Below are 71223 nucleotides of genomic sequence, written 5' to 3'. Positions count from 1 at the left end.
AAGGGCCTTTCTTTATCTTTCTTTTTCCCTGAGCTCCCTCTGTATTGGTGCCTCTTCATTGCCAGCTGTTCTGGGGTGAAGGCTGGTAAACATCCCCCTGTGCAGGCCCTGGGCAAAGAGCAGTGACCTCAGTTATGCAGAGCCGTACCCCTCCATTTGGCAAAGACCTGTTGGGAGATGGAACGTTCAGCAGAGCCGAAGCGAAGGCCATGCACGCTGCTCACACAGGAGATTCAAAATGCGGTAGGATTTCCTCCTTTTTGTACAAAGAACTCTTTCAACATCCTCTGTTTTCTGCCTTTGTTTCTTAGCTGAATCATTCCTGCAGCTCGGGTGGTCGGACACTAAATTGGTGTGGCTCTTCGATAAGGGCTAAGGTGTGAGATGAGTAACAGTTAAGAAGAATATATGCAAACAGAAGATATTTTCTCACCTCCTCTGACTTAGGAGCATGTTACCAGCTGCCTGTAACAACAGCAGGTACAGCACAGTCGGATCAAAATTATGATACGTGAAGGTGATACTGGACTGCAGCGTTGTGCTTGGCTGAGCAGAGCTGCCGCGGCAGCCTTCAGGAGGTGTTTGCTGGAGAGGCTGATTGCTGCAAGACATATCATGAAGACACCTTCCTTTGAACAAACACTTGAGAAGTCACAAAGGCTTTTGAAGACTAGTTGACACTTGTATTTCAAGTTGTCTTTTCTGGGTCTCCTTGTCTCCCTTTCTACCTCCGCCCCCCTGCCTTCCTTTTTTGCTCAGCTTTGTGGTTCCTGGACTGCTCAGCTCTTGCTTTTCTGATGGTCGTGTTCACTCGCCTTGCTCTGACTGCCCTCTCTCTAGCCACAAGAAGCTGGATGTACGCTTCTCTCCTCCTTATTGAAGACTTTGCTTTAATGTTTTGCTTATTTTTTTAATCTAGTTTCATGAATATTTCGAAGGAATGATGAAACTTGGGTGAATCAGGGCTGAAAATAAAAGAACAGTGTCTTACCCATTTAATGCACTATTAAGAAATGATGTTCAGGAAAACAAGCAATATCGCTACATTCAGGTATTCTGGTATTATCAGATGATTAACTTTCATTTGCACGAAACATTTCATGCTCTAGGTTAACATTTTTCAGTGCAAAATGTGTTGGACTATGGATTGTGCTGATGATCTACAGCTGCTTGCAATGGAGGCCTTTTTGAGAACGCTTGGAGAACTAAAGAGAATTGGCTAAGTGGAATTAAAATTGGCCTTATTCTGGTGGACAGTTATCTGTTTAGAGTGCCCAGAAGCTTTTCATTGAACAGCGATATATTGTATATGTAGTACTAAATAAATATCAGGTACTGCAGCAAGATTACAGAGCTATTTTAGGCTGGGGAGGACATTAAAATGAACAGATTTGGAATTTGATGTACACACCTTCAGGACCTGTCTTCCCAAGCTTCAGGCGTGCGTGCACAGGCGTCTTCCTGGTCTCAGTAAGTTCATGGCCGCTGTGCAGGTCCTTGTTTGATGGTTCCTGTGTTCCCACACGGGTAACCGGGAGCTCTTGCTGTTCTCTCTCAGCAGGTGTTGCGTAGCAGTAGCAGTACGTACAGCAATGCTGTGACTCTGCTGTGCCCACTCTACAGACAAGCATGTGCACTGCCAACCACCTCTTTCCTCTGCAGAACAGTTCCTCACTTGTGGGAGCAGGTCCCATACGCTGGCTTGGAAGAGCTTGGCAAGGCAAAGAGGCTGGTCCCCAGTAGTTCAGAGTGGTCTGAAAGGGCCCAGGAGCACACCTAAGGAAGGAGATAACCGCTGTGTTTTCAACTCTCTTTTCACAGCCAAGTTTCCAAACTTGTGCAAGCTGTGTAAACGTCCAAGTGAAAGCAACTTCTGCTCATATGGAAACACTATGCCTTATGCCAAGCTTTGTCGTAATGAGAAATTCAGTTGCATGACTTTATTTGAGGGCATAAGCTGAATTAACCTAGGAAAGTCAGGTTTTTCCTTTTGAAATGCATAATCTGTTGGATATCACCAGATCAGCCCTTTCAGCGCTCACCCTGTTCCACCCAAAGGGAAAGCTGTGTAGAAAGAAGGAGGAAAATTTCTTTTGAAACTCAGGATAAACCCATTCTCTTCTCAGCCCTATCTCCCCCTCTCTCTCCATCTAGCATGGAGCAGGTGGCAGAAACCTGTCCTAATCCTGGTGGATGCATGGGCATGTCAGGTGTTCAGATGAGATGCCTCTATGTTATTTTCTCCCCCCTGTCCGGCCCTGCCCCCCCCAGCCTCTTAGAATTAAAGTCTCTTAGGAGGCAAGACTTGGGATCCATCAGGAGGTGATAGTGAAAAGCACTTCCCATACTTGTATCACCCTCTGATTTTCAGACAGAGTCCATGTGGATAAGCCCCTGACAAGTTGGAAAGGGATTGCATTTTCTGTTTGTGTGATTCTGAACTATAGCCAGAATCATAACATCTAATGTGATTAGCTGGGATAGTTCTCAGCTCTCTAGCACCTTTAGGAGCCTTTTCCAATTTTGAAGCTGGTTACTGTTTTGTGTAGCTTTGTGTATCAGATACTCTTTAAGCTGTGAGGCCCTTAGGCAAAGGGTTATGTTGCTGGAGTGTTTGGAATACTTTGGTATCGTACAGCTCCTGAAAAAGCTTTTTACTAGGGGATGAAGTTTGCATCAGTGGCTCTGAGTGAGCTGGTAAATGAAAGCGAAGCTGGTTGCTGTGAGCTGTAGGGATACACAGGCAGGTTTGCTCGCAGTTCCCACTTGCTTGACAGCACTTCTTAAACTTGGTCCCTTCAAAAGGACATTTGAAGTGTTGGCAGGTGCTAAGCAAACGGGGAAGCAGCATCCTGACGAGCACTGGGAGTGGCCATTCTCTTTTCATTTACTTGGGTCTCCGTGGTGCTTCTGTTTCCCATGGAGATGGTGGCCTCCTGGGTCCTGGGGGTTCCTGAGCCCATGTCCTCAGGCTCGGGCGGGTACCTCCAGCCTGTAGCTCTTCCAGACTGTAACATCTTCACCAGGAATAATCTCTTTGCTAGAGGTTAGGTGAATACTTCAAGATCTTGAAGTATTTAATCTCTAGTTAGCGTTGGTTTGAGCAGCAGTTGCCATTTATCAAGGAGTCCTGGTAGGAAGAAGGTGGGTAAATTTTACTCCTGTCAAGCCAGAGGTAATAGTTTATAGAGCTCAGGGGATGCAAGTTGTTTATTGATAACATGGGGCAGATTGTATACGTACTGTGAATCGGTGTAGTCAGCTGAAGAAAGGGCCTTGCTGAGGTTGTGACCTGTGACTTAAAGTAGGTAACAAGATTGAAGAGTGTGGTGGTTAGCTGTGGCATCTAGTACTACTGCACTGTTCAGGAAGATGCCTGCTTCCTCATTTTCCTCCAACTCAAGCTGATATTTCTATCTTTAATCCCATTTTAGATTAAGCCTCCGTGAATCCAGTATTGTATTTCCTTCATGCAGTAACTGAAGAGTGCAGGGTACATGTTGAGCTCCAGGCAATCCTTGTTTGCTTTTGACTCTGGGCAGCAGCTTTCTTGGGTTGGAATCATAGACTGGTTTGGGTGGAAGGGACCTCAAGATCATCTAGTTCCAACCCCCTGCCATGGCAGGGACACCTCCCACCAGACCAGGCTGCTCAAGGCTCCATCCAACCTGGCCTTGAACACTGCCAGGGATGGAGCAGCCACAGATTCCTTAGGCAACCTGTGCCAGTGTCTCACCACTCTTAGGGTGAAGAACTTCCTCCTTGTATCTGGTGTAAACCTGCCCTCTCCCAACGTCTATGGTGGTTGACATAACTCTGTGTTAGAGTGAGCTGGATAACCAGTGTCTGGCCAGCATCTGATTCTGTGTCTGAGCCTTTTAACAGTGTGTTCAGTTGTGAACACTGAGGTTGGGTAATGTCACTGCAAGCCTGTATCTCAAACGGGGGCTGTAGTGGGATAGCCCACTGCAGTCACTTGCCAGCTACTGCTGTGTCCCCCTTTGTGTTGTCAGAGATGCATGAAGAGCTGGCCATTACGTGTTGGGTGCATGACCAGGTGTGTGGTGGGACACACCATGCACATTGTTTTCACTCATGGAGGCCTCTCTGTGGTCACGGCGGTCTTTGGAATGTGGACACCTGGTGAGTGTTGTGGTGTGAACATCAGTCTGGCACTGATGGGATGGACCTTGCAGCAGACCATGGTTGAGGATATGGTTCAGCAGACAGTTTTGATAACTGAGTATCTGCAGCTTCCGCAGGGAATACTCTTGTCCCAGTGGTGAGGTAAAGTGGGTATATTCCGCAAACCTCCTCCACTGAATCTTCTGCATTCAAATCTCCGATCGTTTGCCTTTCATAAGCCAAAAATGTGCTTGACCTGGCTTTTGCTGTAGGCTGAAGTGCTGTACAGCTCAGCTACTCAAATTGCAGTAACTTAGTCCTGTTTCTAAGCTCATAAATCTGTTTAACCTAAATCGAAGTAGTGAATGATTTGCCTTGTGAGGCTTCAGCTTCGTGGTTTCTTTCATCTGAAATCAGTCTGGGTTTTGTGACACGCTGGCAGCCACATATGTCATGGATGTAAATTCTAACATTAGAATTATTCAGGTTGGAAAAGACCTTTGAGATCATCGAGTCCAACCATCAACCCTACTGTACCAAGGACACCCCTAAACCGTATCTCCAAGCACCACATCTAAACGACCTTTAAACACATTGAGGGATGGTGACTCGACCTCCTCCCTGGGCAGCCTATTCCAATGTCTGGCAACCCTTTCAGTGAACAAATTTTTCCTAATGTCAAGCCTAAACCTACCCTGGTGCAGCTTGAGCCTGTTTCCTCTTGTTCTGTCATTAATTACCCATGAGAAGAGACCAGCACCTGCCTCTCTACAATGTCCTCTCAGGCAGTTGTAGAGAGCAGTAAGGTCTCCCCTCAGACTCCTTCACTTAAGACTAAACAGCCCCAGTTCCCTCAGCAGCTCTTCATAAGACTTGTTCTCTAGGCCCTTCACCAGCTTTGTTGCCCTTCTCTGCGCTCTTTCCAGCACCCCAATGACCTTCTTGTATTGAGGTGCCCAGAACTGGACACAGTGCTCGAGGTGTGGCCTCACCAGTGCTAAGTAGACAGGGACAATCACCTCCCTACTCCTGCTGGCCGCACTATTTCTAATACAAACCAGGATGCCATCGGCTTTTTTGGCCACCTGGGCACACCGCTGACTCATTTTCAGCTACCTGTCAATCAATATCAACATTCAGTACAGCTTTATTTCCCTGGCATCCTCTGAGCTTCGTGGTGTTGAGGAAGCAGCCTAAGGTAACTGAGAATCAACAGCTCTGAGACTGAAATAAGAATTGGAGGCTGCTGAGTTGGTTTTGATTTATAATGTGAGCTCCTGTGTAAAGAAGGGCTTGTTCTTGTATATGTAATGTAACTTCCATGGCCTAAACAAGCAGGAAATTTTAGAAGCCTGCAGAGTTGAATTTCTGTAACAGCCTGTGAAAAGTTACATGACAGAGGTGATCTGGGGAAAGCAAAATGTCAAATATCAAACACTCACTGAGGGATGTAACTGGCTTCTAATTTGGTGTAGGGCTTACGTACAGCGCGTCGTGTCACTGAGCTCTAGCAGGCTGCAGCACAAATGGTCTTACATGTCTTTGTGACACATGGAATTCCGGATTTGATGTGCTTTGCATGTTTCACGCCATGTCTGCCTGGCATGCAGTGCAGGTCTGATGCCTGTTTGGGCATGCTGCATTGCATGTGCGTGTTTAGCCATTTTTCTGGATGTCTAGTTAGCTTCGTTCCTTATTCTTGGAGAATAAGAGGATGTTTGAGGTGGGAGACAGAAGACCTGAACTAATTGTTCCCATTATGAGAGTGATATGATAAATCACCAACCTGAGCTGAGTATCAAAGTTTTAGGCCTGTGTAAGATCACCAGTTGGGTTAGTGTAAAACACAAACCTCTTGACACGGCACTGTGGATTTTTGGCTTTATCTGGTGTGAGGAATGCTTAGAATAGGCTTTATTACGGACTTTAACGTGCCAGAATTTTCTCATTGTAAGAAGTGATTAAGTTGTACTGAAAAAGCTCTAAATCATGAACTGACATTTGTGCCTTGTTTTGTTTCTGTAGACAAGATGGATAAGATTTTTTTCTCTTTTAATTTTTTAGTCCTGAAATCAGCTGTCTTATGGCTCAGATTCAGTCCATCTGAATGCTTAAACTTAGGCATCTACTTACCATTGCAGGAGCCAGAGTCGCATAATAAATAACAGTAATGATAGAAATAACAAACGTTTTAAAATTTAAAAAGGGGGGAAAGTTATTTTTAAATGCCAAATTGAAATAAAAGAGAAAATAGCCACTAGGTGACACTTGAAACCTGTGTAATGAGATAGTACATCTGTTTTCAAAATCATTACAAATTTTGATAGACCCGAAAGGATTTTAAGTGGATCTGCATAGTTCTGAGAGATGGTGGTGTTTCCAAAAACAGAGTCAAAGTTCCTTCAGCTGTATCTCCTTCTTCTGTGATCAAATTAAACCCTGCACTAAGGAATCTAATCTGCATTAAAAGCTCATTCCTGATGCTTAAAATGCTGCCTTCAGAAAAAAGAGAAATACAGGTATTACTGATCTATGTGGACAATGTTTCAGGGTCTGTATGTGAGTGCTTCCTCAGTTCTGGACCCCTGTTTTCATTGCTGTCATGCAACTATTTAGTCTTGTCAAAATTTCTCCCTTACTTTAACCTGCTAAAAGTCAGCGGGTTTTGGGTTGTGCTGCTACTGTGCTCTGTACTGCTCTGCAGACAAGCGCTTGTCTCCTGTCTGAGAGGTGGATGCATTTCACAGCCTGCTCTGTGTTCTGGAGGAGAAGTGTGCTATTGAGAAACGGCTCTGGGGGGAAGCCCTGCAAAGCACTGACTCTGCCTCCCTGCATTTGAGATTTCGGACGTTTGTTCTGCTCACCCTCCCAGGGTTCTTGTCACTCTCTCCTGTTGTGGCAGCAGACATAGGAGCAAAAAGAACCGCTGCTTTGGAGCAAAAGGATGACAAAGCTTTCTGGCTGGGGGGGTCCTGCCTCCTTCACCTAGGAGCAGGGCCAGGTTTAGGAGCGCAGGTGTCCCAGTGTATCCATCCCCGGGGTGACTGACCTCTTGTGGGGGGCTTGGTGCTGCTCTCCGGTGCCCATCTCCTTGGCGTTGCCACTGGTGTCTGGAAAGGCAGCTCTCACTCCAAGAAGCAGCTGTCTTCTGTGCTTTATGACCCGGAATTTTGACTGGAGTCTCGTTAACGTTTCAGTGCAGTAAGTGTAGCTGTGGCCTGTGACTTGCTGGGTTTCTTGTTGTTCCTGCCTCTGCAGCTGCTGAAGGCTGCAGTGAGCCCTGCAATAGCAGGTGGCCTGTTTTGCCTAAGACATGAGTCTTCAGCCAGCTGCTTTTTTTCAAGTGACTGTGGAAGAAAGCCACACAATCTGAAAAAAAAAGTCAATGCAAAAGGGTTATGACTGGCTACTTCAGACTCTTCGGATGGCGTCCTTCTGTGGTGAGCAGTGTTCCCCTCAGCTGCACCAGTGAGCCGCTCTGCAGACAGTTGCAGGCCATCATTTGGGCAGGTTGGCTGGTGTTTTATTTCCATGGTGCATGCTGCTTGTGGCTGGGGTTTTGTTTTAAGTTTACTTTTAAAAGGGTGAGCCTTCAGTGTAAGCTTCCCTTTGCCTCCCTGCCCGCCCCACCTTTGCCTGCTCCCCCTGGGCTGGCACCTGGAACCCCCAGGGCTGGGTTCCAAAGCCACATTAGAAGTAAGCACCTCCAACCCCTTCCCCTGCTGCCCAGGCTTGGCCTCTGCTCTGTGTCCTCCCTCTCCTCTAACCCCAAGCTCACAGGGAGCCTGCTCCGAGTAAGCCTCGAGCACCTCGTTGGCTTTCCTCTGGGCCTGCGAAGGTCTCCTGTGAGGGCATGGCTCAGCAGAGCTGCTGAACGCCAGCGTGGCTTCTCCTCTTCCCTGTCATTTCCCTCTTCCCAAAACACTGGGTGGGGGCTCGATATGGCTGAAGAGGTGACCCGGGGGTGCAGGAGCCCCAAAGCAGCCAACGTGCCCAGCCCCTCACCCGGGGGTTGGGGACAGCAGGAGCGGTGCCTGGCTGGCCGATGGGACCCGTCCCCCCGCACCCCAGCAGCTGCACCAGCTGGCGCACAGCCGTGCCCCTCGCTGTGCCCGGGAGCACTGCCAGCCTGGGGGGCAGCCAGCCGGTGGGGTGCCCTGGGCTGGGCTGCCCTGCAGCCCTTGCCTGCCTGCTCCTCCCTGCCTGCCTGCCTGGGGCCAGCACCCCAGCTGCTCCCTTTCGGCCCCGCTGTATCCAGTGCGGGCACCAGTGCCGTGATGCGGTTACTGGCCATTTCATCGCAGCCCCGGCACGGGTCACCTTTGGCACTGGGTAGCGGCCGCATTTCTGCTGCCTCCTCCTCCTTTTCCCCGACCCATCGCCCACGGCATGCCAATCCCTCCTGCTCCCACACTGCTGTGCCATTTGGGCAGGCTTGTTTCCCGTGCCACCTCCTTCCCTTCTGCACTTAATGCTCACCTACTGCAGAGCTGCTGGGCTGGGGGATGTGTACCGTGTTGGAGTGGTGTTGGTGTTTTGTTTTGGTGTGGAAGCGGTGTGTTTCTGCCAAGCAGCAGCTGCATTGCCCGGGCAGAGCGAGCGTTTCCTGCAGGGTGGGTGGCTTGCCATTTCATCCGCGAGAGGTTCCTTAAAGCTTGGTTCAAAATAGAGCCAAACCTGCTGTGCCCAGCCTCAGCAACTCCATTGGGAAAGTGCTGGGCACTTTGTTATTTTTACAAAATGAATAATTAGCGTTTGACTTTTTTCAGGGATTAGGTTTATTAGGATAAAGCATAGTAGAAAATAAAGGCTTAACCATTTCCTAAACCATATCTCACTTTATAAAGGTTATTTTTGTAGGTCCAGGAGCCGACTCCCACAAGCCTGGTAGCTGGTACCTTCCAGCACTGACAAGTTTAAGATAAATGTACTGATTTGTTTTACCTAATAAGTGGCTGTTGGCATTAAGCCTGGGGAACGACCATTCAAATGGAGGGAAAAAGACGGCAAACAGCAACATAATGAAAGACTTCAGAGAACTGGGGCGGTGGTTGTATTTATAAAGCTTGTCCAAACTCCTGTCCTACTTGTGTTCAGGACATTTTGAGTCCTTTTTAAAAGTACAAAATACTTTTTTAGTTACATATTTGCATTGTCATGCACCACTTAGTTTTCATAATGAGATTAATTTTTTCTATGTTTAGAATCTTAAAACACCTTCCTCCCCCCCCTCCCTTCTTTCCTGGGCTTAACTTTGATCCCGATTTCTCTCCCTCCTCCCCCCCCCCCCAGCAGTGCAGGGGCGGAACAGGGAATGGGGGTTGTGGTCAGCTCATCACTCTGTTGTTTTCTGCTGCTCCTTCCTCCTCAGGGGGAGGACTCCTCACACATTTCCCCTGCTCCGATGTGGGGTCCCCCTCACGGGAGAAAGTCCTCCATGGCTGCTCCAGCGTGAATCTTCCCAGGGGTTGCAGTTCTCCACGAACTGCTCCAGTGTGGGTCTCCTCCATGGGGTGCCGTCCTTCAGGAACCGACTGCTCCAGCATGAGCCCCCTTCACGGGGTCACCAGCAGCAAACCTGCTCCAGCGTGGGCTTCTCTCTCTCCATGGGCCACAGGTCCTGCCAGGAGCCTGCTCCGGTGCAGGCTTCCCACGGGGTCACAGCCTCCTTCAGGCACCCACCTACTCCGGCGTGGGGGCCCTCCATGGGGTGTAGGCAGTCATCTGCTCCACCGCCCATGGGCTGCAGGGGGACAGCCTGCCTCACCGTGGTCTTCACCACAGGCCGCAGGGGAATCGCTGCTCCGGCGCCTGCAACATCTCCTGCCCCTCCTTTTTCACTGACCTTGGTGCCTGTAGGATGTTTCTCTCCCATATTCTCACTCCCCTCACTCGCTGCAATTACTGCTGCACAACAGCTTTTTCACTCTCTTAGATACGTTATCACAGAGGTGAAAAACGCTGTCGCTGATGGGCTCGGCCTTGGCCAGCGGCGGGTCCATCTTAAAGCCAGCTGGCATCGGCTATATCTGACATAGGGGAAACTTCTAGCAGCTTCGTACAGAAGCCACCCCTGTAACCCCCCCGCTACCAAAACCTTGCCACGCAGACCCGTTACAAGTAGGGACAATGACCCATGATGACCTGGGTGCTTTGTCCAGCAGTGACGTTGCCCTGTGTGCCACAGCCACGGGGGTCCCGGGGCGCTGGGTGACCCCTGACAGACACTTCCCTTCCGCTGCTCCTGTGCCGCTGCCCATGACGGAGTGCTCTTCTATAGAAGAAGAGAACTAGAAAGAAAAACAAAAAAGAAATCTTTGTTTTAAATCAGCTATCATGAAAAGACTGCAGTAGATTACGTATCTTCTCCTGACTTTTCAAGCTTTATTTTTTATATTATGGTTAAGTCTTATGGAAAGGTTCATGTTCATTTAGTACAGTTGCCTGAAATGGTGACACAAGCACACCTGGGCAGAGTATTCCTTGCACAGAATAAGCAAGCTTTTTCTATGCATTGAATGGATGAGGTGTTCTTGTTCGGTTCTTGTGCCATCCTGTGCACTCGCTGTCTGTGTGGTTTCCATTTTATAAGCAGATTTTGAGATAGACAGCACTTGAAACACCCTTTAGATTATTAGGTACAAAAGATTCACTTAAAAAAAAAAAAATTAAAAAATGCTGTTGACATCCTCTTGATCTTGGGGCTTAATTTTATATGTTAGAGAACAAAGCAAGCAACTCAGATCTGAGTTTTAAGTCAGTTTAAAAAAATTTCTGGAGATGGAAGAGCATGTCATTAAAAATTAAGTGAGACCTGTTGCTGTGTTGCCAAGGATTTCATGTCGTGACAGTCTGTCCCAAACCTCTGCTAGCAAACAGGGCTCCACTGAGTCTCAGCACGTCCTCCATTAAACCATCACATCGCTGAAAATTAGAAAGCTCATTCATGTTTTTCAGCTGTGCAACAATAAAGAATATATTCACTGACTAGTCAGTAATTAGTGTCAACCAGTTCTTGTTCTTCATTATAGAAATTTTTTGGTTCAGTTATTCCAGAGTGAAAAGAAATTTATTTTTTAAAAAACTTGTTGCATGATGTAGGTGTATTTTACTGCCAGCAATCTCCTTTTGCATTTATTTGAAAATTCAAATACCTCTTCAGCCCACTAGACATGTGAGAACATGAACTCATGTCCCAGTCGCCTGCTGCTTCGTTGGAACAGCTCAAGTCTCTGCCTCGGTCACCCCCAGTACACCAAGCCATTAGTGCTGTAGTTTGGTCCCCTTTTCTCTCTTTGGTATTTGTTTTTACAAGGTAGTAGAGAATTAGATTGTGTAAAACAGAGCAGAAGGTGTGGGAAATCCACTTGAAACTTTCCCTTTGTTCCTTTTTACCGGTTATCTGCATGGTGTCAGCTGAGGGCCCAGCTGGACTCCAGGAAATGGGGTTTTAAGGTAACAGGAAACCAGAAATTCGTTTCCACTGTCCTCATGGAGGTGAGATGAGCGTTGCTGAAGTTCAGACATTCTTCCACAGAGAACTTTCCCACAGGGAAGTCAAAACCACCGTAGTCAAAATTCACATCTCCCGGGTTCTGCTTCTGCAGGTCTTGGATTTCTTTCTAGCCTGTATCACTGTGTGCCTTACAGCGCCTGGTTGCTTTTGAAGAGCTTTGTAAGGATTTCTGTGTCTGTGGATGTAGTTTGGGCAATGCCTGGTGAGTGCAGCTGGTTCAGCACAACCACTAGCAGCATTCTTGGTGACAGGTCAACTGTGGGGTGAGATAGTCCCAAAACGAGGACCGCAGAAGTCAGTCTCCTGTCTGTATCAGGTTTTGTAAATAACAGAGGATGATAGGAGGAAAACAAAACTTAATGTTCATGAAGGAAATCAAACACTTGTTTTTAATGAACACTTAAAAAAATGAAGACTTGCATACAGTTGTCTCATTGAAATAGAAACGTATGCTGTAAAAAAACTAAACAATTATTCTTCTCCCCTGCTCCACCCCACCATCCAGCTCTTTTGTTAAGGAATATTATTTTTTTTGTCTCTGAAGCCCTATTAGGTATAAGTATTTCTGAGTCATCCAATAAAACTGTTATTCTTTGGTTATTGTTTCTAGGACTAGAAAGGAAATAATACAGCCAGCACACACACACACACAAAAAAAAAAAAGAAATGGAATTGTTAATTTTTTTACTGGTGTAATCTCTCTCTTCTATTCGATCTGTATCTGCACCAAAGGGAGGTGTAGAACATCACCCTGAAGGTATCTCTTGCTGTCAGTGGATCATGAATGTCAGCCTTGACAAGCATCCTCTGGTGATGTTATAAAGCATCTATGGCTTCCTGTAAGCAAAGCTGTCCGTACTTTGGTCTTGTTGGAATATTCCTACTTTTTCCATAGCATCTCTCCCTTGTCATCCTTACGCTGAGAAATGTCTTGTAAAATCTCATTAGCTGGTTTTAATTGTCTGCCCTCCTGCTAACTTTTAAAAGCCATTGCGTCTGCCTTAAAAGATACATGGTATTTTTACTCGTACTGTAGAAGAAAAGACTTTTTTTGTGATCTGGTTCATAAATTCCAGTTATTGCAGACTTTGCACTGTGGGTGTCGTGTATCCTTGTCTACATTGAGCCTGTACCCGAGGCTAAGCTGTAACAGTCACTCTGTCACCTGGTGAACCCTCACCAGCCAGGGAGGGGAATTGGGGAAAAGGAGAGCAGACCTGGGGTAGAAGTGCAGCAGATTTAGTGAAAACACCACCAATACCAACAGAGACGTGCTTAGCCAAGGGAATATGCAGCTGTCCCCATTGGCCAGAGGGCAGTCCTGAGGAGAAGCCAGAGGAACCCCACAGGAGCTCCCTCTCCTCAGCAAACCTTCCCCCTTTAGAAGGACCATGCCATCATGGTGTGGGCTACCCCTGGAGCTAACTCAGGTCAGCTGCCCTGGCTGCCCTGGAACTGCCTAGCGTGGCTGGGCTGTGATTCTGTCCCAGCCAAACCGGGACAAGCTTCTATACTTTTAAGCCCCAAATCCTGCAAAGACTCTGACTTTCAAGGGAACTATTTAACGGCCAAGCTTAAACCCATGCTTCGGTTCTGGTACAGTCCAGGTCCAGCTCTCTTTCCAAAAGCCTGCTGCTAGGGATGCTTGCCAGCACTCAGGGATCCCTGAGAGGGAGAGCAGGAGTCGGTATTTTGGCTTGCTTCTGTCTGCCAGCTTCCCATCTCCCGTACAAAACAAGCAACTAACATGGTACTGATGATGTGTTGAGGGGAAAAAAAATTGGGTAAATAAATAGAATCTGAAAAGTCCTCTAAATGGATTCCACTGATGTTTTGCCATTCAAAAAGTAAATAATGCCAGTAAAACTTGTGCTGTCATATAATCATATGTGCATTCACGTGACCATGGAGTGCCTTGTCTAAGTAGTTACGCTGTGTCTTGCCAAAATCTTCCATACAAAAAAAATGAATGAAAGTGTCCATGTTAGCTGTGTTTTGCATTTGATTTGATTTATTTTCTTTTGATGGGACAGCTTCTCTCATAATTATATTAATAGCATGTGAATATATCAACAATTATGACAGAAGTGCCCATGAAGTGTGGTAGCAATATGGTAGATGAAGCAATCCAAAGGAAAACAAGTTCATCACACTATGTCAGCATCCCTTTTTTAAGAGGAAAAGTCCTATGCGATGTACTAGAGAATTAGAACATTTTTCATTATGCCAATCCTACATTTGACTGAGAGAGGCATCAGCAACAAGTGAATCCCAAAAAAGTCTCTGAAATGCAGGTCAAAACTTAGGAGAACTTGAATAACCATAATGGGGGGGAAAAGATTTGGAAACACAGATTTATTAAAATACAGGGGCTGAAATATTTTACCTGTTCATGTTATGAACGACCCCCTATTTTATAGGAGAGAAGAGAGGGCACAGAGGATAGATTATGTAGCTTGACATACTTAAGGGGTGGGGGGCTTCCAGGCCATGCTGCAAAGATAAAGTTTGAAGTCAGTCTGTGGCCTCAGTCCTTCCATCAGTGGGGCTAAATCCTGGGGATTTTTGTGGTTGACGATTGCAGAGATTCACTCCAAAGTTGAAGCAAAGAGCGACCGTGTGTCTTCCTGTAGTAAGTGGTGCCTGTGTAACAGCCAGGATCTGACTTACTCTGTGTCTCGGATCTCCTAAATGTGTGTTCAGCCTAGAGGATGATGACCCATCTTGCTCAAAAGCCTCTTTAGAGTAGAACTGCTGCTTCAGGGTGATGACTCGGGTTAAATGGTTCACAATTTAAGAAAACAACCTTCTGAACACCACTTGAATTCTTGGAGCTGAGCATACATTTTTATTTCAGCACTACTGTGCAGTAAGCTTTGGTTCATTTATTTTAGGAGAGAGAGCGGCTTTGCAATGGCATCCGCCAGCTTCCTCAACGCTTGTGGGTGCATCCCATCAGGGCCCATGGATTTGTGGGTGTCTAGTTTACCTAAAAGATCCCTAACCCAATCCTCCTCGACCAAGGGGTAGTCTTCCTTTCTTCTGACTTCTTCCCCTAGTGCCAGGGTCAGGGACTCCTGAGGGTCAGCTTTAGTAGTAAAGACTGAGGCAAAGGCACCATTCAACAACTCCACCTTCTCCATATTCTCCATCACCAGGGCACCCACCTCATTCAGCAATGGGCCCACAGTTTCCCTCGTCTTTCTTTTACTGCCAATGTGTTTGAAGAAGCCCTTCTTGTTGTTTTTGACATCCTTGGCTAGCTTTAATTCCAAGCGGGCCTTAGCTTTCCTGGTTGCATCCCTGCGTTCTCTGGCAGTGTTTCTATATCCCTCCCAAGTGACTAGCCCCTTTTTCCACCTGCTGTATATTTCTTTCTTCCCTTTGAGTTTTACCAGAAGCTCCTTGCCCATCCAAGCAAGCCTCCTGCCTCCTTTGCTCCACTTCTTCCTCATAGGAATGCACCCATCTTGAGCTTGGAGGAAGTGCTGCTTGAATAGCAACCGGCTCTCTTGGGCCCCTCTGCTTTCTAGAGCCCCAGCCCACAGGATTCTTCCAAGTAGGTTTTTGAGGAGGCTGAAGTTGGCTCTCCAAGTCCAGGGTTGCCATCCTACTTAGTGCCCTGCTTCTTCCATGCAGGACCCTGAACTCCACCATCTCGTGGTCACTACAGCAAGGGTGCCCCCAACCTTCACATCTCCAACCCATCCTTCTTTGTTTGTCAGTATGAGGTCAAGCAGCGCCCCTCTCCTCATTGGTTCCTCCACCACCTGTGTCAGAAAGTGTCCTCAGTGCTCTGTAGGAACCTCTTGGACTGTGGCTGCTTGGCTGGGTTGCTTTTCCAGCAAATGTCAGGGTAGTTGAAGTCCCCCATGAGACCCAGAGCCTGTGATTGTGAGGCCACTTTCAGCTGGCTGTAGAAGGCCTCATTGACTTCCTCCTCCTGGTCAGGTGGCCTGTAGTAAACACCCACAATAGTGTCACCCACATTAGCCTGCCCCTTAAGTCTCACCCGTAAGCTCTCAACTTGTTCCTCCCCTAGGCAAAGCTCGATACATTCCAGATCCTTTTTCACAGAGGGCAACTCCCCCACCTCGCCTGGCTGGCCTGTCTTTCCTGAAGAGCCCGTAGCCATCCATGACAGTGTTCCCGTCTTTGAGCTGTCCCACCATGTCTCCGTTGGTGCTATGAGATCACGGCCCTGCAGCTGCACACAGATCTCTAACTCCTCCTGTTTGCTCCCCGTGCTGTGTGCATTGGTGTACAGGCATTTTGGGGAGGTAACTGAGCATGCAGGTTTCCCTGGAGGGACGGAGGAGGATCTACCATAACTAGACATGCCCTGGAGGGAGCTGGCCTTCTGGTTTTCTTCTGGAGAGGCAGCTGTGGGACACTTGTTGTTGCTCTGCTTCGCCTGGTCTATTCCCCAGTCAAATGAAACGGCAGGGGCATTGCCACCCTGGACCCCATGCCTGGGCACATTCAGTTTGAAGCCCTCCTTACCAAGCTGACCGGCCTTTTACCAAAGATACCCTTGCCTCTGCCAGACAGGTGAACTCCATCCCTCCCCAACAGGTTAATGTCAAAGGATGCCCCACTGTCATACACCCCAAAGCCCTCACAACGGCACCAGCCGCACAACCAAGAGTTGATGTGCATTATCTGTTGATTTGCGGCTGCCTCTTTCCCCCCCTAACTGGTAAAATGCAGGAAAAGGTAACTCGGGCACCTGAATTTTGCACTGTTGACCCCAGGACTTTGTAGTCTTCTTTGATTCTACACAGGTTGTGACTTGTTAGGTCATTCATGCCCACATGAAAGAGGAACAGTGGGGAGCAGTCCATGCTCTTGACAAGCTGTGCTACCTTCTCAGCTCCGTCTCAGATCTCACCCCTTCCCTTTTGTTGCTGCTAGGTGTCACTCCTTGGCGCAGATGGTTTAGAGCGGGATGCTGATGGAACCAAAGAGAAGTCCTCAGAGCAACGAGCTCGCCGACCAGTGAATGTGTTTTTCTTGTTCTGCAAACACCATCGTGCTCTCGTGCGTAAAGAACACCCTTGGCTCAATAGCCGTGATGCAACCAAGGTCCTGGCGGGTCGGTGGGCTGTTGTAGAGACAGAAGAAGAGCAGAAATACACTAACATGGCCAAGGAGGTGTGTTCTGCCGGGATGTAAAGGGAGTTCATTACCTATTTGCCTGTTTTCTGTTTCTCTGTGTATTCAATATTTTCTGCGAGGTCTTCCTCTTCCCTGAGTTCCTCAGCTTCCCCAGTGGGATTCTGGTGCCCAGAGCAGCTGCTGTTCTTGCTTTGAATCACGTGGTCCTTCGGACCAGAATGAAAAGAAATTGGTCTGTGTACACAAACTAACCTGGCTCTAGTAGTCATTGGCACAAATCTACGTATTTTGTGGTAGATATCACCTGGTAATTCCTGCGGTACGAGCATTAACACGGGGACAGTGCATGGGCAGGGGCCACTGAACACAGTAACATACAGTTCAGTGTCAGCTGACCAGTGATCCTTCGCTCAGGCTGTGCATTTGCTATCGGTAATTCAGGTTGCTGTTATAATACAGGTGGACAAAAGAAAAAGCGTAGTCAACAAATGTAGTTGCTTTTTACTTTTGATGCTAAAGAATTTAAAAATTCTTAGTGTTTCATGAAGTACTCTCCCTATGTATTGTTCCCCAGTTTCTGACAGAGCAACGTTTCGTGAGGCAGAGTCCGGTGTCTGAATCAGAGAGCAACCCATTGTCAGAGTCCTTTAACTGGGAGCAAGGAAAAGAGATTTATCCCCATATTTCACAAAGTATCTTTAGGTCAACTTCAAATTTAAATGAGGCTTTTTAAGAAATAGCTTGCTTGGTAAGCTGGCCCCAAGAAGGCTGCAGATCTCAGTAGCAGAGTGAGGGGGACACAGCCAGGCACTCAGGCTGATAACATCACCCCAGAACAGATCCCTGTAGTTACCCACGTGATGTAGGTTGTGGGTAACCACTGAACTCGATCTTAGGAAAAATGATGGAGGGCCAGTCAGAAGGAAGGACATCTCTCATTTGTCCAGCAACGGTGGAGCGCTACAAGAAGCACAGAGAGCTGTGAAATGATGGAGAAACCATTCTCTGTACCTGTACCTGTCACCCGAAGTTGTCTGTTACTGTTAACACACGGGTACAAGGTTTGGCGGTTCAGTACTTTGTGTGAGCACGGAAGAGCCCACAGGGAAATTGAAGTGTTCTGCATGGCAGGTCATTTTTGAAGCGGGGTCTGGAATGCCTCTGTAGTTCCCTGTCTGTGACACAGTGTAGAAATACCTGAGTATCAGCTTTGTCCAGCTGTTCCTGGTTTGTTCTGCGTTCGCACTCACAAATTGCTGATGCTTTCTGAAAGGTGTGGGAAAAGGGCAGTTAGGAGATCCTTCACTATTTTTCTTAGCCTTTTGTCTTGAATGAAGGAAACTCATTCATTAACAAGGAAAATAATTGCAGGAGTTCTGCATGGAGTGACAGATTTGAAACTATTAATGATACTGCTGTAGAAATCATTGCTCCCGTAGCGATTTATTTCTTTTTCTTGTCATGAAGAACAAATTGCATACTCAAAGCCAAAGCAAAACAATAAAACTAAGTAGTTTGCATCATTACAACTGGTTCCAAGAACATGTAGAAGAGAGATAGCATATAACTTTTATTCTTTAAACAGGTCTATGTTGCAACAATAATTAGCAGCTATAATGTGCTATTGAATATATTTGGGCCTTCTTCACCACCAGCCCTGTTCCGTGTGTGTGGATCGGTTGCTTTGCTTTCACTCTCCCTTTTGTAGTTGGGCTGGCTGCTGAGACTGTCAAAAAGCTGTCCGTCAGCTCTAGTGCGAGCCCTTTATTGGTATTTTTCCTAAGGAGAGCTCATTTAAAAGTCAAGAAGGTGAATGCCTTTGGAAGGCCATAAAATTACCGTAGTACCAGTAATCTTCTGTTGGACTACCTATATGTATAAGCTCACTGAGGTTTAAAATATAGTGGATGAGCTTCTGTAGCTTAAACGTAGCTTTTCAGTGCCCTTCGGCTTCCAGTTTTCAGCGCACAGCCTCTAGCTGCCGTCCTGTCAGGGCACACATCTCCCAAAGGACCCTGTGCCATGTCTGCTACCCCTACAACATGTCTTGTGTATCCTGAGCAATTCGGCTCTTCCAGTGATACAAATGGGCCTGACAGAAGTGGTCCCTGCTGCAGTTGGTTTACAGTCTCGAGAATGTTTTCACTACTTGAAGCCATAGCTTACAAAGCCAGTTAGCTTGGATCAAGCAAACAAGCAAGAAGCTTTCAGTTTCTTACCTGCTTAGTACCAGCCAGGATACTATCTCAGCAGTGTGCAAATGAAGGCATTTGTATGTTTACTTACGTGTGACTAGCTAGATGTAAGACCTAGGATTTTGGAAGATAGCAAGGCACCCAGACTTTTTGCCAAGTGGAATTACAAGAAATTTCCTAGGGGGTTGGACATCTATCCCTGATTCCGACTGAGGGTCTATAGTTCATTTAGGCACTTTTGGAAAATCCCATTCTGTACCTGTCTGCACCTTGGAGTGTCTTAATCACCTAGAAAAACTGGCCCCGTGCTCCCTCTCTTTTGAGTCTTGTGGTTTATGGTCTATTGTAGCTACACCTGCCCTGGAGAGCTCGTGCTGTGCCTGTAGAACTCAGTGTTGGCTTCTGCTGGTGGTTTCCTTAGCAGCAGGCTTTCTAATTGTATCCTGCAGATTCCCTTGATCAACTTAACTTTTAAAGTTCCACGATCTAGGATATAAGCCCGTTAGCTGAGAGGATTTATCAAGTGGAACCACAAGCGTTCCTGCCATTCGTTAGCCTTTCCCTTCACCGAGGGGAAAATGAAATCTGGCCACTCATAAACGTGCTCCAGCGTTTTTAGTTACTCCCATAACAGGGGTAGTGTTCTTCTGTTAACTCTCACAGGCCTTACTGGGAATATCCAGCTGCCTTGGAAAATCGCCAGCCAGGTTACGGTTGCTCAAGCCCCGTTTCCCTTGCGAGAAAGCCCGTCGTTTTTAAACACGGCCATGCGTCAGCAAGACCCCGGCAGTGGGGATTGTTCCTGCAGGGAGCAGCCTGATGAATCCCGGCTGCTGCTGCTCAGTGACGGAGCTGGACGGGTCTGCCCGTGAGTGCTCGGCCAGTGGTTCCGCAGGTACAGGCAGCCCAACTGGGAGCTCCTGTCCTTGCTGTGCTGCTGCTTTGGCAGCCGCCTGCGGTAGGAGGGGACAAGTGTTGCCCTCCCGCAGTTTGCTCCCTCCCCTTTGGGGAGGTCGGTTAATGTTCAGCCCTGGCTTTGCAGAGCAAATCCATTCATACAGCAGCTCACTTGAACTGCTCCTGTTGGGAACCGACGGAAAGCTGATCGCTGCCTTGTCTGGCGAACGGCAGGCGTTCCGGTTCTCCTGTGATGGACAGCCTGTCAGCTCGTCGGATTTCTCTGTGGAACAGTTCGGTTACTCGAAGCAGCAAGGCTGATACGAAGAGCTCACACACCTCATTGCTAGCGGTTCTGTGCTTTCCACTCTGCAGGCTGGAAACGTGATTCCTGCGTGGGCTGTGGCTTTAACAAGGGGAGGCAAAGCTGCTTCGCTGTGTATTTCCCTCCCACCTCTTCCCTTACCCCCTCCTCTTCCCTTCCCTCCACCAGGCTATTTTTGTGGCGTACTGAGCTCCCAAACCGAACTGAGGGAAAGGGGAAAGGGGCGAGGTGAGAAGTGTTGCAGTCCTCAGGCTGCAGATTAAAGACACGGGCCCTATTCAGAAAAGGCAGGGGGTGTGGGGGGGTCAGCGGGCCCTGCAGGGTTTTGTTGTTTACAGCCGTTCCTGTAAATCCAGGCTTTCACACAGCGGGTTCACTCAGCGCTGAGCTGCTTGGCCACTGAATAGTTTTCCCCCTTGCTGCAGCCTGCAGGCAGCAAATGCCGGCTGGCAGGTTCAGATGGAAATGAAAGCAAGCGACGCACGTGCGATGGTGATCCTGCCGCAAGGCGTGCGGGGTGTTGGGCTGGGAACCACTGCAGGGACTCCATCAGAGGGCCAGGTTCCCGGAGCTGTTTCTGTGTGGGACACCCAAGGGGTTTTCTTCCTTCTGCACGTGTTTCTGTGCAGGCACACGCGTGAAACGTAGGTGCTTCTCTGTGCCGTGGTGGGGCCTGGCGGCAGCTGGTGGCTGGGAACATGTGCAAGCCCAGGAGAACTTCCTGCAGCTGCCCTGCCGTGTGCTTCAGGGTAAAACCGCTCTTCTGGTCCTTTGCTGCCATCGAGAGCTGCTGAGTGCCCGGGAAGGTGTTGGGTGTTGGGTTCCTCCTCCCTGGGGTCAGCACTGGTCCTTGCTGGGTGGCCTCCCACAGCAGCCAGTGCTGTACACCCCTGTCAGCCGTCAGGCAGACATCTGCAGCAAGATCAGCAAGATACTTGGAAAACATCACTGTTGCATTTTGTGAACGAAATAGGTCCCCATCCTTTCCCTACTCCCCAAACTGTTGAGAATCCAGAGCTTTTCCCCCACCCTGCTACGTGTAGCCTGGCTTTGTTTTGGTGCCTGCTACCAAGAACATAGCAAACAAGTGAGATGTGTGCTGTGTGCTCTGGGCCAAAGAAAGTTTTAAATGGTCCCAGTTTATTGTATGCAGCCATGCAGCACGGTACATTTGGAAGGAATGCTGGGATGATGTATCAGAAATTACTGAAAACAAAATGATACTGGTAGTGGTTTACATTTGGTGCCTGGTTTGGGAAAGCATATACTCCAATATTCTAAAATACAGATCTCCTAGAGAACAATGAGTGCAAGTTAGGGAGCATCATGCTGCATTTATTGCTAAATGTATGTTTTAATTGCATTCAAACTAGAAAGTAAACCAAGATTGTACCTGCAAAAGAACTGGAATGGTGTCTGTTTCCCAGAGCGAGCGTACAAGCACTGGAGAGCAGCTTGCAGGACCAGAACTTCAGCCTGCTCTGGGTGATAGAGCCTCAGGAGAGGGAAGAGAAAACCCACTTTTTAAAATACAGCTCTACTGATCTTATTATTTCTTCTTATTAAATTGTGTTGTCAGTGAGACTCTCGGCATGTGATTGAACTGTTAAAAATCAAGATATTTAAGGATTATTTACTGTATTAAATCCTCTTACAAGGGGTGCGCTCTGTTGCCCTGTGAATAGTATAATGCCATGACTGGTGTAACGGGTCCTTTTCCTTTTCTTTGCTAGCACAAGGATGAATTTATGAAGGCAAATCCCGGGTACAAGTAGTGCCCAACAACAAACCAACCTGTGAAAACCAAGACGTCCGCTGTTAGAAACAGGAAAAAGCTGCGGGCCTTGGCATCAGACTCTGCAAAAGATTTACCAAGCCAGAGGGAAGTGACAGAAAGTGAAGAAATGCCCCAGTTTAACTTGAGGATGGCGGGTGAGATTTCCATCCATGTTACTCAGACGCAGTGTCCTTGTTTTGTTGGAGGGTGGGTGCAGCATTGAAACGGAACTGTGACACCGCTTTGCCTTACTGCACATGGGACTGCCGTGCAAATACCTTTCCTGTCCCTAATTAAGCTGCCAGGCTCTAGTTAAACCTCTGCATAACAACTTTCTAAAATTTTCCTTCGTGCATGATTGCTGTCGGGTGTCGAGTCCAGATCTATGGCGGCATATCATAACCCACACTGCCTTTGGGGTCCAGATTTGGTTGATTTTTAATCCCAGCTTGTCTGTTAGAGATGTTCATTTTCTCATCAAAAAGGGAAATGCTGGTTGTGTGCATTCTGTTTCACTGTCACAGAGCGGTGTTCTGTCGTTAGGAATTTGCGTTTACGAAAAGAGCTTATGGGTGTCTGTGAAGTTGGAGGTGTTGACATTCTTGTGGATGAATGTACAGGTGGAGCTAACCTTTATTTAACCTGTATTTAAATCAAGAGAAGTGTAATTTAATTTCACTTACACTATGCTCTTTTCCCCATTATACCTTGGAGGGGCAGATTCGAACCCTTGAAACATTTAAAAAAAAATAATAATCTGTGAATAAGTGTAGGTGAAGTGCCTGAACTGGTGAAAGGCAGATCATCTCTTACTGATACCCACAAATAGAACTGTTGCAACCACGACCTGGAAATACAGAGACATTAATGTTAAATACTGTCAGCTTAAGAACATAACAGTCAAGGTAGAATATCATTTTTCCCCCACCATCCTTTTTTCTTTTTTTTTCCTTTTTTTTTTTTTGTGCTTTAAAGTTTCTAATTTTATAAATACTGATGTATTTGAAATTTTGATGTATCCTACCTGGTTTATGACAGCTTATGTGGCAGATAGGACATTTCTGCTTAGAGAGGTCATGGGCTGGAGGGTGGAAAATGCTTTTCTGGAACAGGTGTAAAAGGGTAAAAAGGCTTGTAAGCCTTTTTGCTAGTATAGTGGTTGTGAAAATGCCAGTCATGAAATTCTTTCTGGCTATGAAGGAACTGGGAAATGTGATCAAAATAACGTTTTTCATGATACCTAGTTATGATATATGGGAGACCCATTCTAAAAATCGCAGTCCCCTTCATCAGGCCTGCTTTTGCTCTCAGAGAGTGACATCTATGGTCCTTAAGGTTTATTGGCGTAACACGAAGAACAAGGAATAGGTCCTGATCCGCCAGTCTGCCGTTCCCCACTGCTCCTGCTGGGCTATCCCAGTGTAGAGTTTCTGAGTACAGAGAGGTCTTGAATCAAAGCGGAGGACAGAGAATGTCAGAATTAATTAGAAACTAATCTTCTCCATTGTTTTATCTACAGAGCCATTCACTTCTGAAGACGGCCCTTTTGTGCTACATGTGATTTAATTGATTGATTGATTTACTGCAGGCTGAGTCAGTGAGCGTAGTAATTGCCAGGGTCTCACTCCAGCCCTAATGCCAATGAGTGCTGGCTACTGCTTAGGGATAACAACAGCTCCTGAAGTCACGGCAGCTCCTGACAGAGATGTTGGCACATCCAAATCACGACCAGCCTGCCACGCCAAAGGGATGAGCGTTTTGTCAGCTGTGTGCCAGTTCATGCTGAATCTGGTTTGTGGTGTTCTGCTCCCCTCAGCTTCCTGTGATAGTGCAACTCAACGCTGACTCTTCTATCCAGCACAACCTCTTTTAAAACCCAGGCTGTATACCAGCTGATGAGCTAAAAGGTAGCTGAACTACCTCAGAAACACTTTCACCTTTGACCTGTCACTGGCTGTCTTGCACCTTCAAGGCATGTAGCTTCCTTAGGACAGGGATGATATGATTCCAGAATAATTCCAGGAAATTTGTTTTACTTGTAACTGTTAATCCTGTCTTGATTGCTTTTTGCATATTGCATTTCATTTTGTAAAATGGAATAGAGAGAGAGTAAGATCTTGCTTTCTTTTTTTAAAATCCCCCAGAGGCCAGATCTCTCCTCTATTTTGGCATTCCAACAGGAACCACTCCACCTTTAAGTTTCTCATGCTGACTTATCATTGTGTCAAGAACCTGAGGTGTGGCACCAGCACCGGGCTTCTGACCTGCAGACCTGCTGGTGGTGTCCTTGCTCGTCCGGCCCAGGAGTTGTAGCTGAGCAGGTTTTCCTCATGACGTGGCTCACCTGTGATGTGTTGGGGCAGAAGGCAAAGCCCATTGCTGTTTGCAGGGGGGTGTTACCGGTGCAGCATCTGCCCTCGCAGCTGCAGAGCTAAGTGGGCAACAGCTTTCCCATATGAATGTGCAAGATTCCCAGTGCTTTCACATTTCTGCATCAGGAGAAAACCTTCTGGGCCAAAAAGCTTTCTAGTGAGGCAAAGAGTGGAAAAAACACACTTCCTAGAATAGCCAATATCCTGAGAGAGATGCAGTTTTTGTTTGTAGAGAGAAGCTTCATTCTGCTCCCAGGAGGAAGTTAGTTGAAACTGGTACCTGCTGGCCTTCTTTCTGCATAGTTCTTCCTCGGTTCTTTCTTTCCTCTGATGGAAAACCTGCCGTGATGGACAAGCCATCCTGCTGAGTTTCTAACTAGACCAACACTAACAGAGTATGTCATTCCCAAACAGTGAGATGCTTCCAAGCTTCATCAGTAGGAAAAGCTGTTGAGAAAGTCACGAATCGTTTACCATTCTGCAACTCAAGTTCTTGACTATTTTCTCACTACTGTTGCTTTAACTGTGAATTGCTTTAAAACAGCACTTCAAGCTTGTAATTTTTCATACCAGTAAGTTCTTGGTGCCATAAGAGAAACGTTGTGCTGAGACGGCCCTACAAACAGGTGGCAATGTTGGTATGTATGCGTTTTGTCTTCTCTTAGATGAAGTTACTGTGTCATTTGAAACCTTAGTGGAAGGATGTTTGGTTTTCTCAGGATCAGACATCTAAGTGCCAGCCCTCTGCTACAGCTGCAGCAGAAGTATTCAAGTTGCTTACGCACCAAAATAAACTTTCCCTTCCCACTTAGCTGTCATTTTTTTCTCCCTTCCTCTTAATTTTTATATTTAAATTAACAGTTTAAGTGTTTGCTTACTTGGGGAGACCCCCAGTGCTATGTTTGTCCTGTTACAATAAGCTACTTACTTGAAGGGCAGAGACCCCCGAGAACACATTTAGAAGGGGGAAAGAATTTTAGAGCCATAAGCTGGATGTGCTTCAGCTGGCCAGAACTGAGGAGGGGGGAGGAGACCTGCAGGTAGCTGAAGGGAAGCACTTGAGAGCAGCTGGGAGACACCAGTGTGCTGTGGGGATAAGAAAGTGCTGCCCTGCAGTGTGTCAGGGCAAGTGTTTTCAGGAGCCCTCGAGAAGAGTTATTGCCCCTGAACAGCGCCCAGCTGGGCTGATGTGGTTTCCCTGCTGACCCTTCACGTACCAGCAAGATGAACTCCCCCTGGAAAAACTGGAGAGGAGAGCTGCAGGGATCGCTGGGACATGGGGGGTGGACCTGTGTGATGACACCAGGAGTTCTTGATTTGCTTAGGCTAGAAAAGCAAGTGGAAGAAGAGTGGGGTGAGTGCTGTAAATGCAGACGAGGGAAATAACGCTTTAGGGAGAACAGTTACTAAGCTGAAAGGTATGGGCACCAGAAAAAATGTGTACCGCCCGGCCCTGAGTGAATTTAAGCTGAAAACTACAAGAAGACTCATAATGGTTAGAAGATTTGGGTTCTGCAACGGCCTTCCAATGGGAATAAAGAAAGGAGAAAGCAACCAGCCAACCCCTTCTTGCTTAATACGGAGTTCAGTAAGTCTATGATGAGCCTGGAGGTCTCTTCCAGTCTCTCCTTCCTCCAAAAGAACTGCCTCTTCAGGCATTGTCTTTCAAGATACGTGTTCCCTTTTCACTTTTTCATTGCTCGGATGTCCCTTGTTTGAAGGACTGAACTGTTTGCTGATCAAGTATTTTGATGGCAAAAAGTGCTCTGCTGACAGGATCACTTCACTTGTGGATCGTGCTTTGGAACTTGCTGAGCCTTCCCATTTTCTGTCTCTATTTCTTCCATCACTGCTTGTTACTAGATCCTACTCTTCTGACAATGCCTTGTCTCTTTGTAGACACGTAATACCTTTTGTTCCCTTTTTTATTTAAAAGTAAAAGGTTTTAAAAACCAAACCAACAAAAACCTGTACACCTTCTACCTGTTCATCACAGCAGCGGCTTGAAGCCAGATGCTCTTTAGGCTGTGTTCTTAAGAGGATGAGCCGCTCTTCTGTCCTTGAGACAATGGATGAGCTTGGGTTCCTCACATGGACATCCTCTGCTGCTGTTCACCGCTGCTCTAAGAGGGTATGGAAGAACCTACCCGGTGTCTGTGAGCGTGAGGTGCTGTCTCAGGGAGCCCTTTTGGCAGCATCTCTGGTATTGAATTAAACAGCACCAGCGAGTGCTCCCGTGAACTGGACCTTGATCATCTGCAGTGCTAAATCATTTGGAGGTTAACAGTTACAGGTTTGGCCAATGTCATTTGAAAAGCTCAACAAATTCCCTGGCACCACTGACGAGTGGGAAGGGGCCTGGGGATTTCCCAGGGGGCATTTTCAACGCAGCTACTCTGCACCCAAATTTTGCACAACAAAATGCCACCAAATGGACAAGAGTAACACCTTCAGGAATGTCAGGCATCACGAGTTGCAGTACTGAAGGGGTACACAAGTTCCTTCTGAGCCCATGTTGTCTGGGTGCCTTTTCTAAAGATGAGAAAAAATGTTCTGCCTTCATCCCAGGAAAAAGAAGCTCAGGAAAAGGCAAATCCTCAAATCGTGAAGAAAAGTGGCCTTTTCCACGAAGTGGACCGAGTGGGAACAAAAACCAGGAAAAGCCATTCGCATTCAGTCGAGTTGCGGATTAACACTGTCCGAAGCTTTAGTTAGGTCAGTGTGGTAACTGAAGCGTGAGCTCTCTTCATTGCAGCCGAGGGAACTGCATCCAACACTCAAATAATCACAGTTAGTCAGAATTCCTGAAAATTACCGACCCCACTGGGCTGAGCCATGTTCTGGGTACCTGTTGCTTGTATACCAAAGTAGTTCCTTTGAGATCTTTCCTGGGTTACACTACCATAAACAGATTTAAATGACATTATTTACTCCCTTTAAAAAAAGGTGCAATATTTACCCACTCAAGAGGTGGTGAAGAGGGTTACTTATATTTTGAGAGCACTTTGCAAGCAGCATTTAACGTTCTGTGTAGGTGTTCAGTCATCCTAAACAGAATTAGACTAGAAAGAATGATCTCTCTGCCCGCTTGGAGAGATTGCATATGGAGGAAGAGTAAACAATTTTCTAATATTGACAAATAATTGTGATAAATATATAATTTTTCCATTGTAGAGACAAGATGTTTAAACTGTTCATATGCACTGTGAAGAAATTAAATGTATTGGAAGAATAATTAATGATTACAAATGCATTAAAACTTAGCAAGGCTCCACAGAATTACTTTTCCATTATCTAACTTCCCCGGGATGTTGGGTGAATAAAAGCAGAGACATGTTTTTGTTTGTTGGTTTTGGGGTGTTGTTCCCCGCCCTCCCCCCCACTAGGGCTGTATGCTTTAGTGTGATATATTTTGGAGTAAATGGTGCCAGAACAAATACAAAGCTAATTCCCACCCCAAAAGCGTCAGGTTTTAGAATATCCCCAGAAGATTGAATCATTTGACATTTTTCTTCTGGTTTGAATTGTTGTTGTTTTCTTTCTGGTGTAAGGACTTGTGTGTGAGGTTTATTTACTGGGTTTATTGTCCTTTTTTGTTTGTTTCCCTCGCAGAACAGACACATTTCCTGTATGAATCTGTGCAGCGAACAGAGCTGAAGTCACCAGTCTGACATTGATTTTTTTCCCTAATTTTAATATCTGCAGCTGATGTAATCCATGTGTACTGACTGAGGAAGGCAGAGGCTGCAGTGTACGTTCTCATCACAAACCTGGATTAACATATACTAGTTTGGTGCTTACAGTGTGTTTGCGCTGCTTCTTTCACAGATTCATCCCAGAAGGGTTTGGGCTGGAAGGGGCCTCCAAGGCCACCCAGTGCCACCCGCTGCCCTGGGCAGGGACACCTCCCACCAGCCCAGTCGCTCCCAGCCCCGTCCAGCCTGGCCTGGAGCCCTGCCAGGCAGGGGCAGCCCCAGCCGCTCCGGGCAGCCTGTGCCAGCGCCTCGCCGCCCTCCCGGGAAGAGTTTCCTCCCCGTATCTCACGGGAGGGAAGCGCCCCGCAGCCCCCGGCCCCGCCGCTGTCCCGCAGGGCAAACGCCCCCGCAGCGGCCCCGGCCCCGCGCCCGGCGCCCCGCTCCGGTCGGAGCCGTTTCTGCCCGCGCTGCCGGTGCCGCCGGGAGCGCGGCCGCGCGGTTCCCTCGGCTCGGGGCCGGCGCCGTCGGGCCCCGGGGGGCCGCGGGAAGGGGCTGCCAGGCCAGGCGGCGGTGCCGCCGCGGGGGAACCCCCAGATCGCCCGGCCCGGCCCCGGCCCGCCCGTGGCTTGGCCGAGCTGGGCTCTGCCCACGGGGCGGGGGGAGAGAGCCCGGGAAGGGGCAGTGTCCTCCTTCCCTCTCACGCCGCTCTCGCCGCTCCTGCTCCTTCCCCCGGCCCCTCCTTGCCCTCCTCCGGAGCGGCAGGACCTGGGCGACAGGGCCAGAGCCCCTTCCCGGAGGGGCCCGGATAGCGGGCACAGCGGAGCGGAGCGGGGAGGTCGGAGCGAGGGGGCGGGGAGCCGCGGGGCCGCCGGCTGCGGCGCGGGGGAGAGGGGAGAGAGGAGAGGGGCCCGACTGCTCCCCCCTCCCGCGGGGAAACCAGTGCCGGGGAGACGGGGCGAGGAGGGGAGGGGGGGAGCGCCGCTCTCCCGGGCTCCGCGGCGGCAGTGGCCCCCGCGAAAATCAAGTCCCGGAGCTGTCTCGGGATCGGGCGCGCAGCAGCCCACCCACCCTCCGCGGCCCGGCCCGGCCCCCGGCCGTTGCGCCTCCAGGCGTTTCCCGGGCCGGCCCCGGGTAATCTACGGCGGGGCCGGGAAGAGGGGACGAGCGGGCGGGGAAGCGCCGCTGCCGCTAAAGCTCGTCACAGCGGAGCGCCGGGTCGGCACGACAGCGCCGGCGAAGCGCTGCCAGCGGGAGGGGAGAGCTTCGGCTGGGAAGTCGCGGCCGGACGGGATCGGGCCTCTCGCCGGTCCCGGGGAGGCCAGCGGCCGCCCGACAGCAGTCGCCTCTCCCTCGGGGGCACCCGCGCCCGTCCCCGCCGCACCCCCTGCAGAGCTCCACCTTTTACGGCGGCGCCGGGGGGGGGCAAAGAAAAGAGGGGGCTGCGGGGGCTGCAGGGGCGAGAGCCCCCTCGCCCCGGGCACGGCGGGACCGGGGCGCGACGGGAGCATCCCCGGCACAGGTCAGCCCCGGCGGCGGGTGTCCGTCCGCCCCGCAAACGCCCGGGGAGGGCAGGGTGGGCAGCAGCGAGCCCCACCGGCGCTGTCCCGGGATGGGGAGGCGGGGACGGGCGGGTCTCCCCGTGGGAGCTCGGCCGCAGCCAGCCCCGCCGCTCCCCTCCCTCCCCCCGAGCGGCGGGGACAGCCCGGCCGCCCGCCCAGCGCTCGGCTCTCCCGGGGGGCTCCGGGCCGCCCCTGGCAGCGGGGCCGGAGGAGCAGCGGGGCCCTGGGCGGGCTCAGGGAGAGCATCGCTCCGCTCCGCACCCGGCCCCCGGCCCGGCCCCGAGGAGCGGCGCCGAGCGCGGCTTCCCCCGCCTCGGCCGGAGGACTCGGGTCTCACCGCGCCTCGGAAAGGGCAGCGGGATCCGCCGCCGGAGCCCGCGCGCGGTGCCGGCCTTGCCCGGGACAGCGAGCCGGGAACGGCCGTGGGAGCCGGGTCCCGCCACCGGCAGCCAGAGGAGCCGCGGGGGAGAGCGGGAGGCCGGGCCGGGAGGGCGCGGGCTGCGCAGGGGGAGAGAGCGCAGCGGCTGCCGCCCGCCGGGGCTCCTGCCGGCCCGCCGGGAAAGGAGCCCCGGAGCCCGGACAGCGCGCTGGGTGCACCTGACGTCACCCCGCCGGGCTGTTCGCCCTTTTTTCCCCTCAATCTGACCAAGCTCAGCAGCAGCTCGTACACAGGAGTTACCCTTTTCCTCCAGCTGTCGAACAGTCGAATAATGCTTTGTTGTTACCTTTGACATTGAACTACGAATTCCCGTGGATCAACGGCCAGAAAGTCAGAAGAATTGGTGATTCGGGACTTCAGTACCCCTGGGGAAAAAAAAGGAAAAGGCCGATGGTTCAGCCCGGATATTCCCTGTCTGATTCGTTACTATTATTCTATATGGTGATGTGGATGGACGGAGAGACTCAGTCCAAGCCCAGACGAGCCGGTTTATAAAACACCACCTCCTGAAGGGCTCCGTTTATACTGTGTCAAAACGACAAAACGGTGGAGACGTGCGGGGACAATGCGATGGCGGGAGCGCAGGAAAGGTCCTGTAAGAGCATGACCGGCTTGTTAATCGATTAATGTTTATTGAGTGTAAATATTTGGTAAAGTTTTTAGGAAAACAGGCGATTCTAAATGATTAGACCAGTCAGCAGGGCTTTTGAATAACGCATCCCATTAAATACATCTAAATATCTCTGTAGCGATTGCTTTATTCGCAGGGCATCCCCCGCACCTTTCTCTCCCGTTCATTTGTTTTGCCGCCGCCGGCAGCTGGTTTCTTCTTGGCGCCTTCGCCTGAATATCAGGATACCCAAATACGTGTTTCTCCCTGTACTTATAAACCGAACGTTTACAGAAAATGCTCTTTCAGCCTTGACATCGGGAGCGGTAATCACTTGGAAATTTCGAGTCGGAAGCGAAACTATAAAACTAAGGGGAAACCGAACTGAGCGCGTATACTTTTTGCTGGTTGGTGACTTCTGGTTTGTACACAGCATTTAATTTAGACAGGTTTGATTACAGACATATTTTTCCCAATAAAAGCCTTTTCTTTCTGTTTGAAATTCCCCTTCCCCCCCCCCCCCCAGTGCATGATTTTCACGTTTCCTTATTTCCACCGGAAAAAAAGGCGATTATTTCCCATCGCTTTCCCCCATCCATCCTCAATCTCGCTACAAAAAGAACGGATATTATTATCACTAATGACGCACCCGAAAGGCGCCTGCGGGGCGCGGGGTGCCGGGGAGCCCGCTCCGCTCCGTCCCCGGCCGCGCTCCCGCTCGGGGGGGGGCGAGGGACGGCCGAACTCAGGGGACACGCCGAGGGGGCAGGGCCGAGGGCTCGCACCCCGAGGCACGAATCCTTTTAACGGCAACGACTGACGTGAATCAGCGAGAGACCGGGCCTTCTCCTCGCCCGGCTCCGACCTGGCAGCTCGGCATCGCCCGCCGCCCCAATCCTCTCCCGGTCCCTGCGCCCAGCGGAGACCAGCCGGGAGCCGGGACCCCCGCAGCGCCCGGGGGACAGAGCCGCGTCCCAGCGCCCGCCCCGGCGGCAGCGCTCAGCCCCGGCCCCGCCGTCACCGCCGCGCCCCTCCCCCGGGACGGCGCGGCTCGGCAGTGACCGACTCCGGGCGGAGCGGCTGCCACCTCCCCCCAAACCACGCTCGGCCCCTCACAGACACCCCGCTCTCTGCCCGTAAACCGCCCGCGCCAGCGCGCCCCGCGGAGGCGTGCGGAGAGCGGAGCGCTCACGGCAGCCGCTCCCGCCGGCCCCTCCCGCGGACGCGGGGCTCGGGGGGTCCCGCTGCCGTCCCCGCTCCCCGCCGTTCCCGGGGCCGGTCCGCCCGCGGCGGAGGCGAGCCCGGCCGGCGGCTGAGGGCGCCGGGCGGGACGTGCCGGGCGCCGGGCGAGTCCCCGCCGGCTGCGGCTCCGCTGGGAGCGCGGAGGCTGGCGGGGCAGGGCAGGAGGGAGGAGACCGGCAGGGCGGGGGCTGGGCTGCGGGGGCTGGAAACGCCCCCGACCAGACCGAGGCGCCCCAGGAGCGTTCCACAGCCACGACCCCCTGTCACTCCTCCGGCCGTTCGGCACCCGAGGCCCGTGCTCAGCCTCCGGCCCGGCAAGTCTCCTCCCAGGGAGCGGGGACGGTCCCGCAGCTCCACCGCGGCGGGCGGCAGAAACCAGCGCCCCGCGCTCGGCACGGAGCCGCCGTCCTGCCCGGCACCGGAGCGCCCCGGGGCAGCACAGACAGCTACCGCGGCCCTCGCTCCGCACCCTGGAATGCAACAGCTCCGCTATTTCAGTCAGAACTGCTGACAGTGAGGGAGAGTTCAAATCCCTGACAGACAGAGGTGCCTCTCTCAAATCGTCCTTCGCCGGCACAGCCCGGCTCACGCACGGGCAGACCAGGCGCCAGCAGGGGCTCCCCGGGGGCCCGCTCTGTCCCGGGAACCGCGCTGCGCACCCCTCTCGCTCAGACGGACACGACCAGCGGCAGCACCGCGGGGGCCGGGGCGTCTCTGCGCGTTCGCCGCGGGGAAAGGAGCTTTGTCAGCGCCTGGGCTCTGCCCCAGCCGATGCTGAACCAGACCCGACGGGACCTCCTGGGCTGCAGCATCTCCCCCCGCAGCCAGGAGCAGGCGAGGCGCAGCGGCTCCCGGCCGGGCTCTCATGCAGAGGGTCGCGGCGAGCGGCTGCAGCCTCCCCCTGCCCCGCGGGGAGGAACTTGCCCAACTTTCGCAGTGTCGCAGCCCGGGGCTTCTCCCAAAGCGCCCCCACCCTCCTTCTGCCCTCGCAGTCATAACCCCTTCGTTATCCTTGCCTGCACTTTGAACAGCAAAACCCACAGCCCGCGCCTCTTCCACACCTAAGCCCCTGCCGGCTTTTCCTCTGGGCAGGAACAGCAGCCGTCGGCACAGTCGCCGTTTAACCGCCGCCGGGAGCTCAGCCCCACACAGCCGCTGCTCACTTCCCCCCGGTGGGACGGCGGAGAGAATCGGAGGAGTAAAAGTGAGAGAACTCGTGGGTGGAGATAAAGGCCGTTTAAGAGGCAAAGCAAAAGCTGCGCACACAGGCAAAGCGAGACAAGGACTCCAGTCACCCCTTACCACCGGCAGGCAGGCGTGCAGCCCCCTCCAGGAGAGCCGGGCTCCACCACGCCTTACGGGTACTTGGGCAGACAAACGCCACCGCTCCCAACGTGTCGCCCTTCCTTCTTCTTCCCCCAGCTCTTTACTGCCGAGCATGACGTCACATGGTACGGCACAGTCCTTCGGTCAGCTGGGGCCCGCTGTGCCGGCTCTGTCCCCTCCCAAATTCTTCCGCACGGCCGGCCTGCTCGCTGCTGGGGCAGTGGGAGAAGCAGAAAAGACCCGGACGCTGTGCAAGCACTGCTCAGCGGGAATGAAAACTTCCCGGGATTATCGGCTCTGATGCCAGCACAAAGCCATCGTCCTTTGGTCATCAAAGAAAAAAAAAAAAAAAAAAAAAAAAGAAAAAAAAGAAAAAAGCGCGGGACAAGCTGTTTTTTCCCCCACAAGGCTCCTAGGCGGGGAGGGCAGGACGGGCTGACCCAAGCTCCAGCCCGGCCATGTCGGAGCCGCCTCACTCCTCGCCACGGCCCGTCCCGACCCTGACGCGAAGCCACCGCAGCCCCAGGGTGCACCCCTGGGGGCCCTGGCTCGGGAGAGAGCGGGGCCGAGCCGGAGCGGCTCCCAGACCGCCTGGCCCGCACGGACGGGGCAGCCCCGCGGAAACCTCTACCGCGCCCTTCGCTCCACACCCGCAGCGAAACCGCTCGCCACCCGGGGGGCCCCTCCCCTCCCCGCACCCGGGCCGGGCCGGGCGGCTCCCGCACGGTCGCTGTCGCCGCCTGCCGCCCCCCCCGCCGCTACCCGAGGCCCAAAGACGCCCCTGCCCCGGCCCCGCCGCGGGCACCGCGGCCCCGCCTGCCCCGGTCCCCGGCGCTCCCGCTCGGCCGACGGCTCCTCCTGCCCCGCGGGCACCGGCACCCGCGGCCCGGCCGGCCCCGCGCTGCGCCTGCGCCGCCCCGCGCCCCGGACAGCGGAGTCCGGCACCGCCCGCCCGCCGGGAGCCCCGCGACGCCGCCGGGGCCGGGGCCGCCGCTCCCCAGCAGCCCCCAGCGAGCAGCCGGTGGCTCCGCCGCTCTCCGCCGCCCAGCCCGGCCGCCAGCCCAGGCCCGGGCCGGCCCCGCTCTCCCCAGCGGCGGCCCCCGCCGCGGCAGCGCCGCCCCGCCCCCGCCGGCCCTCCTCCAGAGCCATCAGCACCGCTGGCACCGCACGTGACGTCAGCTGTAAATTCCAGACCCGACTGCCGAGCTGCAGGCATTCCAGTCACAGCCTTGTCAGGCTCATAAGCCTTCACGGGCTGTTGCACCGCCGTCCTCGGCTCCAAGATCCCTCCCAGCACTCCCGCCAGCACACCCTTTCTTCTTGAAGGCTGCTACAAAGGGAACCAAGGAAAAAATCGTGTTCAAAAGCCCAACCTAAAGAGTGAGCAGTAAAAGCAAACCCCAAAACTGTTAAGATAATCGCTGTTCAGAGGACAAATTAATGTGCAAGGTGCCTCAGGCACCAACGGTTTGGCTCTTCCCACAACTACCACGAGCAACCCCGAATGCAGGCAAAGCTCTCAAGGGCAGGGTAAACAGCTGCTTCTTTGTTCTCCTCAGCCCCACTCACCCACTGGTTAGATACCCTTGTTAACTGAAACGGGACTTCAAGACTTACCTGTTCATTCTCAAAATGTTAAATGCTAAAGGAACACTGTTTAAAAATTCTGCAAATATTCTTTACTTGAAGTTTGTGGTTTACGTTAAATAGGTGTATGCTGGGGATTGGCTAATTATTTGAAAGAGTTCCAGGCCATATTTATTACTTCCTTACCAAGCAGCCAGCAGACACCTCATATAAAACGAGAACAACAGAAAGCAGGTCAGGGAGTTTCATCTCCTGAACCACGACACTTTGTCTAGGAAAACATTCTGCTCTACAGGCAGAGGAAGAATGACGTGTTACACACAGATAATTACTGTTTGATCCCCAAACTGCACAAGTAAAACACAGTTTAATTATTGATGAAATGAGCCTTCAGGGTACATGAAAGCATAAAGTGTAAATATTTCCTGAACTGCCAGAAGTTCAGCCGTCTGACAAATACCAAAAAACATGGGGAAATGGGAGACTGAACCTCCCCCCCTTCTGTCTGCTCGTAATGCAGCAAAAGAGAAACCACAAGATCAAGTTGATGTTCAGCTGCTCGGCCAACAGGAAGGGAAAGTGCCTGTCAGAGAGCCCTGATAGCGTCACCTTGACAAAAGCTCCTCCACTAGGTGACACTGGGGTATCATCTCTAATCTGGTACAGTCAGTCAGGAAGTGCTCTGAGAGATGCACGGCCAGATTGGAATGCATCCTGTCTGATAGAGAGGAAAATGAAATATGAAGACAATTCTTTCATTTACAGCCCGAGCAAGGAAACCCACCAACTCACATTAAATGCTGGTAACACTACCAAGGATACAGTCACAATTATAATCTCAGCCATAAACAAACATACTGTCATTCAAAATTTCTTAGCGACGTACAATTACAAATAACATGTTATAATGACCCATGAGATTTCCAATCAACAGAATCGCTGTTAAGCTCCATCAGAGAGGCCACACAGAGTAACTCATTGTATCTTTCCATTTTGCATAGTTAAGACCAGAATGAACTACAACTGTTAAAAGAGAACAACAATCATTTATTAACATACAGCCGAATAATACCAGTCCAGTTTGGAAAACAGGGAGTAGATTGATGTGACATTCTAAGTTATTCTGAAGCAATAGGAAAAACCGGCCTCACCACAAGATTGGGACAGCTGTACACACATGGACATACAGAGCTGATTTTTTTTTTTTTTAACAGAACAGTCTAATTCTCGGTTTAATTAAAAATACCTATTGATGTGCATAGGTATGTGTGTGTGCATGCACACACCCACAGGGTAGATTTTTATCATCTCTATTGTGTAGCAGAAAATGGTGCTATTCACACCTGCCCCTGGTTTCCAATGAAACCCAAGGGTTCTCAGTACCTTCGAAAAGATTAAAGTTTGTGAGAAAAGATGAACCACTTACTTCCCTAAGCTTTCAACCTGTCCCAGGCAGGCTGAAAACCAGTAGCTGTGTGCTATCCCACCGGAGGGCTCTAACGGCTGGAAGGCTCACACGAGAACAGCACTGCCGCATGAGCGGGATTCTGGCTCCGGTACTGAGGGAGCACGTTGCAGGGCTTTCCCTTGAGCTCGCTGCTGGATGCTGGGTGTCCCAGGAACACAATCCGTTGGCTTTGCAATACGCAGCACCAGGGACTCCACACGATACTGCACAACAGGTTGGATACAGTCACTGTAATTTCAGAAATGCAGAGTAAACACGGCTGTATCCAACTGTGCGAGTACACACTCACATTTCCTGAACTTAAAACACGGACAACCAGTTTTCCAAAATAAACAGCCACGCTCTCGCTTTTAAGGTACATTTTCTATCACATACAGTGGAACTTTTCCATGTGTTTCCTCATCATTTAGCCCTAATAACTGAAAATCAAGTACTTCTAATTTTTACCTATGGAAAAATAAACACCCAACGGCTGCAACAACATGTGCGGATGGCCATGCTGCAGTCAGGGAACAAGCGTTTACTAAACTGTAGTTTTGTTGGACCTGCAGAACACTGAAGAAAACACAGTATAACATGCAGCTGGTGAGCATTTTCCCGGTCGTCATTCCAGGAAAGAGGCACTGCATTATTATTTCAACATCTGGGAAAACAGAGAAATGACACGGGAGCTGTGTCAGCTGGTAATTGTGCCTCCAAGCTTTTAACCATGAGGAGTAACTAGAACGTGCTTTGCAGCAAGAGAACTAAGGGAAGAATCCAAGTTAGCCCAGTCCAAAAGTCTGCTGCTTTGCTCTGGGTATCGTGCTTTCTGCCTGAGGATGCCACTAGTACAGGAAGCATAAAACCCCAAAAGTTTAAGAACTGTCACCTTGTTCGAGACATCACAAAATGTTGCATGTGGAGGTGGCAACATGAGAAAAACCAGCCCTATTTATTTATTACTCAATGCTTTAGTAAGGCTTTAAAAGCACTGATAGCCAGGTATTCACTGCGTCCATTCACAATAAAAAACAAAGTAGCTGAAAATTACACACATGGGTGGCAAAGGACTGAAAATCCCAAAATATCCAAGAACAGCCCCATGTAATCCTGATTCTGTTCTTTGTAAGCAACTCAATCACTGCTCAAAAGCCCTCTGCCTGACGCACTACACATTCAAGTATTGTACTGAATGGCTTCGGTCTAATTTCTTTAACTCTGACGTTATCAATGAACTCAGAGAACCAACAGCTTTAACCAGACCCTGCTACCTCACAAACAGGTTGGGGTTTGAAAGCGTAGCTCTGCAGCAGCATGAGCTGCAGCTGCTGCCTTGCACTAAGTTGTGTCCAGTGCTGAGCTCAGGTGTGGGATGAGGTGCTCAGGGACTGGATGTGGCAAGAGCGAGGGGTTTGGGTTGGTTTTGTTTTCTTTTTTCTAGTGTTCAGCACATTCTTCAGTCATCTGACTAATAATCCATAGGTCTATGACCATCTCCCTGTTAGATTTGTTTAGTCTACTACGGAATATTCAAGACAGCTTAATAAAAGAAAAAAAAATCTTTAAAAAAGGTCTTGTAAAACTTTCAACACTGAGGAAGAGCTAAAAACTTGTTTTTAGTTTTGATTCCATTAATTTCTACTACGTGGAAATGACTCAGGTATTCCTTCTTGTCATTGAAGACAACAGAATGAGTTAAAAAATTTCAACAAAACAAGGAACAAAATCTGAAATACAAACTAGTTGGATAAACCTCTTTTAATGCAGGTTTATTAAATGCAATTCTTCTGTCACAGAACAGATTGACAGAACAGTCGAGGTTGGAAGGAGCTTCTGGAGGCCATCTAGTCCAACCTCCCTGCTCAAAGCCTATGACCTCGTCTAGTCTTTCAGTTGGCTTTGGATTTTTTTAATTTGACTCCAGTTTCTACACAAAGGTATGTTTCACAAATTCATTTTCACAAACGTATGATTTTTGTGTATAGGAACTGATGTGTTTTGCTAACCCGTTGGAGCACGGGTGGAAGGAGCCATCCCCCGTGCTGCCCGGCACCGTAATACAGAATCCCTGCTTAATAACACTGAGTTGTCAGTGAGTTTTCTTTGAGTCAGTTACAGCACTGCTTCAGCAAATGCTTCCCAGGCTCTGGAGGTGAAGTGGCCTCATGAAAAACTCAGTTTGGGTAAACATCAAGATTTTAACTATGCAGAGGCCAATTAAGCCTCAAAACACACATTTAAAGAGATATACGGACGCACAAGTCAGCAGAGCGTGTGATTCTGTGATTTTTCTGAACACAAATGGCACTAAACACATGACTAAAACTTTCTTAAAACATATACTTAAACCAAAAAATGGCCCAAGTTTCAGATGCTCAAATGCCTACAACTTCTACAGCCTAAACTTAAGAACATAATAGGTGTAGAACAAGGCTTGAATTTTCCAAATTTGCCAGAAGTAGGGAGGTACTGAGAAGCTACTATAAGCTGCCTTAAAACAAGAATTTTCACCATAGTGAGAAAAAACCCCACTGAAACTCAAAATCCAAACCAGTTTGGTTTTTTTTACGGGGTTCTTTTGGTTGGTTGGTTGGTTTTGGTTGTGGATTTTGGGTTTGGTTCATTTGTTGGCTGCATTTTTAAATGACAATCAAGTTGAGGACATCAATACCAAGTACAAAAAAACCCCCGCAAACCACTCCCTCTCCCCACTCCCTCTCCCGTAAGTAGAAGTAGGATGAGTTGCCTCCCCTTGTTGTCCCACAAATCCAACTCTTCTGCAATCCTTTCCTCCCTATATCTAAAGTATAAAACGAGCTCGATCTTGTTTAAAAAGCAGTGACCATCAAGACAGAACACAAAGGCTTACAGCACCGTCAAGACTCAATGGTTGAAACCGTTTCCTCAGTCGCAAGTCGTGCCATCCCCTTACCACTATGTACCTCACAGAAACAGTACTTTCCCCTTCTCTCACAGAGGAAAATAAATTCTAGATTGGAAGGTAAAAAAGAACGGGGGGGCGGGGGGGGGTGTTTGAAGCGGGTAAGCAGAAGCCTCAGCTCTGACCACGGAGGCGAACAGGAGGTTTATCACTCACGACGCTGCTCCTGGATCCCACGCTGCCACCGGGAAGGCGAACTCACCCGGGAAAGCCGAGTTTCAGATTGATTTCTGCCCGAGGGAAGGAACCGCAGGGAGATCCTGCCTACGTCAGCTCCCCAGCCACATCCCCCACGGCGCCACACGAGCCTCCCCAGCTCGCGCGCTCCGTTTTGAGATGAAAAACAGCTAAAAAGGAGCTACAAGGCGCTGGCCCAAGGGCACCTCCTACCTGCCAGCTCTGCAGCCTCGTCAGAGGGGGGGGTCAGGCCCCAAGCCCCGGCGGTGGCCGATGACCCTGTGCCCGATCGCGGCTTTGTCTCGGAGCCGCGCGTGCCTCCCGCCCGCCGCCCCGCGAGCGCGTTCATCGCCGCAGCGGGGACCGAAGGCGGAAGCAACCGGCGGGACGCTCGCAGCCCCGGGACCGTTGTCCCGCAGGCGCCGGCACGGCGGGAGACGCGGCCCGGACGCGCCCGCCCTCCCCCGGGCAGCGGAGGGGCCGCCCCGGCCCCGCCCCCGACCCCCCCCCGCCCCGGGCCGCCCTCGCCGCGCCGCGCCGGCGCCTGCGCTCTTGCGCCGCTCGCACTTGCGGTGAGAGCCCGGGGGAAGAGGCGCTGCCGGGGCCGCCTCACCGTCCGGCGGCGGGGCCGGCGCTGCGGCTGCCGCGACACCAGCCCCGGCCCGGGCCGAGGGAGCTGCAGCCCCGCGGCCGGGAGGCCTCTCCCGGCGGGAGCGCCGCTGCGGGGCCCCGGAGGGGAGCGAGGTAACGCGGCGTCCGCCCGCGGGGCCTCCGGTCCCGCTCTCTGCGTCCCTGCCGCCGGGACCGCTCCCCTTCCCTGGCCGCCCCGTGCCTTCGGAGAGCCGCCTGCCGGGGACGGCCGCGGCGGGGTGGAGGTGAGGGGGTTTCATCTCGGCGCTGCCGGGGGGGGAGGGAGGGAGGGGGGGAGGGAGGGAGGGAGGGAAGTCCTTGGCGGCCCTTGCCGTAACTGCAGACCGTGGGGGCTGGGAGCTGAACTGGGAAGCCGCAGCTTTCGGGACTTGTCACCTTGGCCGTGACGCCGTACTCGAGGTCACCTCGCCGGGAAGCGAGGGAGGGCAGAGCTGAATCGTTGGACTCGGAGATGCGGTTGTGTTTAACTGGAGCAAAATGACAATCAATGCCCCTGGTTGTGCTTTCTTACAGCACACAGTGGGTTTTCGTTAGGAGAACCCTCGCTGTTGAAAGCTGTGGGAACGGAGCCGATAGTTTTGCATTCAGGTGGCCTCTTAAGTGGCAAATAAATATGTTCCATGGGAAGATAATGTTCTACCTTTTGGCTTTGTAGGTGAGGTAAAAATTTCATCTGTTGAGCTGCAGCAGGCACAGTTCTCTGTAGCTTCAGTAATGCCAGTGTCAGTAACCCTTGCTGCTTGTCGGCGTGGGTTTTGAGGGGAGATGGTATTTTACTTGGTATGAAGGACTCAACACTGTTTTACTGTCTGCAGTCCCAATTTGATGCTCTGTTGACCATTCGCAGTGTGTTCAGAAGCGTTCTTAGCCTCACCTTCCTTCAGAGAAGTCGTCTCTGATGTCTCTGGTGTACCTACTGTTCTACAGTTTCCCAAACCTCAACCCAAATCAAAAGGCAGTACCTAGGAATCGCTCCCTTTTGGGTGGAGTTTCTAAACAGTTTTGTGTAGGTGCCTCCAGCAAAGAAGATAAAAATAGCCATTTCAATTTCTAGGTGCTTTGCCTGAAGTTTCTGCAAAGCTTTAAGCTCGCTCACATAAATCAGTGAGGCTTTAGAATTATCTCTTGTTTTATTTTGTTTTGTGGTTTTGTTTGGATTTTTTTAAACACAACTTTTCCTGTGTCCCTTGAAACAACTCTCCTGGTAGAGGTGGAGGGAGAAGGACTGGGAAGAGTCATGGCTCAGGGGTGACGTAGCCAGGCACGCTGCTGGATGCAAACTCTAACGGACTGAGGCCCGTCGACTGCAATTAGACAGCCCAAACTGCTACAGCCCCCAAAGGTGTTCCTGGTGCTTCTGAGTGTGGCTGTGCTCGAGGCAGGAGTGTTCGGCCTTCCTGTGAACCGCCAGTTGAGCCCTGTGTTTGAGGGTGCTGTAACAGTGGGTAGTATGATGACTTGGGGAACTTTTCTGCCCAGTTGGAATCCCACAACTTTGCAAAGGCAGTAACTTTTGTAATTACGTCTTTTTTTACGAGGTGCTTGGTGGACGAGGAGAATCTGAGCCTGGAAAGCTGTGGCTGAGCAACCCCGAGACGATACTTACGGACTGGTCCCACGTGTGGGATTGGAGAGACGGGAGCAGGTCAGTTAGCAAACACCTCCATCTCGGGGGGACATGAAACAAGCTTTTTTTGGCAATGAAGGGGTATAGAAATGGCTAGCTTCATCTAACTAGAGACAGGCTGATTCAAAGTGTGAAAGAGTCTCCTCAAAAACAAAGAACCCTGAAGTAGTGGAGAACTTTCTGTGCTTCAGAAGGTTTGGTTAAAATTTAGGCACTCACGAATAAGAACCTCTAAATACCTATAGCCTGTGCACGTAAATACAACGTAGGCAGAGAAGTTTCTTGGAAAAGCTTTACACCTCTACCGTGCTTTACCAGTTCAGCAGTGTCAGCAACTGGGGATTTTAAAAGCTCTGATTCTCAGATCAGAGTTCACGGTACAGGTTTCTAGGTGTGCGCTGTGTGTTTTATTCTGGCAGAAGAACAGGCCTGTATGCTGTGACCCCTGCGGTACCTTGTGGGTGTAGCTATCAGTACACCTTCAAGGTGAAAAGTGTGTGTATGTCCAGAGAACCCAGTTATTTCCAGGCCCACCCAGTTTCCTGGAGGATGGTGAGGACTGTGCAAGGACTGAGCTGTGAACGGAAGGAGTTTGCCATCAGCTGAAGTAAAGGTCTGCGGGGTTGTTTTGTGATTAGGAAAGATAATTGGCTGCTGGTCTTCCAGTTCCTCGAGCCCCTTGCTTCTGTCAGGAAAAAGGGCAGCTCTCTGGTACAAGACCAGTTGTGCTGGTGGGTTGCTGGGGAGGTGTTCAAACCAGGGCTCGCTTGCCAAGGGCAGCGTCAGGTGGTGAAGAGGGAGACCCCCGGGTCCGAGTTGCCGGGGCCAGGAGCAGCAGTCGGTCTCTGCCCAGACTTCTGGAATGCCGTGGGGACAGGTTTGCTCGTGCCAGGCTGGGGTCTGTTAGATACAGCCTACGCTCAGCCACGGGGAGTGGAATTTCGGGGTGGGATTACTGTGCAGCACAGGGGGGCACAAATTCCTGTGTTTTCATCTCCCCCTTTAGCGTAAGACTTAAGTTTTTATACGGTGCTGACTCAGCAGCCTATTTCAGCAGCTTAGAATTAGGAAAGGTTGTTTCACAATTAAAGCCACTGAATTTCGTGCTGCTAGTCAGAAGCTGGAGATGTGAAGTAATTCAAATTCAGATGTTTCATGTGGCTGTAAATGATTCCTGGGTTGTCACCTGGGGGGTCAGTCTGTGGGCGCGGGGGTGGAGGCGGCACAGCAGGAGGTGTGTTCCTGCGGGGCGGGTGGCGAAGGGGTGAGCGTGCGAGGGGAGACCTCTGGGCGTAGTCACAAGGGAGACTTGTGCAGGACTTGCAAAGTGGGGGTTTTATGGTGGTCCTACGCTAGCGTGGTACAAACTGCCTACAACGGCGGGCACTGGTGCTGCGCTGCAGAAGGGAACGTCCTAACCCCTGGCCCGTGTTGCCCCCGAGACTTCCTCATGTCACATCCCGCTTCTTCGTTGCCCCTTCTCCATGGGCTCAGGGTTACAGTCTTCCTGTGTCTCAAGTGTGTTTCTGACCGTCAGAACAAATTTCTAACGAGTTTAATATTTAGGAAAATGAATGTAATACTTATTGTAGTTTACTCATGCATTAATTACCGAGTTGGAAAAAAACCCGTGTTCTTTGAGATGTGAGCCGTGTTCAGCGTCCTTGTTGTGATCCATTTTATACTCACGTTGTGTAATGCTGACCTTGGGGATGAAGGTATTTCTGCGTGTTTTATTGACTTACATCTTGAAAGTGAGGTGTTGATATGTACGTTAGATGTTAGGCAGGACAAAAACATAATAAAAAAGCACAGTAATGGTATCTTTCCTCTCACCCAGTTATTATGGTAGAGCAAGTTTTTTTTGTTGGGGCTTTTGTTGTTGGTGGTGGTGGGTTGGGTTTTTTTGTATTTAGAATGGTCTGTCTGTTCCTGTTTAGACACAGAGGCATGTGAGATGTTAAAGCTGTTGTGACCTGATGCATCTACAGCTCCAAATTAAGTGGATGAGTGGGTTAATTGATACAATATTGAAACAGAGGAGCCTATTTTATTGTAGTTCTGATTTTGCATACATACGAGATATGATGTAATAATATTTATGCAATGCATGAGTAACTATTCATTATTAAAAACTGTAGAGCCTGAGGTTGTCTGGCAGGTATCAGGCTTTCTGTGTGTGAGGTTAACTCCTTCAGGCTCATTTTCTTTTAAGAAAATGTTTAGGCTCTGCCATATCACGAATGCGGCATCACAAAGTAAACAGTGAAGTAGTTTAGTTGTCCAGCTGTTAGAAACACAGTAGGAAATCCCTGGCTTCTCAAGCCGTAAACTGTGATATGAGTTTGCATAATACAGGCGTTTCTAATTTGTCTTGGTTAGAGAAGACATTTCGCTATAGTCTGCAAAGGAAGTGTGATTTGGCCATTTTCTATCTGTTTCCATGTGAAACTTTTTAATGGCTTTTTTTGCTTTCTATACCTTTAGTGATGATTGCTAATAAGCTTCAAGAACTTCTTATTACATCTGTGTTTTTTTTTTTTTTTTAAAAAAAAAAGGAGATAAATGTAATTCTGTCTCTTTTCAGAGGTGTTGGACCCACGCAGTCATTGTCAGAAGTCCTGTAGGTGACTTCAGAGAGGCACCTATCCAATTATTTGCTTGAGGGTTGAAATACAGAACGAAATCAAGTGTAATCGCCTGTGTCTACGCTGACATTTTCTTTGAGGAGAAAGAAATAGCAGAAACAACTTCTAACCTGCTGTACAAGAGAGCAGAGTGTCCTTCCTGTTTGGCTCGCAGGCAGCGCGATGCTTGTCTTCCCTGGAGTTGGTAGGGATCAGAACGACCCTTTCTCACGGGGTCTGACGTGCGTGTCTTGCCTGCAGGAAGGCGCTCAGCTGCCGGGCTGCCTGCCTGCCAGCCACCCACCCTGCCTGTACAGGCTGCTGCTCCTGTGGCGTGGGGAGCTCTGCACCAGCCTCCGTCTGCGTCAGGCTGGGTGTCCAGGCTGGGCAGCTGCTGGGGAGTCAGGGTCAGCGCAGGCTCCTCGTTCCGCCTGCGCAGTGAAGGGGCGGATGGGCACGTGGAAGCGGCTGATGCGGATGTTCAGAAGCCGAACGTCCAGCAGCGCTGCAGCTCGTGGCTAGTGCCAGCTGTGGGCGCTGGCTCTGAAGCTGCCTACCTAGTCTTTCTGCCTCTTCTTCTGGAGGGGTTGTGCTCAGCGAGGTGTATGAACAAGGCCTGCCAGTGTTCTTCTCTCTGAGGGCTTTTGTGTGCTCCTGTGCTCAGCCATCGGTTTGTAAAGGTTTGCTGGTACAATCTAGGAAGTTAAAGTGGTTTGTGCTGTGGTGGTTGGGGGAAGTGAAACCCTGACTTTTAATTGAAAATGGTGGAAGGATCAGCTCCTCGAATGGACTGTGCTGGCACTAAGGTTTGACAACTTCTGTAGGTCTTCTGAAGGAGAAATCTCGTTGCATTTGGCAAGACTATGGGCGTCATCTCTTGATGTCCTGCATCTTTACGTAGTAAGAGCTTGAAAGGCAAGGCATCAAACTTTTGTTTGAACCCAAAAATCCGCCTACGATTTTCTGTTGTTCTGTAAAATACAGAGAGTAAAATTTTGACTACAGTAGCAAAGTGAAGTGAAGCACCACTAGAATTCATGTTTGAATGCATCTTAGCTGGTTGAGCCGTTTTATTCCATTTTAGCCCTTCGGTGCTTGGAGCAGACTGGCTTGTCTGTTGACACAGTGACTTGGACAAAAGTGTAATTTCAGAAATGCTGTAACGCTGCCATGGTGGTAATACAATGAAAGCAGGGTTAAATTCATGCTTTGAGGTGTAAGGTTGTCGGTATTATTCGATGCGGTAGTCTTTGTATCTCTAAAGGAGTCTCACAATGTTGCTGCTTATATATAGAAACAATAGCTTGTAATTCACTAGACAATGCTGAAGTATGAAACAAAATTTCGTTACCTTCTAAGGCAGTATTTCCTTTCAACACACCAAAAAAACCCTTTGAGAAATTGCAAGGCCTGTTTATTAGAGAAAAATCATAATGAAAATGGGGTTTTCTGTTTACATACGGCCTTTTGTTTAGTTGGTGATTCTTGAATTGTTCTTGTTGCTAACTTGGGGTGTATGGAGGTATCAAAGTTTTGATTTATTTCCTACCAGCTCTTGGCCATTTCAAGCTCTTGAGTCTTTCCTCAAGATTTCCGTGACTGCTTCAAAATGAGTATGTGACTGTTCAGTTGGGCGTTTCTGTCAGGTGCTTATTCAACTGCAGGAAGACAGAACCAAGTTGTAAATCCAGCCGTAAAGAAATCAGGGGGAGACTAGATGTCATGTTAGGGGAGACATTAACAAACGAGCCGACGTTGCTAAATTATTGCTTTGCTTAACAAGCCTGAGTGCAAAGCATCTGAGGACACTGAGAGTAAACAGCATACAAGATACCTGTTGGGGTGTGATGAGTGTTGTAAAACAGATAGGTGAAGTGTTTTTAAAAATCAGAATTCTGATTTGGGTGTGATTTGAGGCTGCTACGTGACAAATTTTACAGAAATAGGTACACATTTTAAAATTGCATTTGAAGGGTGTTAGTCTGAGAAATGTGTGTTCAGTTGACAGGAGGGCCTTTGGAGAAGGCAGATTAGGAATTTACCTAAAACAAAGCAACGTATAATTTGAGGAATATTATAACTGCTGTCCTTAACTGCCACCTTATATATTTGTCTCTTTTTGAAGGGTTTTGTATTTTACATTATGAAATCACTGATCCAAGAATGAATCTTACTTCAGGGCAGCACAAACACTCAGCCAAAGAGGAGGATGTTCTGAAGTCACTCTTGCGTGCTTTTGATGGCGAGTTTTTCTGAGGCTAGGTGTGATTCAGAGTAGGGGTTTGCAGTCAGCAAAATCTGAATGCATTTCAGGTAGGTGTCTAAGTTTGGTGGCTTCTCCTTGGTTTTCTGAGAGGGGAAAAAAGCAGAGGCAAGTGCTCCAGCTCTAGTCTGGCTCCCTTCTAGCAGCAGTAGCTCTGGTCTGGCTCAGTGAGGGGGCCTGCTTCTCTTCTTTCCTCTGTTCTTCCCTTCCCTCCCCTGGCTGGGCTGTGTATCTGATGCCATCCAAGTGTCTGTCTCTCCTCCACTGCTGCTCACTTGAGAAGGAATGAGCTCATGGCAGGAACTCGCTGCTTTCTACACTCAGCGCGGGAGTAACTTTTCATTTCCCGCAGTGCTCCTGCCCCGTAGCCTCCTTGGTTCACTGTCCCAGTGCTCACGGCCCGGCATCGTTCCAGTTGCCGTCACTTCCCGTGTTCCGTTTTTCAGAAGTGGGCACTTCTTGTCACCAGCCTTCCAGTCCCTTCTGCGGTTTCATAGGGAGGGGCTGAGGCTGCAAAGCGGATACAGGCATTGTGGTGCGGCTTATGCCTCTGCCTTCCTTTCTCACACCCTCTCCCAAACTACCCCAGCATCCAGCTCCGGACAGGGGGTTATTCTGCGGGCTGCAGCGTGGCCTCGCAGATTGTCGGCATCGTACAGTGTAGCTCCGCTTCCAGCACACCATTTCTGCGCCTCGCACGGGCAGGCTTCTCGTGCTTCTGAAGAGCTCTTTGGAAAATAGCCTCCTGTCCTTTTGTTTCTTTTTTTTCCTCCAGAGGTTTATAGCTTCTGTGAGCTGTGAATAGGGCTGGAGTAGGACTGAGGAATTGGAGACCGTGTAGTTATTCTGAGATTGTTTTCAGTGTTGGAATTTTGTCAGTGATGAGATGGGAGGTCATTAGCCTCTACCTTCCCTGGTTCTTAAAAGGATGTGTTGTCTGGTGTGTCGTGGGGGTGTTTTTTGGAGAACCTTCTCCTTTTTTGAGGCGTTTGTTCCATACTTTGTATAGATTGCCTGCTGAGTTGTTTGAGCAATGAGAGGCTGCCTGAATAGACTGCGAGATTCAGCTCTGCTGGCATGAAACTCGTTCAGTAGCAAATTTAGTACCCATCTATGGTACCGTATATACAGCTTGCTTTAGTTCTGTTTCTTGAATAAACCTTAAAATACTGTGAGAAAATCGATGTTCTAGAATGCAGATATTGCTTTCATAACCGTTCTTCGGTTTGCCACTGTGGGTCACCTCTTGATCAAGTCACTGAATATAGTTGTGCTTTTGTAATTCAACCAAAAAAACACATGTATAACTGACACTGCATGCTTAGAACTCCATCAGCTGCAGACTTCAAAGCGTTTCACAAAGTAGCTGCATCTATACTGGGTCTAACATATAACTTGGGACTGATGTTTATGATCAGTGCCCCTGGAAGCAGGCTAACAGCTTATGTCTCTCAGCTACAACTTCCAGTTCTGTCACATACTTCTTAAGGGTGCTCTTTGGCTGCTTGTTGAAACATCTTCTTTTTCAGGGTGTAAAGTGAACCTCCTCAAAATAACATGCTGGCCTGAAAACAGTTGTCTGTCTTATGTTGTCTCTCTCTGTACAGCCTGTTTGTGTGTCCGGGTGAACACAGTCGCATCCAAATGGTGTGGAAAGGTTGCCAAGTAGCTGTCTTGAAGTTGATGACCCTGCAGCTGTAAAAGTTACTGGCAGGTTTTGGCGCTGTTAGTGAAAACTGATTTAGATTTGAAAAGCAGAAGAAAAGAAAGAGATTAACTCCAGAGCCCATGTCAGCTTGGGTTTGTTCCTCAGTGACAGGTTCTTTTCCTGAAACTTGCAGAGAAAGTAGGAGCAGACCCTGCTTATTTCCATCCCAGTTGTGCCTCTGTGCTGTTTGCTGCCTAAACCAGTGTGTGCTACAGCAAGGCTGTATGTCCTGTTTCAGGTGCAATATCAGTACGCGGTACCCAGTGGGAATGTTGAAAGGGCTGTGGGATGTTGCAGCTAATCCATAATGCTTGGCATGGCTCCTCAGGGGAGGTTTGCAATACAAGTTTTCTGAGTTGTGTATGATGAGATGTACAATGAGTCTTTCCTTTTGTGTTTGAAACTGCCGAGGTGGGTTTCTGTGTAGCACAGTTCTGGTTAAGCAGTGGGAACTGGAAACTGATTCGGGCCTCACTTCTGCGGGTCCTGCCTTCAGATCAGTAATGAACACGTTTTTATTGCTGCCACCCCTATTATATTTGTCATCCAGTGGAGGAGGTTGTTTTCTGGAGTTCTCGATACAGCAGCTTTTGTATTTCCTTTTAAAAAGCTGTATGTTTAACCTAGCTAAAATGTTACAAAAGACTTTCATCACAGGTGAATCTTCCTTCATGTTCTTGTGTGGTTTTATCCATCGACCGTTAAGCAAACGGCTTTGTGGCATTCACATTTGTAAGCAGTGAAACCTGGTGTGCTGTCTGTGGGAAACTGAGAGAGATTACAGGCAGTTTCTTACATTGAGGTAAAATGAAGCTGGTTTTATAAATACTTGGTATCAAATATTTGGATTTTTGAGCTGTTTGAATTAGCTTTGTAATACTGAGGCTTAATCATCTTTACTGTTAGGTGTAAATAGCAGCAGGAAAACCAACCCAGTTCTGCTGCGAGTATTATCTCCTCCTCTGTTTCCTACCACAGAAGTGGGTTTTTTACCCTCAGATTAATGTTCAGGTTGGAAGGGACCTCTAGAGATCATTTAGTTGGTCCAGGCGCCCTGCTCCCATCAGGGTCACCTAGACCAGCTCCAGGGATGGAAACGCCACAACCTGTCTGGGTAAGTTCCAGTGTTTGACCACCCTCACAGAAAAACAAAACAAACAGCAAGGAGCGGGGGGGAAGAAAGAAACCAAACCCACCCCAAACTTCCTTTTTAAGTTTCTTGTGTTTCCAGTTGTGCCTGTTGCCTCTTGTCCGTTCACTGGGCACCACTTGGGTGAGTCAGACCCACTCTTTTTTACTGCTTCCCATCAGGTTTTTATACGCATCAATAAGATTCTTTCCCGCCGCCCCCAGTCCTTCTTGAGGCTACAAAATCCTGGCTCACACAGCCTTCCCTTGTATGCCTGATGCTCCAAGCCCTTAATTAAGGGCTCCAGTATGTCCGTGTTTGCCTTGTACTGGGGAGCCTAGACCTGGGCCCAGCACTCCAGATGTGTCTCACCAGTGCTGAGCAGAGGGAAAGGGTCACGTCCCTCGACCTGCTGGTGCTCTTCCTAATGCAGCCCGGGACACTGTTGGCCGCCTTTGTGGCCGAGGCGCGTTGCTGGCTGCTTCACCCAGGACCCCGGGTCCTGTTCTGCAGAGCTGCTTTCCAGACAGTCTGCCTCCAGCCCGCAGTGAGGGACGGGGTTATTCCTCCCCGCGTGAGGACTTTGCATTTCCCCTTGTAGGGCTTCAGGAGATTCCTCTCTGCCCGTTTCTCCGGCCTGCCGAGGTCCTGCTGAATGTCAGCGCAACCCTCTGGTGTGTAAGGCACTCCTCCAAATGTTATCATCTGCAGACCTGCTGAGGGTACACCTGTTCGCTGTCCAGGCCGTTAATGAAGGTGTTCAGCAATATTGCCCTCAGTATTGACCTCTGGAGCACCACTAGTGACTGGCCTCTGTGTTGCATTACCACAAGGCTGCTTCTCCTCACTTCAGTTTCATTTCTCTCTCTGCTGCATAACAGCCAAATCTGGTTTAGAGCTCTCCAGGGTGTGTTTTGTTGTTACCTCTTCCTTTTTTTAACATGCCGTCCTCTGGGGTGAACGTGTACGCGCTGCATTTCATTTCTGATTACAGCAAGGCTTGTTTTGTAGCTTTTAGAAAACTTTTATGTAGATATCTTGGGTATGGTATGACTAAAGTAATAGTGACAAATCCTGAGTCTGTATTTTCTGATTTTTGATGGTATGTATTACCTGAACAGAAAACACAGGAATGATCTAAAATAACTGAATATAAGTCGTCATTTGACTAAGAAGGTGTTCTGTACCAGAAATACAGTTTTAAATTGTCCCATGTTTTCTTTACTTCAGAAGAGTGGCATATGTTGTGCATAAAGTAATTTAACTTGCCATGGTAATTCAGGTCATTCTTTATTATGTTCTTTTTTAATGGATGGTTCTTAAGGAATTTGTGCATTCACATGTATGTTTGTGAACCTGCAATGCCCATGCAGAGATGGATTTAGTACCTTTACAGTCTAGATTTCTGTTTTGAGTCTGATGCCTGAAACACCCCCAAAACCCACCAACAAAACCGCCCACCATAGGATAGATGGGAAGAACAGACTAAAGCTCTGCTAAGCATTTAGAGGTTGTGCCAGCATGTCAGGTTTTGGTGAGCTTGTGTTCTTATGCCAGCAGTTGGAAACCTAATCAAGGAAATACATAGTCGTTTTTAACCACGGCTATATTAAAGATGAAAGACTTAAGAACAGAAACGAGTTGTTTTAGACAGTGTAATGGTGGATAGTCCTCACTCCAAAAGAATTCTGTTCTCTATAAAAGGAGGAATTAAAAGGTGTAGGAAGAGTGATATGTTACGAAAACAGATGGCATGGCAATATTGTTAGTCGTCGTTTTGAAGTGGGATTTTGTAGGAGGGATTGCCCGAGTGGACAAACAGGAGGAGGGGAGGATGTGTTGAAAGGAAGGCTGGGAGTGGAAAGGGAGATGCAGAGCATGTGAGGTGAGCTGGGGGGGAGGGTGGGGGTGGCTGGAGGAAGAGAGTGCTGAGAGCCAGGGCTGCAGAAAATGCTAAGTGGGAGTTGCAACAACAGGGACCAGTGATCCAAGGTGCTCCCTTTTGGTTTCGCTTGCTTTGGTTCACGGGGCTGACTCATCCCCTGGAATTTCTTATCTCCAGACTTGTGGAAGTAGATGAAGTGTTAGGTGAGGTTGATTGCTCTGTGCAGTGGGAGAGGAGAGAAGGAGAACAAAGTCCCCCTGGCTGAGAAGTGTCCAAGAGGTGTTGAACATAGTGGAGAACTACAGTGTTCTCGTGAGCACTGTGCAGTTTGTGAGCACGTTTTGTGTTGCCTGCTTTCGTGAAAATTTGGACGGTTATTTTTAGGTTAAGGGACGTGAAAATGTAAATAAAATGAATTCCAGATATCTAGTGTTCATCTTGCCCGTGTATCAGCAGAAATAAACTAAAACCAGCCAGACTTCAAGCCTGACTGCAGGGTGATGCGTGCACAAGAAAATACTTTTGCTGGCGGAGAAAGCTTGGTGGAGCTGCCTAATCTAGGTGCCTATGTGGCAGATTTAAAAAACAGAACAAAACACAAACACAGTGAGAAACAGGTCACTTCTTCAACTGATCATCTCTTCTTTCGGCTCAGGAGGCTTTCTGTAGCCTGTTTGTTTGTCATGTTCTTCAGTTGCTTCCATAAATACCTTACTTGTTTTGTGGGAGCTTGAGTTGTTGAAAGACAACCTTAGCAACATCTGATTCTTTCCAAGATAGTCTTCGGCTTTTTCAGAATGTCATTCTCTTGTGGAAACCACTAGCAATGCGATATTTTAATTTTATTAATAATCTGGTTTCTGTCAATAGTCATCTGTCTCGTAGTAAACCATTTAATTTCACTGGATGTTTGAATTCTGTAGTTTCTAAAGGTTGAGCGGTTCGATTTTTTTACTTGTAGTACCCTCATGACCAGGGACTTGGTATTTTGATAGCAGAACATTGACGGCGAGAGGCCGAAGCTTATACATTTGACAATAAATTGTGGAGATAAAATGGTGATGGAAAAGTAACAGTAGATCAGAGTGGCGTTGGCCAAAGACCCTTTAGTAAGAAGTTGGTTTAGGAGAAACCTTGGCGACTAAGATTGCAGCGTAATGCTTTTATTTATCTGAAGATAGATAATTTGGTGTAGAAGGGTCAGGAGAAGCACAAGTAATGCTTAAAACTGAGTAGTACAAAACTTTGGCCGTTTTTACAGCTGCTTTGCAGCAGCCATCAGTTGAAACTGGAAGCTTGGTCATACAGGTGAATCTGCACCTGCCTCGAAGGTGGATGGCTGAGTTTTCAAATCCAGTAGCTTGCATTATTTTTCTTTTATGTTTCGTTAATAATCCTAGATGTTTCGTGGTGTGCAATAGTGAACAGGAGTTTCCTAGTGCGAGGGTTTGATGCAGCAGCCGTCACACGGCGTAAATGTTGCTTTCTGAAGCCGTCTGATTTCATTGGGCTTGTTTGGACAAAGGCACGGTGTGGCTATTTGTGAGTGCCTTTAGACTAGAAAGTCACTTAGAATTGTGGGGCAGGGGGAAGCAGAGGGGAAAGCCTGATGCGATTTATTTGCTGAGCTGAGGAGGGCTGGGGGGTGTTTTGGTTCGGGTTTTTTCTTCGGGAGGTCGACTCAGTGTGTTGTCCTCAAATGACTGAGTTCTTTGTTAGCACTAATGGAGGTTTGAGCTGTTCTGGAGCTGAAAGTAGTTTACTGTTTCAGAGTATTTTGTGAGCTGCCTGTGGATGCTGCGATGAGTAACTAAAGAAGGGCAGGGGATTTTCTACGAGTTGTGTGTCCTGAAATGCTGCACACACTGAAGCTCTGCAGAGGAATTCTGCTGTTTCAGCTCCTCAAACCAGGGTACTGCTAGCACTAGAGGTAGTGTATTCATGTGAGGATTATGTTCTGGAGTTGTCTGTGTTAACAGAGACCTTGATCCCTGGCTATTGACCAGTAGCAGCCACAATAACAGGATGAATGTGTCCAAAATGTCACCTTTAAATATTTTTGTTAGCTTGCCGTTGTTGTAGGAAATCATGTATTAGATCTATCTTTTTGTTTTAAGACAGTTTCTTAATAGTTGAGACATGATTAAAATTTCAAGGGGCAATCCTTCCGTTGGGTGCAAGGAAGTTTGTCAGGAGATGATCTGCCTGGTCTGGCTCCATAACATCGAGAACGTGGTTTTTCGAAAGTATAGAATGATCACAATTCCTATAAAATCAGTGTGTGTCTGGCTGCCTCCAGGAGTTCCACCCTTAATCCTTTTTTCCTAGAAATACGCTACAAATGTTTTAGTTTTTCTAATGCATAATTGTCAAGGAGAGTTACTTATTTGTAGGAGAGAAGCAGCAGAACCCACGGTCTCATTTGTGAGTCGTGTATGGGCTTAAGTTTTTAGTTCTTCAGGATGGTAACTTTGAAGTGATTGCTGTTGTTCATGCAGTCATAACTTCAGGGTTTTGTCTCCCCCACAACTCCCCAGTTCATGTCCTGAACAGAGTTTTGTACCTCAAGACCTGAAAACCTCCTAATAGCAAGAGTAATCAAAAGGCTTGCCGTGTCAAACCACTGCCCTTTTAAGCAATATCTCTGTTGTTGGGTGCTTTTACTGGAGTTATTTGAAATTGGATTAAACTCTCGCCAGAGGATGATTCCTTCACGTTGGCCTTTCCAGACTGTGTTCAGATTGAAAGCTGAGAATTGTGTGCAGAACCTTTGCAAAGGCTCTTGATTTTTTTCTTGCTTTTAATTCTACTCCTGCAAAGAAATTGTTTTCAGTGTTTATCGCCCATACAGACTGCCTGACTGCATTTGTGTCTGAGTGCCACGTATGCAGTTAGCAAATGATTTTAAAAAATTTAAAATATTTGAGCAATTCTTAATTTGGTATTTTAGATGTGGAATATAGAGCGAGGGATTGGATGACCTGTACAGGGTCGCAAGGGATTTGAAGGGGGTTTCGTCCTCCTTTTCTTGCCTTTAGGTGCCTTAATCACAAGACCATCATTTAAGATACCAGTGTGCAGCAGTGCTTCTAAGAAACCCTCACCAGATCTGTGCCTTTGTGCTGTAACGCCGTGTGCAGATTTGTACAGCTAAACTGATGGGCAATAGGCTGGAAACAGGCGCTGTAGAATTGCATTGAAAAGTCGTCAAACCAAAGGTGTTATTAAAAGGTTGTATTTTGAGGGGAGCCAAAGATGTCCGTGTTCATCAATTTCAGCTTGATTTCATTAAAGTTTATGCTTTTTTCATCATGTGTTAAGAACAACTTTGAGTATTCTTCCACAGGAAGGCTGAGTCCTACAGCTATTTAATTGTGTTAAATTGTGTTAATATTCACTTACACACACAGCTAGATCCAGCGTGTCTGTCACCAACAGCATCAATGAAAGGGCCCTCTATATTCAGAATCACAAGGCTCTTTCCTCCAAGGACTGTGTAAATCTTAGCTGTGAATGCTGCTGGCCATGAGGTCCAAAATGTTGCGTGTCTCTCTTTGGAGTGTGTAGCAGCTCAGGAAACAACAGCAGCTTCTGGACCAGCAGTCCTAAGAGACCCTTTATGGAGAAGATTCTGGGGAGTCCAGATTTTCCAACTTCCATCTGAAGAGACACCAATATGGACTTTGAAAAAGAGGATCATGATAATGTCATCATCAACAGTGGGCAAATCTCAGTACAACCCAGAGAATCAGTTGCAGACTCATCTACTTTTTGCAACAATTACACGTAAAGTTCTCTGCAGTTGCAGGAATGGCTGGTGATTCTCACAATTACTCCCTCTCTCTGCTGGTGGCATGGTGCACTCTGTGTCTTTTGACCTTTAATTAGAGGTCTCGCAGTTTATTAGAGGATACTGTGAAATGTCTGTCCACAGTGCACGGTCAGAGGGTACTCCTGGAATAAAATTCCTCCCTGAGTTGTCTGTGTTTGGTAAGGAATGGCTGTGATGACTGAAGCAACCCTGTCTCATCTTTAGTTCCTTGTTCCTGAATTGTCAAAACCACCAGTGCCTGGGAAGCTTGGCTGGCTTTCTCCTGCAGTCCTTTCTGCTTCTTGCTTCAGGCTGTGCTTGGTTTGGAAGACAGCCCTAGAAAACACAGGGCTTCTGGTTCAGTGAAGGAAATGGACCTTCTATTTCCCACCTGAAGTCTGTCCATTCCTAAACCCAATACTCCAGTCCTTCACTTGAGTCTTGATGGGCAAGATCTTATCAGCTGGGGAATTCCCTGGGGATTTCCTGCCCGCCCACCCCAGCATGAGCAGTGTCTCAGTGCTCTCAACAAGCAGTGTGGTGAGGGCTGGTTGTAAACCACAGGGGTTAAGTGGCGTATCAGATCATGGGCGGTGAGAAACTGCCGCATGTGTGTGGTCTTCCCGATTCACACTCAAGTGTTTTTCCAAAAGAAACCCCAACAAACCAACACAAAAAACTTTTTCTAAATCTTGAATTCCAGGTAAAGGTTTGACCTGGACATCATGTGAAATCACAGTGGTGCTTGGTAGACAGTCCTTTTCGCGTCTCTGGGATTTCATATATTCTGAATGCAAAGGGACCTCAGGCCACTGTGGGTTTTCTTAAACTAAACATCCCACAAGTGTGAGCAAGTGCATTCTGACAATAGCCTAAACCAACAACAGAGCTCAAGGCAGAGAGAGGGTAAGCCTCTTAGGAGAGAGTGACATCTACAGCCTCGTTTATATGATATAATCCCCTACTGCCTTAAGACTGGCCTGAGTTGAAAACTCTAGTCCAGAATTGGACTTTGCAGAATTTATAATGGATGATAACATGACTTGGATCACAAACTTGCTCCTGAGCTCCAACTAAAAGAGTAGCCACATTTTCTGCTAGGTGTTGCAAAAATGTATAAGAAGAATCAGGCCTGTTCAAAAGTCCTTGCAGTAAGAGTATACACAAAGGAGAAGGGAACTTGTCTTAGCCCCAGGATTTGCAAAGGGAACTGGGAGAGGCTAAGTGACTTGCCCAAGGTCATGCAGGGATTTTTTGGCACATCAGCAAACTGAACCCAGCCCTCTTATGTCCCAGTCTAACATTTTAAGCACAAAACCATCGTTTTTCCAGAAGAAGCAGCTGTCAGATTAAAAAGCAAAGGGTTTTTTTTGTTTGTTTTATTCTCTTTTTTTTTCCCCTTTTCTTCCCACATTTGATGTACAGGAAAGAACAAATTAGCTCATTTAAAAACAACTGGAATTTTCACCCCAACTTGAGCATATTTTTCCAGATTCAAAGCCATTTGCTCAATATTTTTGTTTCTTAATCTTATTTTCTATGAACATGAGACTCTCTTCCTCCCAGAACCGCCTGTGCCTATGAGGGCCAAACCACCACTTGAAAGGCTATTCCTGAAGTATCTGGGGCCCGTCCAGAGCTGGGGAACACTGAAAAACTTGCAGAGAACCTTGGCTTCTCACCCTTTGTTGGCATATCAAGGCAATCTGCAGAGAACCCATTCCAGAAAAAAGGTTTAGGTTGCAGATGGGTGATAGAGAGACCTTTGAATAACCTCAGGACTTTGGTGGCTTGAAGAAAATGGAAGCTGACTCCAAACCCATTTCTGGTGTGGTGTTTGGTTTGGCAAAAACAAAGTCTGATTGATGAGGTTTGGCGAAACTGAGTCTCCGGTTTTGTAGCCAATCTCTGCTTCAAGAGATCGTCAGTTCTTGGGTGTGCTTCCACACATTTGAATTTCCTCACTGCTTGGAGCCTCCAGCAAAAACAGAAATAGCCAGCAGGTCCTTCTGTGAGCATTCAGAATCAAAATACAAAGTCAAGAGTGGTACAGTCTTTTCTAGTTCTATGCAGCCGTGGAATCAGATCAATGAATGTTGTACTAAACAGAGCACTTGCTCTTACGTCTTAGGACAGAAACAGAAAGTCATCTTTATTCTTTCATTGTCCTTCATCCTGGACTTTATAAGACACTCTTTTCTTTTGGGAGGTCTGTGAGTGTTGGGCAGGATGGTGCTCATAGGTAAAAGTGACAACTGTGTTGTAACTTCTTTGGAGAAGTATGCTCTGGACTTGTTCACCAGGGACACGCATCAGATCCCAATCCATATGGACGGGCTTCTGCTGTTTCAGTTTCTGGCCTATTCACTCTGTATATCTGTGCTGGGATTGGTAACCAAGGCGTCAGTTGTGTTGACAAGCTGTTGTCAATGAAGAAAACACATGGCTTTTTCTGGCCCACATGAAGGATGTGTTGGTTGTAACCCACGTGAGTCATTGTACTGGATATGATCTTCACCCCTCAGACAACTTGTGCTAAAATACTGAAATAGCTGGAATTGTAAAAATGGCTCTGAAAAGCCCCAGTTCTGATGTGAGGAATGTTTCTTCTGGAGTCAATATTGCCAAGGAAGCACGTGAGAAGACTTTTCAGAGGTCTCCGTTGCAGCCCGGCAGGAGAGAATGGAAGGATCAAGGTGTCTTAGTTTTGTGGAAGCTTCCTGCAGGGTCCTTGCTGTCCTGCAGGTAGGGCACAAAAGTATCTTTATGCCTGTAGAGTCTGAGCAGTCTCCAGCAATTCCTGTTTTAGGGCCCTTAACTGGTACTGATGATCTGCATCTAAACTTATCCTGGTTTGCTTTTTTTTTTGTTATCTTGAAGTCCATTTGTCAGGGCTTTCAGTCCCATTAGAAACCTTTAGATTTCCTCTGTACTTGAAGTGTGCATTTTTGCAGAATCCCGCCTTGCTACTGAAGTTATGAGTTTGGTTTTTCCCTTTCTGTTAATAATTGCAAAGAAATGCACTCATGGAAATCTGCTAAGCACAAAGTTTCAGAACTGAGCATTGCTGTTTACTTTCAAGCACCATCAAATGCTTACAATTTCTATGAGAATGAATTTCCTGAACAGTGTCTTTCCTGGAAGTTCCTGACCCCATTCAAGGTCTTCCTCTGCTTATTTATCTGTTGTTAATCTCCTGTGGTTTCTTTTCTGGACTTGGCTTGTCTCACAGCTAATCCAGGTTCTCCATGACAAAATAACCCTGTCTACTACTTCTTCCTTCTGGCATGGCTCTCCATGAAGTTTCTTCTTCCCTTCCTGCAATGTGTACCTTTCCTATAACCTGACATCTCTTTCACTCTTCCCATTGCTACAAAATCTTCCTCTGCAAGTAAGTAAAAGATCAGGCTCTTCTGGTTGTAATCACCTCCTTAGCATGTTCATTGTCATCATTAAATCCTCCTTGCTATTCCCAGACTGATGGATGCTTCTTGGCCAAGGTTAATAAACACCAACAAAGAACCATTCACAGCACAGCAGTAACAATTTGGTAGTAACTTCACTAACACAAATGGAATCCATGAGCATGGATTGGTTTCCTGGAGGAGTGTAGCCCAGCATGAGGAGTATCCCATGTGCATGTGCAGGAGGATGTACACTGAGTGAACGCATGCTCCAGCCATAGCTAGGTGCTTCTGGCATTTGGAGAATTTGATTTGGGACTGTCCCTGCCCTGTGCTGGGTAATTGGATCTCCTACTCCAGCCAGTTCCCTCGCAGCATGTCCACTTTAGCACTGTCCTCCCAGCTGCTGCCTTAGCTCCACAACCCTTCCTTTGTCTGTTGATCATTGCCCATCCCACTCCCTGCCTCTCTGTGGAGGATCACTGCTCACTGTGAAGTGGAAACTTCTTTCTCCCCCGTTCCTGGCTATTCTTCATCTGCTTAAACAGTCTCCATGAAGTAGGGCCTGTTTCCACCTTTGGTTTTGAACACTACCTGTAAAAATGAGATTTTTTTTTTCGTTGTCTGCAGATAGGCCTTTCAATAAACATGTAAGTAAGGACTGAAAAACACATTAAAAAAAAATCACATTAATAAAAATGAATCAGTGGATTCCCAAATTCCGATGAGATAAGCAGATGCTGTTTTAAACAGAGACAATACCCTGTGTTAGCTGCGGCCCTGAAAGTAGCAGCCCAAGTCCAAGCACAGACTTCACAGGTGTCTACTGCTTTTGTCAGACTATTCTTTCACCCGCCCAAGTTTTAAAGCTTTCAGAAGAGGATTGCTTGAGGTTTTCCTCTTGCCAACCCGTCTGTAGCCAGAAAGTCAGTGGGAGACAGAGAGACCCATAAAAGGTAACAGCTAAATAAGTAACATGCAGAAATTCCTCACACTCACCTCTCTATTGGCAAGGGAAGATGCAGCTGACACGGATTAGCTGAGCATGAGTTTAGAGAGAGGCTGGATGCAAAGGCCTCTAGACTTCTTTTAACCCTAAAAGCTTTGGAGGTAATTAACAAACCCCAAAACTAATTCAACCGATCCATCTCTGTGTTTTCTTGACTCTTTCAAGTGAGGACCTGTTGCTGTTGGTTTTTTTCTGCTCCCAGGAGAAAATTTCTGAATAACTAACAGTACTCAGAAGATCTTGTTTCTTCTTGGTCTCTTGTAATAGCCTCAGTGGGCTTCTCTCTACAACATTATGTCACTCATTGCAGTGTACAGGAAACAGAAAAAATGCTATCTTTATTTCTGCAGTCTTTGCCTTAGGGCTAGGTTAAACTGAAGTCACATGAACTTGCAGGGTGAAAGAAAGGAATAGGATGGAAAACACACCCCTGTTCTCTTCTCTTCCTCCTTGCAGCAGAGGGAGAAAAAGTTTTGTTTCCACGTGGAAGATTTTTCAGATGTTTATTTCTCGGGAGTGAATTGGAGCTTAGGAAAAGCTTAGTTCACTTCCCCAGATCAGCTGCAATTCTCTAGTGCGACTTTGTCCACTAGAGCCTGGGGTAACTCGGCTCTCTCATGTGCATAGTTCAAGTTCTGTCATCTCTAGGTAGAATAATTTTAGTTATTAAATTCATGCGTTCCAGAATCCAGCAAATTCCTCTGTCTTCTCCAATTCCTATACATCTTCCAGAACCAAATGGTGCTTTAACTCTTCCTACCCTTCCTAGCAGCCTTGGCTGCACCTGCTAGAAGCAGAGATCTTGAGTGCATAAAATCCCTCTCTATATGCAGACAGCTCTGCTTGAACGGTTATCTTTATTGCAGGCAAAGGATGAAGAATAAAGTGTTGTCCTCTGTGCTCTGCTGAATGTAGGAGTCTTTCTGTCATTTTGCCAAGCCTGGAGAAAAAAAGCTAAGTTCTGCAACTCAAGGGAACAAATTATGTTTAGCTGGAAATTTTGGATTCCCTGGGGCAAATGATCTCTTCTTTCTCATTTCACCCAGCTTTAAAATGGGAGTAACACACCTTATCCACGTAGAATGGAGATGTATGACTCCATAGCAGAGAGGAGGAGTTTGTGCCTGCTAACTGAATAAATATGTAGATTCAAAACTATTCACAGATACTCTAAGAAACCTTTTTGAGGATGTACAACTGGACAGATCATGGAGTAGTCAAACTTGTCAAGATTCTGTTTTTGGAAAAGGGTCACCCTTGTTAGCTGTCACCCATGCTGTAGGCTTATGAAGTGTCTGAAATAGCCAATGATTCAGGTGAATCAGTGAGGACATTGCATTGATGACATTCACAGGGAGTTGAAATTGCCCAGTCTTTCACTTTGAGAAACCTCCCAGGGTCCTAGCTGGCCCATACAGAAGACAAGCAGTTTTTACAGTCTAAAACTCCAGAGTTACATTTTATGTGCTTTAGAAAAATTATAAAGGAGCCACAGCCCCATGCTGCAGTGTACATAACATGTATGATGGGCTGGAAAAAAATTTCTTTTCTACAGTTAGTATTGTACGGGGATGTTTATCCCTTTGCTTGAATCATCCAGCCATCTTAAAGCAAACCTATCAGGAGAGGTGGGCTGTCAGAACTCCCTGTTGTAGCAATTTCTATGTCTGTCTTGGAGTGGAGGAACCTGAAGCATCAAAGTGTCTACCTTAATAAATTGCAGGAGAGTTTAGAGCATAAGCTGAATTCTGAAAAGCAATGACACGATTAGCAAGCTTCCAAGAATTATCTCATAATCATTGCCACACACATGCAGACTGCTCTCTGATTACATGACTAAATAACACAAATTAAACCTGTCTTTTTCTAATATGTCTAGTCATATTTTTTCTTTCGATCTGTGAAGGGTAATCACCCATTAGTCCAGCCAAACTGCAGCTCAAAAGAAATGCTCTCGGCCTTGTTTGCTCTTTCTAGTGTTGATAAATGGATCAGTGTCACTGTGGTTAGCTATGTTCCCTTCTTTTGCCCTGTTAAAAGTACAGTCAATTTGAGCTGGGGTCTACTAACAGGGACTGGAAACAGCAACAAAACAAAAGCTACCTCATCGCTGACCAACACTTGCATTAAGCAAATAGTGTTACTTTGTAGTGTAGCATTGCTGATGGTTAGGATTGCCACTGCACTTGTTCTTGCTTTGTCTCCTATTCAAATCTGGACTTTTGTGTCCTGCAGCAAGGATACCTCCTTGACCATTCTCCTGGGACCACTTAGCCCACTGGAGTGGAGGATTTCTAGGGAAAGTGGCATTTTTGCTAGCAGATCCATGAAGCATATGAAGGATTAAACCGGCCTCTCTGTGAAAATGTGAACTGTCTGTGATACATGTGTTTTGTGGAGAAACAAACCAACTTGAGCCTATTAGCTGTCTACTTTTTGTGTAGGTAGTGGAACTAACCCCACAGCTACAATGATACTATCATTAACGAAATAAGCAAGGAGAGATTTGTGGGGAGAGATGACATTGCTGGTTAAAGCAAAAGATAAGAAGCAAAGAGAAGGCATTTTTTTGGCCTGAAACTGAAGAAGCAACATTCCAGATAATAAAGATGGGGGAAACTTGCTTTGCAGCTTGAACTGAATTGTGTTAATCAGCTTGATATTTGTTGAGAAAAAGGTATTTGGTGCCTATGGAAATGAAAAGTACATTATCAAAAGTAGTAAGTTCAATAATTTCTGTGTCATAGAGACAGATGGCAAGAGCTTCAGCTATAGTGTAGGGAAAATTGTGATATAAAACCAGCATCTCTATTGTGCTCTGGTTTTTAGGATGAAGTAGGGTTAGGAATTTGACATCCAAAGCTCATCTTTTGAAGATGTTTTGTGGAATGCCTTTGAAGATCAAGACTAAGAAGTCAAACAGAGAGTGGTTATATTGTGAGAAACGTTCTCCCACCGGCTGTTTCTGTCTTTTGCAGAGTGTCTGCATGAAAATGTTGTGGTGTACAGTAGTTGATGGGTTTCACCCACATACTTTCCATGGGGGCATTTTGTGCTTTGGATAGAATAGATCACGTTCTGGAATGAGTACATGTAGGATGGAAAGCTTTGATGGTTTCTTTTGGATGGGAATGGGACTCTTATTCTATGGGGTATGTACATGTGTCAGCAAGTTTTAAATCTATTGCTTTGGCATGCATGGCCCTACTCCACTTGGGATATGTTTGCCATGAGAAATTTTGCTTCTACTAAAGTATTTGGTGGGGCAAGGGCAATTTGGAAAGTTCAAAGGGAAACTTTGAGGACAATTTCTTTCAAATGATCATCTGCTAGCAAAGGCGGTAGTTTCAGGATGTTCTGGACAAGTTCCAATCTAGCATGAAATGTGATAGCTAAGTGTGCTGTTAATAGGTTTTTTCTTTTTATATTGTAGTGCGTTTTACATATGTTCTTCAGGAGGCTCATTTACATCTGTGATGTCTGTCTCTGGAGGAGCAGCAGCCTTGTTTGCTGAATGTTTTGTGGCTGGTACCAGGGTTATCAAGAATATTCTCCTCACCGCCAATCTGATATTCTCTGGAGGTTTGGCTGCATATTACACATTTCAGGGAGCGTTTTGGATGGCTGCTATGTTTCTAGTGGCAGGTGTGCTGGTCCTTGTTTATTTCTATCTCTAAGGTTGTTTGTAGGCTGCTATTTTCAAGGTGAGGTTGGTGTCTAGGAAGTATCCAAAGACAACTTGATGGTTTGTGACCTACGAATGGGTGTCGGGAACACCAGAAACGCAGCCCAGATAGAAGGATATTATTGAATATATGCAAACCACAATTCTCCTGAGAGCACAGGTCAAGGCCCACGATATCACCTTTGCCCCTCAGAAAGGTTTCAGTCACCAGTTTCCCTGCCCACAAGGCTGCACTTCTACAACAACAACAAAAAAAGAGACTTTCAAATTAATTCATTAAACAGTCATGAACAAAAACTTAGTAATAAATCAGTCCTGGTAAGAAAGCCACCTTGTGTTTAGTGCACCTGTCATGGTCTACAGACCTACCATACACAGTCAGCCAAATCACTCCCTCTGGTAAGCAATGGTCCCAAGGCATATCATAAATATCACTCAGGTAAAGGCTATGTGGAAAATGCAGCTGTGGACAGCTCCAGGGAGGCTGGATCAGTAGCACAGCTGGTCAAAAAGGGTGGAGAAGGGGGAAAAGGTGGCAAATATCTGCCTTCAATTTGGTTTCTGTCTGATGTTGTGAATTTATGCTTTTCAAAATGGTCTGACTGCCTCTGGGCAATAGCTCCCAAAATTGTGTTTTTATGCAATATGTGGTTAGGAAGTTGTAGTAATCGCAGTACTAAATGCCCAGCACTTCACCCGCAGGGAAAGAAAGCAAATGCATTGATGTGAGAGCTGTATGGAACTGACAGACAAGGCAGAAACTGCAAACCACTGTTCTGAAACTTGTTTTCTGCTTTTTAGGCACCGAAATGATCCATTGTGCTAAATGGTAGTTTTGTCTACTTTTATGTTCTTACAGAAAACATTTAGAAGTGCAATAGGTTCTGCCAGAACCATGAGTTTGGATCTAAACCTCCCTTAAATGAACTCAAATCATTTCCAGAAGTTTACTCTCAAAAGACAACTGACATGAAATGACAGCATCATACCTGAAAATTAAAGGTGAGCCATTCGAGCACATTTAACAACTTCATGGTGACATTCATTTGTTTTCTCCTGGTGTACTCATGGACAACTCACATCTGGAACATGGAAACTGGTACCAGTCAACAGCAACAAAGATCTCTCATTTTAATTTCTCTCTCTCATTTTATTCTTCTGCAGGTGGTTCTAGAGTTTAGACCTGGCAGTGGAATCTAGAGGGCATTTGTACCAAACAAAATTATTCCCAACTGATTTTTTTTGCCGTTACTGAAAGTGAAATTGGATTGCTATCTATTTTATTGGAGGCCATGGTGCTGGGACCAAAAGATCTTTGAGCATAAAGAGCGCTAAAATTAAAATAACCGTATGGGTGAGCTTGGTTGGAGCTGAAAGCTATGAGTATTTCTTTGTGAATCAGATTTAAAAGGCCACTCTGGATGAACATCCTGCACTGAAAAACCCTTTCCTGTTTTAGTAACAACTCTGAAAAAGCAATAAAGAAGCAATTTAAAGCACCCGTTGCATTTGTATTGGCTTTTCACAAAATGGATTTTCACTTGTATATCTTAACTGCTCTAGAGGTTTAAACTAGGACACTTTGTGTGGTACATTTCATTCCTAATTTATAGTCAGGTTCATTTTCTGGCTATTGTGCTGTTTACTCTAGATTATAAACATGTAAGTTTTTCTTCTCTCTCTCAAAGCAATATATTCCACAGAGAATAAAGCTCTGACAGCCTCAATCATTCAAAAATATGCAGCATCACCCAAAAATCATGACTTTGACTGAAATTCACAACATCTTAATACTAAAGATAACAATAATGAAATTATTTTTATAGTGTATAATTCGAGTTTTGAACCATTACGTTGCCCTGAGGGTACATACTTGCAAGAGTTTCTATGTGACTACGAGAATAAAAATATAGGGGGTTCTTTACTTGTATTTCTCTCTTAATTGATTGTTTCCAGAAAAAGATTTTTTTCTAATTTTTTTTTCTCCTTTGTTTTTTTTTAACAAGGACTCAATATTGCTAATATTCATGAAGGAATGACAATTTATAACACTGACTTTTAATTCAACATGTGTATCCCTTGCTCTTATCAGGGTGAGTGGTATTTTTGAGCCTTCTGGTTTGCCATTTTCCCTTTGTGTCTTCAGAAAGCCAGCATGTGAAAATCTCTCTTTCTGAGTAGGGTAACACCACACACTCCCTGACTTTGACAATCAAAGTGGTTTAAGGAAATGTGCAAATTCTTTTCTTTATTGCAAATTATATCTAGGGCCTAATATATCTGGCAGAATTTATTTGAAGGACCCTCTATGTAATAATAAGCTTGAGAAGGGCAACTTCATAAAAAGCTAGAGAAGTAACTTGTGCTACCTTGCGGGAAAAAAGAAATTACACCATGGTGACATGGCCCCAAGGGTGGCTATTTTTGTGGTTCTTCTCCAGATGGCAGAGATTATTCTTCACATGGTCCCTGAGGTTCTGCTGCCTGTTGTCTGCCTTTTCCTGCTGGACTTATGCTTTCCTGCACCTCCTCTTCCCAGCCTACTCTGTCCACGGCTTCTTCCACCACAGGTTTGAAATGACATGTTCAGCTGCAAGGTCAGATTCCTCTCTTTCTGAAGCAGCTCAAAAAATGCACCAGCAGTGTGAAAAAACTTTATCCACAGGCTGAGGTAACTTGCAAGAATAAAGCTACTGTGGTCAATTCACCATAAATAATTTTCAGCCATAGCTCTTTTGCTGCTTCTCGTCTTAAGGGCAATAAATCAAAATAGAAATTTGAGTCCAGAGCGCTTTCTTCTTGCCAGAAAGACATGGGAAATCTAAGGAGGTGCGGTCTGTAAACTCACACCTTGCTTATCTCTATCACACCAGGACGCTGGAAGCTGTTTCCTGGATATGATGTACAGACAGATCACAGGAAAGGAATGAGTGTGGCATTTTGTGGTTACAGACTCAAAAATGGAAGGAATAGGAACTGCCTCAAACCTCAGTACTGGAGATTCTTACAAAGATGCACAACAATCATGAAAAATAAGGCTTAGAGGGACTAGCTATCTAATCCACCACGATGCCCTTAGTACATTGTGATGCCTCAGGAAATTCATGTTAGAGATATGGCTGTGAGGACATTCAGAAAGTAAATTTCCTCTAAGTGCAAGAGAAGGTATGACCATTCACTGTTTAATTTTTATTCAGTGCAAAGGTGGGTAAGGAGTTTGCAAACAGAAGGTGGAGAGAGACTTCTCCCATCTGAGCAAGAAAATGAGACTTTGCCTCTCCATGAGAAACAGCCTCTAACCTGGTGGCTCCATTGTTTACCTCTCACACAAAAGTGAATCTGCACTGTGGGAAGACAGAGATAATGAAGGTGATTTCTCTGCCGTCTAGTGTAGAAAGTACTAGCTCTTGGACAGGGCTGTTAGATGAATGACCACTCTGACTGCAGGAGATGAAGGAGCAGAAGGAGATGGCAGGGTTAAACCTGGCAGCTAGCTTAGAAAAAGCAGTGATGGGTTACATGTGCAAGAAGGGGGCTGCAGCAGGGGTGATCACTGCACACAGAGCACCGAACTGCTACAGTTGCCAGCAGGCAGTGGAGGTCTCACGCAGCTCATTTGGGAGGAGATAATAAAATACCATGACACTCCCAGAAGTAAAACAGAAGGAGGGATCTGTGGGACTCCAGATGTAAAGTGTCGCCTTGCTAGTCTTAGGCACCGAGAATGTGTTTTAGAGTGGACATCTGTAAACTGAATTGTTCTAGGAGGAGTTTTCCCTTGTTTTGTCAGAAATTTTAGTTAATCCAATGTCCACTATTGTTTTCACAGGAATGTAGATTATATGCAGATCCTTCTAATTCTTTATGTAATTACAGATAATCTCCTTGCGACAAAATCTTGTATGTCATTCATTAATGTCACAGATTATATTCTTTATACTGCTGTTATTCCTTTGCTGGTACTCAGCCATAAACTAAGACACCAAGATGTACCTAGACCAGATCATCACTGACTTAAATGCTTGCTACTGGCATCGACCACTGATTGACCCGCTTTCCAAATTTTTCTCTTTATGCCCGAAAAGACTCTGCTGAAATTTGCTTTTCATTCCATCTTAGGGAGAGAAATTTAAGACCAGTGTTAAGGATGCTTGATTTTTCTCAAGCTCCCTCAAGAAAAGGGTTTCATTAACAATTTTGTATGCTTTATGCTCCTGGTTTTCATTTTTGTGAATTATTTTCCCTAAACTGGAGACCTGAGGACAGACAAGCTCTTTGTTGGAGAAGGAGCATCATTGATCCTATGACTGCTTACGTGTCTCTGAAGAATGTGTCAAAGAAAGGTTACTTTTCTGTCCCAAATTTCACACAGATCAGATAAAAGGAAAGTCAAAGGGGAAAGAAAAAAACTCCTCTTTTTGAAGAGCCAGGGGAAATAGTACTGAGAAAGTATTTTAGATTTTTTTTTGCTGATGTGTCATTTTTTTATTTGTGGCTGAGGACAGTACATGCACAGGTAAATAATTCTGTCTCTTCCTCCCTCTGTTTCTTCACCTTCTGTTTGACTCTCCACTTAACTGGATGAAAGCTAAAAGACTGTGGGGGCAGTATCTATGTTAGAAAAATGACCATTATAATTTGTATTGTTTTCTTCACTTTCTGACAGTCTCAGCAGAGAGACCAATTGCAGGAAGTCATTGTCTGAAAAATGGCTTCTCCAGGTTAAATTAGGGGTGTATTATAAGGCAGCATTATGGAGGCTTTCCAGATTTCTGTTACATCAGAAGAGTAAAAGCTTTGAGGATTTTGGCAACACATAATAATGTTATTTGGCAAAGCATGGAAAAAGTCACACATGCTACATTTAAAGCAGATCTATGAGAAACTGCCTTCTCAGCTGCATTTGCCCTAAATGTATAGGGTGCTCGGATGGTACACAAATACATCGTATGTCTCTCCATTCTACAGGAACTACTTGGATGAACCCCAACCCTAAAATTAACTGCTCAGCACCAGAGCCCATTATCAACTCCAGGTGCATGAGATCATTCTGCCCTTTTACCTTCAAACTGCCCTGTCTCCTTGTTCTTTCCTGGCACTTGTTTGTTTCTAAACCAGCAACCAAGAGATTAGAAACAAATGGTATGCAAAAGGTGACCTTTGGAAATGAAGAACCTTTACAAAATGAATACCTCCAGTTCTCTTCTGACAAGGCATCTACCTCCAATGTGTTTACAGACTGTACTGTCACTCTCCAGCAAAAAAGTTGACAGCAGTGGTGGGGAGCATTCCTGGGGGTCATGCACTTTGCAATAGCAAATACCTCATACCTGAAACAAAACCAAAATAAATCCTAAAGCTGTTTCTTGTAGTTTTATTCCTGCAACCTGATGACTAGGAGGGAGAAGCAGTAGCTTGGGAGGGAGCAGCCTGACTGGGACTGCAGCATCCTACAACAGTGGGCGCGCTGCAGCCTCTGAACTCTGTCAAAATCAGTAGGGGATGAGTTTTTAAGGTCAGTGCCTCTGAAGCTCTGAAGGGAACACTATCAACTCTTGTACAATCTCTGGGTAATTAGACATCAACCAGCTAATCTGTGTGAGCATGAGGTTCATGCATTGCTCAGCTCTTTTCAATAAAGAAAATGCCTTGATTTTACTTGTAATATTTTGTAATATAAGCTGTAGTGATTCGCTACCTCTTCAGCTCATCTGATGGCTTTGACCATCCCAGTTTCAGAAAGAACTGCAGAAAAAATATCAAGCTAAGTTTGTTTAATCTTTTCACAAAGAAATTCACATGTCTCTGCTCCTCCTCCCCGAGACAGTCAGAAAACACTTTGTAGTGATCATAAATACAATGTATTGCTTTTAGGGGCAAAGATGTTCCTCCTCATTCTCTGTTGAGCATGATAGAAATCCAATAAATCAACCCATAATGCTTGTTTAATCTTTCCTCCCTGCTACCCAGAGAGATGCAAAAATAAGTGAGAGAATGATTTTTTAATGCTCAAGATTTATTGGTCCTACAAAGTCAGGACACACATTGAAATTTTGAAGAAATGTCTGCTCGTGTAACAAGTTTTGATCAAGTACACCTTAAAAGCACAGTGTTTTATTTTACTAATAATCCCTTTTCAAACATTACCAAATAATGAAAATGTGTATTTCGTAATTATCATTTGTTGCAAAAAAGTGGCAAAACCAGAGGCATTTGATCTTCATGATTGTTTTCTGTAGTTGTTGGCATGAAGACATGTCTTCAAGCTGATTATAAACAAAATACTTCTGCATTTATGCTCTGGAAGGGCAAAATATGGAAACAACTGCATCCCTCCTCAGTCAGCTTTTATGCTGAGGAAAGTGAGCAGCAGGCATTTGGGAACATTCTGAGATTTTTCAACCAGAAAGCCGAACAGTTGACTCTCAGAAAACATAGCTGGTTTGCTTGGGCTTTTGAAATATATTTACTGACAAAGAAGAACAGATACACTGGGTGAAATCTTAAGACGATGTAACTCAGGCTAGTACTGTTGGCTTGAACAGAGCTGGTCCCTGTACTAAATTGGAATTGGTTCTTTGTGATGTAAAAACTCCATACAGAGCCTTCAACATCTAATTTAGCCCACATTGTAATGTCATAAATCTACCACTTGATGGCTCTTTATTAGTTTAGACAGACGAAACCAGTTAATGGATCCTGACCAGTCCCTTGTAGCGCATGCAGAGCTTGTCTGCAGACACATCAGAAGTGAAAGGACTGTCAAGCTGTGAGAACAGAGCCACTCAAAAGACATATTTCTCCTCTTCCTCACTGGACCAGAACACCATGATGCAATCTACCACTGCTTTCACTGCCCAGACTGTGGATTTCCCTTTCTGGAGCTGTCTGCCCCAAATCTTTCAGTATTAAAACCAGATGCAAACTGAACCAGAAACAACAACAGAAGTTTGATAGCTTCTTTGACTTTTGTGCACTAAATTCCAGAGGTGGGGGAGGAGTGAGAGGGGAAAAAAGAGCACTGGAAATAAATACCCCTATGAAGAAATTACAACATCAAAATGCAATTCCCTTGCTCATGTTTTTCTTAGAAAGCAGCTCAGTTCCATCTGGCTGTGGGCCTGCAGCCAATGCTTGCTTCAGAAGAACCGAGACATTTAAATATAAATAGATAAATAAAGGAATAATGTACCAAGTGGCTCCTGCACCCATCTCTAGACTGGGGACAAGGCAGGTCTCGTAAAGCTGATATTGTTCTGAGCCAGCTTTGCACCCCCATGCAAACATTAATCTTGCTTAGGCTGATGGGGTTCCAAATAGAGTCATGCTACACATGCATTCAAGAGAGACAGAGGCAAAAGGAGAGGATCAGTCAGATGACACAGAACAACTAAGGTTTTGTTCTCAGTGATGGGTCACTGGAGCAGCATAGATGGGGAGATACATGCTTGTTGCGGTGATGATTATTTATTTTTGTCACTAACCAGCTCTAAACAATGCTGTGCTATTCAATTGCAGGCTGGGAAACTGCAAAAAGCCTCTGAAAAGAAGTGTTTTGCACTGGAAAAATCTCCAAATATTATTTTCTCTTTAAATGAAGAAGAAGAAAAAATGGAAAAGAAAAGGAAGGGTTCATTTATTTCTAGCAGCTCTTGCAATGTTCTAAGTTGCCAAAGAAACACGAAGCTCGTGCAGAGCCAGCCACTGCTTCTGCGTCCTAGAAATGCGCTCTGGCCATGGCTGTCAACAATGACTAGGGATTTTAATTGTCTCTGCTTGATGGATTCTGACACGAAACTCCTTAAATTTCTTACTGCACGTGCTGTGCTTAGATGTGGGGTTCTGCTTCATGCTGGGAAGGAGAAAACCCAAAGCGCAAACCATTAGAGCCACCTTCCCAACAGAGCTTGGAGTTTTGTCCTGAAGCTCTCTAAGCAAGGAAGTAAATCGAAAACTGTCTCGTTTCCATTTCAGTCAGGCTTAATGGGAACTCTCTCTGTTGTGAATGCAGGACCATGTTCAAAGCAAAAGCTGACACACAGCTTAGTGGGGAAAGAGGCCCTAGTGGGATCT

At 47.5% G+C, this 71223-nt stretch overlaps 1 long non-coding RNA gene across 1 annotated transcript; it reads left to right on the top strand.

The window, feature by feature from the left end:
* Positions 1-41611: 41611 nt before the first annotated feature.
* LOC147412467 (uncharacterized) lies at positions 41612-64515 on the top strand. The gene is made up of 3 exons (XR_015184203.1): positions 41612-41647; positions 64010-64152; positions 64315-64515. It is a non-coding gene; the product is annotated as an uncharacterized LOC147412467 (long non-coding RNA).
* The last annotated feature ends 6708 nt before the right edge of the window (positions 64516-71223 follow it).

Source organism: Leptosomus discolor, unplaced genomic scaffold, assembly GCF_034619465.1.
Source record: "Leptosomus discolor isolate bLepDis1 unplaced genomic scaffold, bLepDis1.hap2 HAP2_SCAFFOLD_104, whole genome shotgun sequence".
Lineage (NCBI taxonomy): Eukaryota > Metazoa > Chordata > Aves > Leptosomiformes > Leptosomidae > Leptosomus > Leptosomus discolor.
This window is presented reverse-complemented; position numbering and strand designations above follow the sequence as displayed.